At 33.0% G+C, this 70,643-nt stretch overlaps 4 protein-coding genes and 1 long non-coding RNA gene across 7 annotated transcripts; all 5 read left to right on the top strand.

The window, feature by feature from the left end:
* The first annotated feature begins 19,049 nt into the window (after positions 1–19,049).
* Positions 19,050–23,374, top strand: LOC131957253 (uncharacterized). 2 transcript variants are annotated; one of them, XM_059321991.1, is made up of 3 exons: positions 19,050–19,127; positions 21,850–21,886; positions 22,428–23,374. In XM_059321991.1, the coding sequence occupies exons 2-3, from the start codon at positions 21,860–21,862 to the stop codon at positions 23,148–23,150; spliced, it is 750 nt and encodes a 249-aa protein (XP_059177974.1). In that variant the 5' UTR covers positions 19,050–19,127; positions 21,850–21,859; the 3' UTR covers positions 23,151–23,374. The 2 variants fall into 2 exon arrangements, with proteins under 2 accessions (XP_059177974.1, XP_059177973.1); XM_059321990.1 differs by lacking the exon at positions 19,050–19,127 and having other exon boundaries at positions 21,841–21,886; positions 22,428–23,373.
* A 2,649-nt stretch (positions 23,375–26,023) lies between these two features.
* On the top strand, positions 26,024–35,140 carry LOC131957248 (uncharacterized). The gene is made up of 7 exons (XM_059321985.1): positions 26,024–26,125; positions 27,431–27,495; positions 27,600–27,799; positions 29,112–29,307; positions 29,456–29,731; positions 34,845–34,928; positions 35,121–35,140. Exons 2-7 carry the CDS (start codon positions 27,453–27,455, stop codon positions 35,138–35,140), a joined length of 819 nt encoding a protein of 272 aa, XP_059177968.1. The 5' UTR covers positions 26,024–26,125; positions 27,431–27,452.
* Positions 35,141–35,194: 54 nt separating this feature from the next.
* On the top strand, positions 35,195–37,831 carry LOC131957244 (uncharacterized). Its single transcript, XR_009389065.1, has 3 exons — positions 35,195–35,240; positions 36,115–36,152; positions 36,465–37,831. It is a non-coding gene; the product is annotated as an uncharacterized LOC131957244 (long non-coding RNA).
* Positions 37,832–47,726: 9,895 nt separating this feature from the next.
* On the top strand, positions 47,727–54,387 carry LOC131957246 (uncharacterized). 2 transcript variants are annotated; one of them, XM_059321982.1, is made up of 4 exons: positions 47,727–48,010; positions 51,340–51,378; positions 51,786–51,860; positions 52,100–54,387. In XM_059321982.1, exons 1-4 carry the CDS (start codon positions 47,851–47,853, stop codon positions 52,207–52,209), a joined length of 384 nt encoding a protein of 127 aa, XP_059177965.1. In that variant the 5' UTR covers positions 47,727–47,850; the 3' UTR covers positions 52,210–54,387. The 2 variants fall into 2 exon arrangements, with proteins under 2 accessions (XP_059177965.1, XP_059177966.1); XM_059321983.1 differs by having other exon boundaries at positions 52,037–54,387.
* A 7,934-nt stretch (positions 54,388–62,321) lies between these two features.
* LOC131957247 (uncharacterized) lies at positions 62,322–70,252 on the top strand. Its single transcript, XM_059321984.1, has 8 exons — positions 62,322–62,370; positions 62,757–63,092; positions 63,591–63,695; positions 63,864–63,974; positions 67,711–68,055; positions 69,098–69,216; positions 69,775–69,988; positions 70,239–70,252. Exons 1-8 carry the CDS (start codon positions 62,322–62,324, stop codon positions 70,250–70,252), a joined length of 1,293 nt encoding a protein of 430 aa, XP_059177967.1.
* The last annotated feature ends 391 nt before the right edge of the window (positions 70,253–70,643 follow it).

Genomic DNA, 70,643 nt, shown 5'->3' with positions numbered 1-70,643 from the left:
ATATATATATATATACGTATGTTTGTATTACACAATTGTAATTTTGCAAAATAAAAAGCGAAGTTAGTATTTTTAATAATTTTTCTATTATTGAAGTTTGTTCTTTTAGTTTTAATTTTTTGTGGTTTGTCTTAGTAAAATATTTTTTCGTGCTTTTTCACAATTGTAATGTTTATTTTCTTGTAGTATAGACATTTTTTATTCACTTCCAATGTATGATGGTCATTTTTCAGGCTCAACTTTTGGTATGCTCAATTTATAATTACAGATGGTCATTATATGGTTTTATTTATACTTTTTGTTAATAATTGGTCAAAGTTAATTGTTTTACTCACAGCTACGATACTGATCTACGAAAGTTAAGTCTTGAAATGAAAACCAAGTAGGCCTAATGGAAACACTTAAATAAAAATTATGTTTTAATTAAAATTAAATCTCTGTCTCCTAAATGCATTACTGTGTATATGTAATATCATTAATACTATATAAGCATGTATATATATTAAACGAAATATATTTCGTTGATTTAATCATATTTTACCTATTTATATTGTCTAATGATCTAAATAAGTTTACTTTTTTTCAGGTTTTAAAAATATCAGATGCAACATAAAGAATCTAAGTTTGAAATTATTACTAACATTAACGACAGAAGCAGTATTATTAATCTTTTCTTGATAACCTACAGGGGATTTGCTATGTCGTACAGAATTATAATGCTTAAATATGTTCTAGCAACCCAATTAGTACTGCTTTTAATAGCTAACGCATGTGGGATGCTCTGCGACACGGTTGTCATGGTGATTCTCTACCGCCAAGGTATAAACACGTCAACCAACCTGTTCATGTTTACTCTTTCTGTATCTGATTTTGTTTTATCAACCACGGCCCTATTTCGACACATTTATTTTTATGTTCTGAATATGCCAGTCAAGTCTGTCTTTGAAGATTTTCTAATCGTCATAGGGAAAATAAATTCTACAGCTGAAACTTATTATTATTACGTAGTAGCCTTAATTTCTATTGAACGTTTATTAGCTGTGTATTTGCCCTTCAATGTTCATAATCTCTGCAAACTTAAACGTATCAAGTGTATCGTTGTCCTACTTGCCATCTATGTGCTGTTCTTAAATGCATATCAGAATCATAGAGTTGGCATTTGTGTGTGACATGTTTGTGTCATTGACACACCTGGTGCAATGGACACCGACGACACTTTAGAGCAATCTAAAAACAGACTATGTCAACAAATGGCCGACGCTGTAAAAAATGTACCAGAAAAAAGTAAAACAATAATTGTTCTGGTTTTAAAATATCCAGACCGATTTACTGCTGAAAAACGTGAGATAATTTATATATTTAAACATTTATTTGGAAATGACGTGATAGCACAAAGCTGCGTTATAATATTTACAGGAGGAGATGACTTTAAACAAAAAGGCACACCATTTTTAACCTGGTGTCAGGAGCAAGAAGGGGAGCTACAAACGGTTTTGAGAGAAAACAACTACAAATGTCTGCTTTTCGAAAATGAAAACCCTGACTGCAGACAAAAGCAATTTCAGGAGCTCATCACGGTGTCGAAAAGTATAATGGATACAGATTGCCTTTCACGATTTTTAAGAGCAGAAAAAGGAAGAAGAAGACTAATTTTAGAATCTAATCTACCAACTCTAAACTCGTTTTATCAGAGTAAATATATTTCCTTTGAGAATCAACTGCAAGTGATAACGCGACAGTTCGCGGCACATATAGACAATAACACTGATATACAAAGTTTTCAAGAGGAAATTGAAGAAACGTTACAGCGTATAGAAAATGAAGATGACAAAAAATACATTTTCTACGAAATAAATGAACAACAGCTTTTGCATCCGTTTAGGATACGATTTCAAAACTTAAAAGAAAAATTAAAGGATTTCTTAAAACAGGCAGCAAGACAAAAAGAAAAGATAAACATGGAAAAAAATCTTTTTAATTTAAAAAGCGACATTTGCAATACAAATTACACCAATAACGAAATTAACATACAGATATCAAATTTTAGAGAAACCTTTACAGACATAAAAAACCAAATGAAAGAACATGAAAACAGTAATCCTTATCTTAGCTGTCTTAAATCTGAAATAAATAGTATTGAGAACGCTTTATCGGTACTAGAATCGAAATCGAAATTACATAGATATAAGAATGAAATAGAACAAGAATTTCGTGCCTTGGGGGATGAACTAAATTCTTGTAAAGAAATTCCCAGTGAAGAAAAAATTGTAGAATTACAAGAGAAATGTCGACACCTGTTAGAGAAAGTCACAAAGGAAAATCGGAAAGAGGAAATGAAAGATCTGATTACAAGTTTAAAAGTATTAACCATTCGTCTGTTATATTTAGAAAGAGAAAGAAAAATCGACAGCAGATGGTCTAAAGCTACTAACACAACCACAGCTGTATCTATAGGTTTAATCTTTGTGCCTATTGCAGGGGCGCCCCTGTCTCTACTAGTAGCTGGTGGCTCAAGAATAATTAGACTGATTCATAAAAGACATTTTAGGAAAGAATTAAGAAAAGCAACAAAAGATGTATAAAAAAAATGAAGAAACAAGCCCAAAGGATACTAATGACATTGACAAAGATAGATAAATCGAACCTTCATTATTGTTATTAAAGACCTTCTTTTATATTATTCTTCCCAGATTATCAATTAAAGTGGAGAAAAAAATATTATTTTATTTAGTAAGTTTTACTGTTGATTGTCATTTAACATTTAGCGTTGATGTTGAAGGTTTGAAGAACTAGAAGGCAGTAAAATGACAATAAAAGATCAAAGCATACATTTTCAAGTGTATTTATTACATTTTTTTTGTTGATTTTTATTTAGTGCATACTTAATTCATCATTATGACTGAAATATGTATGTGTATGTAACAGACTGAATTATTATGTATATTGTAATTGACATGGAGTTGCGTGAATGTAGAGTACCTGGCCAACGGAAGTAAGTGTGAGAGACTTGTCATGTATTTACATGCTTTTTTGTGAGATCGTTCACTGACGTAAGGAGAGAGAAAGTTGTGAATAAAAGGAGTAGCGAGGGTGCTTGCCTGTGAATGTGTAGTAGGATGTCACCACGTTACTTTGTTTCTTGATTGTTCTTGTACCAGTTGTTTTTCTTATACTATGGATTTATCATTTCATTGTGGATAGTGTAAATAAAGTTTAAAGTTACTACTATTGCTCGTGTTCTTGTATCAAACTAACCCACAACAACAATAGATATTATTGTTGTTAGAGTGTATATGCCAAATATAAACTCAGCATAGTGTGTTTCTTGTTGAAACTTTACTCAGTGGCATTGCTAGGTTCAGTGTCCACAAATGCGGTAATCTAAACTCTCAAGTCACTACAAATAAATATCACAGTCGGCCAGAGAACATTATCTACGAACTGTGTCCATGAAACAAGAGAGAAGTGTTTATAAGACGACGCTACCAGCAACGTCTTATTCACCACACCACCAATTATATCCAATCCTACGTCACTCTCCTGCCCACTCACAAAAGAAGATGCCACCCTCGACCCCGCTCAATAATACATCATAGATTCTAACTTTTCCTTCTTCAATCTTATGTGTAAGGTTGGAGTGGATTTATTCCAATATAATTAAGTATTACGTGTGAACCTGTTATGCGCCATATGGCCTTTTGACTCATATTTCAGCCGTTTTTTTTCTTTTTGGATTTGCTCTCATAGCCTTTACCAACCAAGAACAAACTACAAAATAATATTTTTTTACGATTTTTGAAAATTATATTTTAGGCTTATTGTTCAAACAGTATTTCTTCGCTCTTTGTTGTATTTTCGGATGGGATTTGCTGCAACAGAAACATGTTTGCCTATTATACGTGAACATGTTATGCGCCGTTTATGTTAACATCCGTCTTTTCTTTCTTTTTCTATAGCCTTTGTCTATCCAAGAAGAAAATACGAAGTACAAGTTGTTTGATTTAGGAGATTTCTCTCCATGATTAGTTGCTGTCCCCAGCTAACGAGCCTCATCTGCCCGACCGTTCGAACTCAGGACCACTTGGTTTAGAATCCATGAGCTTTAACGACCCAACGACGCGAACCTCTTAGATTGTAACAAATCGTGTGCCAATTACATAAGTATTTTTTCTTACTTGATCAGAAAAGCACATAAGGTTAAACGAAATAAACAAAATCACAACACTACACAACACTGCACTTTAAAAGCAGTACGAAAAAAACACACAATATAGCAAAACTAATATGCATTACGACACAGTATGACTAAAATGCAATTCAAAACGGAAGAAAAAATATCTCAACGCAGCAAAATTTTTTTTTTAAAATAAGGGAAAACCACGGCAAACACAACATAACATGACAAAAACACAAAACAACCAAAAAAAAGTCACAACACAGCAAAATCTAAACACGATTCGACACATCCCCACACTAAACAATTCTATACAATCCAAATGAACACGACACAAACACTGTGGGAATACAATGTAATACCATACTTCTAACACTGATATAAACCATAATACAATTTTTACTTTTTATACCGAGTTTAGAGGAAGTATTGTTTTAGATGTCCCTGAGTCGGAAAAACATAATTGTGCAATCTTGTCTGTGTGTGTGTGTCTTTGTGTCTTTGACACGATAACTTGAGTAGCGTTACAGCGAGATTTATAAAATTTCATAAATAACTATTAGATACAAGTTGTAGTTCTGTATTAACTTGTCAGTGATTTCCAGTAACCGGAATTGGAATTTATACTACTTTCAATTTTTCAAAAGCCTAAAATTTGAGTACTGTCTCTTATAGATGAAATTTCACTTATAAGTTAAAACTCTAGATATCTGTTTTCTGTCGAATTTTGAGTAATTTCCGATGACCGGAAGTAGTACTTAACGCTACTTTCGCAAAATAAGCATTCGAATTTATATAGTAGGCCCTACAAAAATGTTGCAATATAATACACGAATGGTTTGCATTTCAGTTTGTGCGCAAATCTTTTTTACTTTCTCGTATATACGCAGCATAGAGAAAGTCTTGTTATCGTGCAAAAAAAATTGAGATTTTTGCAAATCTCGACGTTTTATGAGTTGGAAAAACAGAGTTTTGCAATCTTGTCCGTATGACTGTATATATATATATATATATATATATATATATATATATATATATATATATATATATATATGTGTGTGTGTGTGTCTATAAACACGATAACTTGAGTACCGTTATAGCTAAGGTGGTGAAATTTTATATATAAAAATAATATCGAAATCGTAGATCCGTATTAGATTTTGAGCGATTTCCGATAACCGAAAGTGGAACGTTTCCTACTTTCAATTTTTCAATTGCCTATAACTTGAGTACTAATTGAGATAGATAAATACAATTTCTCATATATATGTAAACGATCTAATTCTCTGCCTTCTATAAAATTTTGAGTAGCTTCCGTTGACCGGAAGTGGTAATTTACGCTATTCCCGATTTCTAAAAAAAAAACGCATGTGAATTTATAAAGTACTAATAATATTCCGCACTATTATACACATTTTATTTGGCTTTCACTTGGTGTGCAATTTTTTGTCTGCGAGATTCTATTCTATTTTAAAAAGTTTATGTAATTAAAAATGGATTTAAAATATTATCTGTATCACGAGTTGCCATCCCCCGTAGTATTATTTTAAAATATTCGAGAAAGTTTATGGGAGATCACTTCCGGTTTATTTAAAAAGTTTAAGTAATTAGAAATTGGTTAAAAAACATGTCTATATACCGAGTTACCTTCCCCCGTAGTGTTTTTATTGGATGACTAATTATTTTTTAATGAACTAATTAATGTTTTCTTAAATTAGTACATGATTCCGCACTGAATTAGAGCATAAATCAGAGTGTAATTAAATTGATACGATTGAGGCGGGTAGGGAGGGGGCAATTAAAACAGATGAATAACAATCTTCCTATCCGTTATTACCAGTAGCCGCCGCATTGACGCTACAGTAATAATAAAGGCTGCTTTTATTCCCCTATTACAGGGGCCGGCAACCTGCGGCTCGCGAGCCGCATGCGGCTCTTTTGATGTCAAGATGCGGCTCTTCGGCACTATTAACAAATATTAATAATTATTTTATTATATTTTCAAAACTCATAAAAATATTGTTCTACAACACTCGGTAATGAATTATATAATCATAAACAGTAAACACTCGCTATTCTATTAGAATATTTAGGTACTTCCTATTTTCAATGTACTTCCTATTAAACTGTTCATCCCGAATTGAGACATTCAACTTCATGGTGGATATCACAAAGAAAATAATCGAGCTAATTGTAAAACTGCAAGGAAAGGAAAACTCAACCTATGCCTTGCTTGAGAAGTGGATGTTTAAAAAAAAATGACTTTTTTTTAATTAAAGACACGGAGAGCGGTAAATTACTTGATTTGGAAAAATCTGAAAAATTATCTAGAAAGCAATGCAACTATTAACATGAATAGCTTCAGCATTACAACAAAGAAAACGAAGGATATATATACACCAAATCCTAAATGTTGAAAAAAAAATGTTAGTGGCTCTTTAAAAACTGGTAAATTTTGAAAATTGCATCTTTTGGCTCTTCCGTCTCAAAAGGTTGCCGACCCCTGCCCTAGTATTTATGTTGAGTTTCCCGATTATTTTTAATGTAATCGCTGGAATTCCCGTTTTTTTATTTTTAACATTGAGTTAAATTATCTTAAACCGTTTCAATTTCATATTCCAACGAATATCAACTAAACAATTTCTTATAAACACAATTCAAGTGGAAATATGAATTCATTAAGAAGAATTTGGAATATTGAATTCTCCTTACATTAGACATTGAACAGCAATACATTGATACTCAATGTTTAAGTTTTTGACAACACAAATGCTTGTTTAGCAAAGCCTTTCCCCAACCTTCAAATAACGTTTACTATAACCTTTATACTACTACTACATATTATCGATATTGTACCGCACTCAATAAAAATCTTTAAAATGTCCGGGGAGCCAAATAGAGGGAGGACGCGCCAGGTTTGATATAGTGTATACCCTTTTTAGGCGCCATGGGGATCATAGGGAAGCCCGGGGCGCCTTGGGTCACGCAATCGACAGGGCGCCGGAGACTGCTGCAGCTTTACAGCTAAAGATAGTAGCATCCCTTACACGATATGCAATGACGCCCAATTAACTGATACCAATTGCTAAAATAGCCGCTCTTGAACTCTGGGCGCAAAGCAGTGTATTGGCATAAAGATCGCACCCTCCCGGGCACCGACCATAAGAAACTTTTTTACTTTTTATTACGCAGAAACTTTCTCGGGAGTATTTTCATCAACTCCCCAAAGATTATTGCAGAAAGGTGTTAACCCGCATCACACAATGACGTCGCTAGGTCGGGTGTCACTCCTCCCAACCCGAAAAAAAATCTATAGATGGGCATATATATGTAGGCCTACATAGATAAATATATACATATTTATTTACAATATTTAAAATGTATATAAATAAATAAATAAATATATATATATATATATATATATATATATATATATATATATATATATATATATATATATATATATGTGTATATGTATATATATATATATATACATACAGAGAGAGAGAGAGAGATCGAGGGAGGGACGGATCGATCGATCGACCAACCGATAGATATTTTTAAAATATTCCATATTAATTACATGGTTTAAAGATTATTTGGTGTGGTTTTATGTTAATCAAAACATTGAAATTGTTAGCAATGTCTTTAAGACCAGTAACACACCGCCACACCCTCTTCCCGCACCACTTTGCCTACGCCACTGCGCAGGGAACGCTATATAATTAAATTCATCTGACCTACGCTTTACAGCGTCGTTAGTCCCCACCATTTGAGAAATTTTCTCCTTGCGAATCAGACGTATCCCAATTGTCTGCAGCATTCAACTATGTAAGTTTGTTTTTTATTTCTTATTTTCATACCACAATTCAACATTTTAAATAGACCACACAATTAGTCGACATTATTCTATAAACTTGATGTTTGTAATAAAATAAAATACCATTATTTGTTTTATCTAGTATCTTTTTTTACCTTATGTCTATTTTTAGTATGACGCGTACTTTGGTACCGATTAAATAACCAAAACTTTTAGTAGTTCTAATATATAAAAGCCCATGTGTGCAGTTCTCTCTCTCTCTCTCTCCCTTACTCTCTCTGTCCGGAACATTTTTGAGGCTATGTGATCAGTATGTTCAGCGATGTATTTATTATGGAGAGCTTAAAGATATGGACATTTGTTTAAATTAATAATGGTGGATGTTTTAAAAGTATAAACTAAATTTTATTTAAAGAAGTTAAATAAAAATAAAGGAATATTCGAATGTAGTAAAACATTTTTCACTAAGCAGCCGGAAAAGTATTTATTGTTGTCACAAGAACGTTAAAAACAATGACGTCACATATCTCATGTTTGAATTACGGAAAGAACACAAAACTAATGGTGTCATCTTCCAATTTTAGATTATAAGAAACGAACTATTTCATTCATATTTGATTTAGATCTATCTCTCTCTCTCTCTCTCTCTCTCTCTCTCTATATATATATATATATATATATATATATATATATATATACAGAGAGAGAGATCGAGGGAGGGACGGATCGATCGATCGACCAACCGATAGATATTTTAAAAATATTCCATATTAATTACATGGTTTAGAGACTATTTGGTGTGGTTTTATGTTAATCAAAACATTGAAATTGTTAGCAATGTCTTTAAGACCAGTAACACACCGCCACACCCTCTTCCCGCACCACTTTGCCTACGCCACTGCGCAGGGAACGCTATATAATTAAATTCATCTGACCTACGCATCACAGCGTCGTTAGTCCCCACCATTTGAGAAATTTTCTCGTTGCGAATCAGACGTATCCCAATTGTCTGCAGCATTCAACTATGTAAGTTTGTTTTTTATTTCTTATTTTCATACCACAATTCAACATTTTAAATAGACCACACAATTAGTCGACATTATTCTATAAACTTGATGTTTGTAATAAAATAAAATACCATTATTTGTTTTATCTAGTATCTTTTTTTACCTTATGTCTATTTTTAGTATGACGCGTACTTTGGTACCGATTAAATAACCAAAACTTTTAGTAGTTCTAATATATAAAAGTCCATGTGCGCAGTTCTCTCTCTCTCTCTCTCTCTCTCTCTCTCTATCTCTCTTACTCTCTCTGTCCGGAACATTTTTGAGGCTATGTGATCAGTATGTTCAGCGATATATTTATTATGGAGAGCTTAAAGATATGGACATTTGTTTAAATTAATAATGGTGGATGTTTTAAATGTATAAACTAAATTTTATTTAAAGAAGTTAAATAAAAATAAAGGAATATTCGAATGTAGTAAAACATTTTTCACTAAGCAGCCGAAAAAGTATTTATTGTTGTCACAAGAACGTTAAAAACAATGACGTCACATATCTCATGTTTGAATTACGGAAAGAACACAAAACTAATGGTGTCATCTTCCAATTTTAGATTATAAGAAACGAACTATTTCATTCATATTTGATTTAGAGCTCTCTCTCTCTCTCTCTCTCTCTCTTTCTATCTCTCTCTCTCTCTCTTTATATATATATATATATATATATATATATACATATATATATATAAATATATATATATATATATATATATATATATATATATATATATATATATATATATATATATATATATATATACAGAGAGAGAGATCGAGGGAGGGACGGATCGATCGATCGACCAACCGATAGATATTTTAAAAATATTCCATATTAATTACATGGTTTATAGACTATTTGGTGTGCTTTTATGTTAATTAAAACATTGAAATTGTTAGCAATGTCCTTAAGACCAGTAACACACCGCCACACCCTCTTCCCGCACCACTTTGCCTACGCCACTGCGCAGGGAACGCTATATAATTAAATTCATCTGACCTACGCATCACAGCGTCGTTAGTCCCCACCATTTGAGAAATTTTCTCCTTGCGAATCAATATATTTATAAACGGTTCCCAGAAAGAACCGCAACGGAAAAAAGCGCAAAACAAAAAGCGCAACGGAAAAAAGCGCACACGGAAAAAGCGCAAAGAGAAAAAAGCGCACACAGAAAAAAGCGCAAAGAGAAAAAAGCGCAAACAGAAAAAAGCGCAAACAGAAAAAAGCGCAAAGAGAAAAAAGCGCAAACGGGAAAAAAGCGCAAAGAGAAAAAAGCGCACACGGAAAAAAGCGCAAAGAGAAAAAAGCGCACACAGAAAAAAGCGCAAAGAGAAAAAAGCGCAAACAGAAAAAAGCGCAAAGAGAAAAAAGCGCAAACGAAATAAAGCGCAAACAGAAAAAAGCGCAAACGGAAAAAAGCGCAAATAGAAAAAAGCGCACACAGAAAAAAAGCGCAAACAGAAAAAAGCGCAAACGGAAAAAAGCGCAAACAGAAACAGAAAAATGCGCAACCAGAAAAAACACAACGAAAAATGTGCAAAAGAGAAATTTAGCACTAAGACCTTATGAACTAGATGACACATTTATACATGACTGTTAGGGCTGCTGTGAGAGTGTCGTGTTTGATCACGTGATCTACTACCATTTAAAGCGTACCACTACAATCTGCATTCCCATCACCACGATACAGGCGATAATCACTTTACACAATGCCTATTATTTTCTTGGTCAATAATTATTCAACTTCTATTCTCGTATAAACATAAAACTATCGACATTACACGAAGTATCTTTCACATTCTCCCTAGTCCGAACTACCTAGCTTGCATACCATAACAACCAGTTCCTATGGCAAAACTTCACTCTCTTTCATATATATATATATAGCGCCTCCATATAGACGGTAATAATTCTTACACTGTTTCCTTAGGGATATAAATACAATGCAAAATTGGATTCAGCTCCATAAGGTAAGTAACATTCATAACTAAATTTTATATATATATATATATATATATATATATATATATATATATATATATATATATATATATATATATATATATATATATGAAAATTATCTCAGGACAAATTATCTCAGACAAAAGATATCAGTGCAAATAATACCATGAACAAATGATCTCAAACGAAATAGTTAAGGGTATTAAAATGAACATTAATTCGATGTGGGTGTTAAGTTAGGTGGGAGAGGAGAGTGATACGTGATAAAATTTATAAATTAACGTGCGAGAGTTATCTTAGAAATTACACAGAATGTCGAACCTCTCATGATTGTTAGAAATTTCAGACTCATAAAAATGTTATTGTGTCGTTTGTGTTCTTTCGCGACAGAAAGAGAAGGTATGCACTTCGAGATATTTAGATCAAACGGTGATTATTTGAAGATTGAATCTGGGATGTCGATAATGAAATTTGAACTATGGTGAAAAATATTCGGATCTGCAACATTAGCGGTGGAAGTTTTTTAAAATTTAAAAATGTGTCAAATAATCAAAAGAAAGCAGAAAACTATTATTCTTGGTATAAAAACAAACAGAACAAAGCGGGTCTAAATACTACTCTCAATAGGTAACGACTATGAACAACAACTGCACAAACACAACAAAAAATTAATCATAAACAAACGTGGTGATAACTTGGATAACTGAGTTTTGCAGGTCATCCATAAATGACGTCATGTATGTTTGACGATTTTTATCTCCCCCCCCCCCCCCCCCCCCACGGTCACATATCGTCACAAAAAGCCAGAACCCCACATTTAATATACGTTACGCCTCAGACAATATGTTTTTTTGTCTTTTAAAAACACCGATTTCGGGTGAGCATAGGTCTGACCACACTATTCCTTCGTATGCTGAGGTCACAGAAACAGATGAACTCTACTACACCTGCCACGTGTCCCACCAAGTTCCGAAAGGCAACTTTATCATACACCTCTAAAAATAAGGCGCAACTAAGCTTAGATGTTTTTGTCTTTAAAAAAATCAATTGCTTTTAAGAAATGAAGAAATTATTAAAGCTAACGTCAAACTGCTAATAATAGATTAGAAACACGCGTGTGTTGTGATTTTCCACTGTGTATTTTCTATGAGGGAATATCAAAACAAGAACATTTAACACTGAAATCATGTTTTTTTAACCCATCCACCTACATTACAAATCAAAAAAGTATTTGGAAAGGAGTTTTGCATGAAGACCACTTTTAAGATTAGACACATAAATTAGTCGGTATGTTTATGTGTTTATTACCAAGTATCGTAGACGTCATTATTATCGTGTATTGTTTTCGGCATTATATTTTAAATTCTATTTTTGCTCTAGAATCAATGACGTCATTTTATTGTGTATACTTTTCCTCGTTAAACTTCAAAAGTTCATTTCGTTTTGAAAAATTCCTATTCGGTTAAAGTAACATCACTATAGTTTTTAATTGCGTATGTAAATAAAATATTTGTTCTGGACTTAAATAATCAAATGGGTGTTTGTACAAAAGAATATATAAATACATTAATTATCGGCTTTCAATAAATTTGTGTATAACATTTGGGGAAAAAATAACATTTTTTTCTACACAAGTACCTATTTTACAATTCTACATATAGTGCTGATTCTCTGATGTAGTGGAACAGAATGTCTTGTGAGTTTCTTGATAATTTTGTTTGGTTTGTTAACCAACCTTGCTTTTAAAATATTGCCATTTATTTTATGGTCGGTACTTTATTAAAATAACACATTACTATCAGCATGAACAAGATAAAAATGCCAGGAACATTATAATTTCGGTAATTGTTTATTTATTAATTTAATTAGTTACTTTATATAACCACTGTAAACTATACTCAACAGGACGAGTTTAAAGTTAATGTTAAGCGATGCAGTGAGGAAAACTGTGAAACGTGCCGTCAGGTGCCTCACCTGTCTGAAGACCCGGATGCTGCCGTTGCATGCCAGCTTGAGGGTGTCGTCTTCATCTTGTATTGTGAAAAATGCAACAAAATGTACATTGGGCAAACTATTGAACAATATAGAAAATATTTCTCCAACATAAAATCAAAAATAAGAGCTAAAGATAACAGAAAACGTAAACTTATTTCACATTTTAGTGGACCATATAACAAGCAGAGAAAAGTAACGGAGTTTTTCCCAACTCTTTCGGGGAATCCCCTGAAAGAAACCTACTGCACCGAGGAAGATTTAAAATGTTTATTTTTAAATCAAGAAGATAACACAGACGTTAGAAACAATGAAAAACACCGGCTGATCACAAAATTTAACACAGTTAAACAAGGGTTGAATAAAGTAAAAAATGTTGATCGTTCAGAGAAGCAAGTTGTAGCAAGTCTTCAAGACAGCTCGACTCAATGTAAACTGAGCGACTTTATGCCAAGTTTGATAACTCCGGCCTATTCTATTGCTGGTGAAACTGTCCATGAGACAATAGAAGAGAACGGGTTGGGATCTACGTGTGAGATGTCTCCCCCCTCGTCCCCGGAACCGTGCTGCTCACTGACTGGTGAAAATAATGTGGACGATTCAGGCGTTGTGATCGATGCTGGATCGATGATTGATTAAAAATTTGAATGGAAGATATTAAATAGCCACTGCCCCTGATGTTTATAAAGCAAATTAAATTACTGGATGAATCGTTGATTAAAAACTTGAACTTTTATTAAATAAATTGCACCCCCACCCCCACCTCCAGTCATACTAATAATCAATGACGATTTCAAATATCGTCAAATGTAGACCTATATCTTAGTTGAACTTACTGATTTTAAATGGTGTCGGGTTACTAGTTTTAGTTGCCAATTCTAATAGAGACAACACGATTTATTGTGATGTATTTTTATCACATTTAAATTACTAAAACTTACATTATTTTATCATTTTTATATAATCATTTTATATTTCTGATATTTTACTAACACATTATGATATTTCTTCTCATTATACATGTTAACAAAATATATATTGGCCTATTCAATTAATCGTAGTTATTAATAAACATTTTAAAACTCTTAATATTTGTTGTGTATGTCATTATATGTATTTATTTATCCATTTTTATGACTGTGAAGTAACCTCCACCCGTCAGTTACCCCCAGACATTCCCCCCCCCCCCCCCAACCTGGAAATTACCCGCAGAGAAATTAACCACTGTAAATTTCCCACCCCCTACAACAAGAACAAGAATCCTGAACATTAATCTAACTTCAAAGTTCATCCGTATAATTAACCCTAAACCAAACCCAAACCCAAACCTAACCCTAACCCTAACCCTAACTCTAACCCTCTGTCTGTCTGTCTGTCTGTCTGTCTGTCTGTCTGTCTGTCTGTCTGTCTGTCTGTCTGTCTGTCTGTCTGTCTGTCTGTCTGTCTGTCTGTCTGTCTGTCTGTCTGTCTGTCTGTCTGTCTGTCTGTCTGTCTATCTGTCTGTCTGTCTGTCTGTCTGTCTGTCTGTCTGTCTGTCTGTCTGTCTGTCTGCCTGTCTGTCTGTCTGTCTGTCTGTCTGTCTGTCTGTCTGTCTGTCTGTCTGTCTGTCTGTCTGTCTGTCTGTCTGTCTGTGTGTGTGTCTGTCTGTCTGTCTGTCTGTCTGTCTGTCTGTGTGTCTGTCTGTCTGTCTGTCTGTCTGTCTGTCTGTCTGTCTGTCTGTCTGTCTGTCTGTCTGTCTGTCTGTCTGTCTGTCTGTCTGTCTGTCTGTCTGTCTGTCTGTCTGTCTGTCTGTCTGTCTGTCTGTCTGTCTGTCTGTCTGTCTGTCTGTCTGTCTGTCTGTCTGTCTGTCTGTCTGTCTGTCTGTCTGTCTGTCTGTCTGTCTGTCTGTCTGTCTGTCTGTCTGTCTGTCTGTCTGTCTGTCTGTCTGTCTGTCTGTCTGTCTGTCTGTCCACCCACCAACTTTACAACTCGATGCAATACGATGTTCCTAAAACTGAAAACAAACGTAATACTCATATTTCTTTCCACGTTATTGTTCTGCATAAGATTAAGAACCCTCCAAGAACTTGGGGCAATCCGATTCATTATATTTTGGGGGTGGACGTGGGGTTTTGGAACTGCAGATGATGGTCCGTGATTACCAGTAGTCGCCGCTATGGCGCTACAATTATAAATAAACCGGGAGTGATCTCCCCTAAATTTTCTCGAATATTCTAATATAACACTACGGGGGATGGCAACTCGGGATATAGACTTCTAGACATGATTTTTAATCCATTTTAAATACTCAATTTTTTAAAACAAATTCATAAAAAAATGTTTTAATAACAAGCTTTTATGTACTAATGCACTAAAAAGTAGAAAATAAATTATACACTACTATTTAAATCACTATAAAGAAAAGCGTGGGTCACTTTAGTACTTTAGTACCTATTTTATACCTTTACTAATATTCGAGAAGAGACCCATAATCGAGATTTATCTGCCAGTGCGTTTGAACTCGAGACTATGTTCAAATTTATCAACCATGACCTTTTTGCCGACTCGACCACGCCTCCAACACAATTAATCCTGCTTTTCTTTTTGGATTTGCTTCCATAGCCTTTGTCCAACCAAGAACAAACTACAAGGCAGCAACCATGAGCTTTACCGATTCGACCACGCCGACCCCCTGGTTGAAAATAATATGGTAGATGTTTTAAATGTATACCCAACATTTTATTTAAAGAAGAAAAACAAAAAATAAAGGCATATTCGAATGTAGAAAAACAGTTTTAATTATGCAACAGGAAAAGCGTTTATAGTTGTGAAAAAGAACCCATGATACAATGTCGTCATTAATGTTTATACAATAACTAATGACGTCATCTGCCGAGTTTAGAATAAAAAGAAATGCACTATTTCATTCAAATTCGATTTAGATCTAGATCAACGTACGCTATGAAATGTATACAATACAATTTTTCCGGCCTAAACTTATAAAATTTATTTTATCTATTTGGATTCTAGATCTAGACTAGATCTAAATCTACGCAAAAACTAGACGTAGAAGTAAGTCGTTAAGATCTAGATTTAGACTCGGATGATTTATAGATACCGGTGTCCGATAATGGAATCTTCTTCAAAAAAGGGGTGTTGGGTTGTTAGTAGTATTGTAATCTCGACTAATTTTATGGTTAGAAATTAGGGTCAGGCGTATGGTAGGACCGGAGCTAGGGTTAGGGACAGGGTTAGCATTGACATTAGTCAGCCAAGTATGTATTTACTAAGTATTTAGTTAACTACCAGTAACCTTTAAAGAATATTCCATTATCGAACACCGGTGTAAATATATTTTATAGAAATCTTTGTTTGTTTAACTATGGAACTTGCTAATTTGGGATAAAAAATTAATTTGAAAGAATAGGCATTTTCGCGTAAGTTTACCTTTTTACTTTCTCGTATATACGAAGTATAGAGAAAGTCTTGTAATCGTGCAAAAAAAAAATCGAGATTTTTTGCAAATCTCGACGTTTTACATCTCACTGATACGGAAAAACATAATTTTGCAATCTTGTCCGTATGTCTGTGTGTGTGTGTGTGTGTGTCCGTGTGTAAACACGATAACTTGAGTACCGTTACAGCTAGGTTGATGAAATTTCATATATAAGTATTTTATCAAAATCGTAGATCCGTATCCACTTTTGGGCGATTTCCGATAACCGGAAGTGGTACTTTTTCTACTTTAAATTTTTCAAAAGCGTATAGCTTGAGTACTGTTTCAGATAGATAAATGAAATTTGATATGTAAGTAAACGATCTAATTTTCTACCTTCTTTCAAATTTTTAGTAATTTCCGTTGACCGGAAGTACTTATTGACGCTATTTCCGATTTCTCAAAAAGCGTATGTAAATTTATAAAGTAATAATAATATTGCGCACTATTATACACATTTTTATTTAGCGTTCACTTGGTGTGCATTTCTTTTTTCTACGAGATTATATTCTATTTTTAAAAATTTGAGTACTTAAAATGGATTAAAAATCATGTCTAGAAGTCTATATCCCGAGTTGCCCTCCCCCGTAGTGTTATATTAGAATATTCGAGAAAGTTTAGGGGAGATCGCTCCCGGTTTATTTAATATGTCTTTCATTCTCCACTATTATGGTGCCTAAATAGCTGAGATGATAGTGTACTTAATATTACGCAGGTGGTGCGGGATCGAGACACCCCAAGTCTAACTTATTTTTCTATTTTTTTTTTTATATTTGAATCTTCTGATTTTAGACTATAAAGAACGGAAGTAGGCCTACTTCATTCAAATTTGATTTAGATCTAGATCTATAGATCTACTCATCAAGACGTACGCTATGAAATATATACAATTTTATCAGTCAAACTAATACAAACGAGCCGACCCGCTGCGTATCATACGCCGCTATTTAGTTGTTTTTTTTTCTACTTTTCAGTAATTTATAATTTGTGAATTCGACAGTACCAATGCTGCCACTGAAAATATTTGCTTAAAAACACTAAAATCCCCTCCCCCCCCCCCCCCCCCCCCACGTGAAAGCAGCCTCCTCTTAGTTACCTCCTCTAAGTTTAAAATCGTTTCAAACTAAATTATCTGCCCCTAATAGCCGTCACCAAACCCGTCTCTATGATTGTAAAATGTAAACAGCGTGACCACAGCTCACCAGACAATGTGGGGGTGGGGTGGGGTGGGGGTGGTAGTGATAGTGATAGAGAGAAAGAGAGGGGACTGCAAGGAGGCGCTTTCAGCTTGTTTTCTAACGGCTCCCAGAAGAGAATTATATATATAAAAGATTACTTAAAAACAACATAATGACCATTGAATAGCCAGATTTTTAACGGAATCATTTAAGTCACTTAATAAGTGTGTTCCTGTGTTATGACTATGTTAAATGTATCGGAGTTTTAGCTAATTAGTTATTTCTTTGCTTTGTGCTTATATCGTTCACCGTGTAGTAAAGCACATTGCGTTTTGTCCAATAACTATTTCATAAATTATTTTTCTCAAAAAGTACATTTTAAATATATAGGCCTATAGTTCACGTGAAACGGGTACCGATGGCTACTGGGTAAATAGTGCAACCGGTAAGTTTTACTCGCCGCCGCAAGACACCTTAGATTACAACCCGTTTTTTAATGGTTAGAGAAAGGCAAAACAAAATACATTTAAAGTTGACACATAATGATTTGACCAGCGCTGTGATCATACAAACATTATAATCGTATTATCTGTAGCTCGGCTCGGCAAGGAAGACACGCAAACATTTCATCCAACACTGACATTATACTAAAAGTAGCTTACCATTTTATTTTACGATAGGTTACACTATTTTTTACAAGCACATAAATAAAATAATTTAAAAGGGTTTAAGAGACCGCCGACGGGGATAGATTGGACAAGCACTGAGACGGCGTCCCCATCGCGAGACAAGCAGTGGACTGAAACCCCAAGGGTAAAAGAAGAGTAGGACGGCCTAATCAATCCTGGAGGATTGTGAAGGGGAAGCAATGGTCTCAAACCCTGACCTAACCTTAATCTAAACCCAAACCCAAACCATAACTCTAACAAAGATAGCGGAATTTTCAGGCGAGAAATCATATTCTACACTCACTTGTCTGTTATTGGGCATTCTATAGAAGAACTAGGAGATGTATGAAGTATGATGAAAAAATGATGTGTTTCATACATTTTGGGCATTACGCACATTTCCTAGGTATTCTATAGAATGCTCAATTTCAAACTCTGCCGTTAACATAATTTTTTAGGGCCAATACATATTCAATATTGCTTATAAAAATTTAAAACACCTTAATTGTCAGTAAGTTCTCCAAGATCTGTAACAACACGAGTCAACATGTTTTTTTTTTGTGTGGGGAGGGGGGGGGGGGGGGAGAAGTTGGGTGTGGTCACCCTCCGCAAACTGCCCTCCTACGCCCCTGGGAAAGAAACAAAAAAGACTGCTACATAAGTTATTTTTGTTTATATGTTGAAACCCAATGACGATGCTGCCCGCGGTGTATATGAAGTTTGCTGTCGGCAACAGATAGGCCTACATTTCTTGTGTCTGTAACAAATATATTTTTTTGTCTGCAACAGTTCACTGAGTGAGTATTGTCTGTTATTTCATACGTTCTAACAACAAAACATTTCCATTTTAATAAGACAACACCAGTAACCTAAATAGTTGTTAGTTTTGTAGAAGTGTGTAGTAAAATTACAATTTTTGTTTTTATCTTGTAGCTGTTAGGCCTCATGTCTATTATTAGCAAGAGCGAACCTTAGTACTGATTAGATAACATACAGATGCCGTGGTAATTTATTGTATGTGAACATACGTGTAGGAGTGCAGAGAACAACATAGGACAGTTGTATACAAAACTAAATTGTATGCACTTATTATTTGTTGGTAGCGTAAATATAATTAACATAACTTTTGATTTTTAGTTCAAATTTTAATTTTTAGTTATAATCTTTAAGACAGACTAAAGCCGTAAGTAGTTTTTTTTCGTTAATGAGATATACGTGAAGTAAACTTTAAGTTAACATTTGTATTTTTTTTATAAAACAAATTTTAATACGTCAACAAAAGTAGTTTGGGGTGTAAGTAATGGGAACTTCACACAACATTTAATTTTTTGTTTCTATTTGTCTACATTTCAAAGGTTATTTCACACCATTTTGTATTTTTTTTTTAAACATGTAATGAAAATTGATTAATGTACTTTATGTTAAGCTAGATCAATAAATGAAGGCATATTAAGTAAATATAGTTGCTTTGAAGCACACAAAAATCAAGGTAAATAACGAAAAAATGAAACAAAAACCAACGTAACACTGCCTTAGTGGGGAACTGTTGTGGAGTTCACCCATAGAGGTTTAGTGCTTTTATTGGCGGACCATATGAGACAACACAAACACAGATGTTGCGTGTAAACTTTGATCTTAACACAGTAAACATGCGGCAGTGTTACACAGGTTTATGTACAGGTATACGATGACTGATGTAGACCACCAACAACCAACAGGACATGTAGGTAGCATTGTCCTAAATAAGTAAACAATACGTTAGGCACTTGCCAGTATTAAAAAAAATTATAACATATTACAACTAGGGCCTACCCGAATAGACTTTGTAGCTTATACGCATCAGGCCCACAATCACAATGTGACAAGGATGTGTCAAAGTGGATTTACACGGCCAGATCATTTTGTACACATCGAGTCATAAAATTTATAGCCCGCAATATGCGGCACTAGGAAGCATGTAAAAGTTAACCATGTCAGTTTAAATTTTTATGTAATTAAGACTGTCACAATACATTAATTAAATAACAACACAGCATTACTTACAGCACTAATAAATATTCAATTATACTGTAGTATTCCGCTGTTATCTCACAGTATTTTTAAAAAAAATTACGTATAAAGATAAGCATTTCTCAGCAATATTTTTTTTTCAACAGACTACTCAAATACTCACAAATTACGCTATAAAAATTTCCCTTACCTTGATTGGGCCCTGCCTATCTCTCTTATTTACTGATGTTTCACTAGAAACATTGGGTATTGATCCCATGACGCCTTAAGTTCTACTGCCGTTGTACAAGTAAAAAAAAAAAAAAAAACAACTACGCAACCCATACCTCCGAGAGGTCACTTGACATGAGAAAAACGAGTCAAAATTGCCCACAACATAACATTAACAAATTGCGGATCCAAAGGGCCCGCAACCAAATCATATACGGGTTATTTCCCTTCGGATGGTAACACTACGGTATATGTTACACAAAACTTCACGTTTATCAAGGCAAACCCAAATAGCGAGGCAATTGATGACTAAAGAAATACTCATTTAAATTCAAGGCTGTATGCAATGGTTTCTTTTTAAACACATCCCCCGCTCAGTTTTTAAATTAACATAATCTGTAAGCACGAAGCAAGCCTATCAAGTTTACTACCTTTTGATACCGTATGTGCAGTGTTTCTTCCAGACTTTTTTCTCCGGGGGGGGGGGGGGGGGAGCACTTGATATTTCATGGGGGGGGGGGGGCGGACACTAGTAAAAGTGTATATTTACTGTATAAATTCCATCTCGTTCGGGGGGTGGGGGCGGTAGACTTTCTTCGCCCCCCCCCCCCCCCTCCTCGAAGAGATGCCTGGAAGAAACTCTGCGTATTTGTCTTATTCCATTTTAAGTGAGTTATCCACGTGTACCACGTGACAACAGGGGTCGGGGTGTGTCTAATCCCTGGGTACGTCCATGACGATGTCATGTAGCACATTTTAGGCCAAGGGGAGTCAAAAGTCAAGTGGATTTTCTTTTAATTTGTTCACAGCACGTCCTCAAAACTTGCAAGTGTAAAACTAAAAGTATTAAAATATAAAGCAAGTCTTTATACCAAAACAACCAAAATTTGTCTCTAATAAAACACAGATAGATTTCAAACAAAACAAACAATCGAAAATATTTTGGAAATAAACAAAAGTACAATTCAAACATCATTAAATATACTTTGTCAAGATTATAAGTTCTATGAAAAATATAAAAGTAAAAAGTTTAAAAATGGAATGGAAGATGAACACAACATTGTAATGTGTCTAATATTGTTTTGTGTATAAATATGTATATGTATATATATATATATATATATATATATATATATATATATATATATATATATATATATATATATATATATTATATATTATATATATATATATATATATATATATATATATATATATATATATATATATATATTATATATATATATATATATATATATATATATATATATATTCATTTCTTCAATAATTTGCTTACAGCTATACAACCATGCAAGATTGGATTAGGCTAAATAAGGTTATTAACATTTTCGTTTTGTATTTCTTAGTTGTATTTACAATACAACCATCAACAATTTTTTGAAATATCACATTTCTTCCGACAAATCCGAATTTTAAACAGCTTACTGATTCAGAAATATGTATAATTAACTTTTCTGAATTAACTAAATTAATTTCTTCCTACCAGTATTTTAACAAAACAGTAATCACTTCTTTTGTTCTCAATTAGACACTAAGCATAATATGTAATTTGTTTAGACTAATTAGCATAATGGACATAAATGCTGCTATATCTCACAGTGTTTACACTTGCGACATATATACCATACACGAGCTTGGTTAAAAACATTGCCATTTAAATTTTAATTCATTTATGTTCTGTAAGATCTCACTCGAAGTTACTGTATTACAAAAAAAATGAATAATAATACAATTTTATTTTTTCAATCAGTATGAACAAGAAAAAAAGTACTGGGAATACTAAAATTTTGATTATTGTTTATTCAATAATGTAATTAGTAAATGTTTAAAAATATAACATTAATGTTGGTTAACAGGACGAGTTTCAAATCAAAGTAAAACGGTGCCGTGAGGACACCTGTCAAACCTGTCGTCAGGTGCCTCACCTGTCTGAAGACCCGGATGCTGCCACTGCATGCCAACTGGAGAGTGTCGTCTTCATCTTGTATTGTGAAAAATGCAACAAAATGTACATTGGGCAAACTATTGAACAATTTAGAAAATATTTCTCCAACATAAAATCAGAATTAAGAGCTAAAGACGACAGAAAACGTAAACTTATTTCACATTTTAATGGACCAGATAAAAAGCAGAGAAAAGTAAGTGATTTTTTCCTAACTCTTTCGGGGAATCACCTGAAAAAAACCTACTGCACCTGGGAAGATTTAAAATGTTTATTTTTAAATCAAGAAGATAACACAGACGTTAGAAACAATGAAAAACACCGGCTGATCACAAAATTTAACACAGTTAATCAAGGGTTGAATACGGTAAAAAATGTTGATCGTTCAGAGAAGCAAGTCGCGTCAAGTCTTCAAGACAGCTCGACTCAATGTAAACTGGGCGACGTTATGCCAAGTTCGATAACTCCGGCCTATTCTGTTGCTGGTGAAACTGTCCATGAGACAGAAAACAACGGCTTGGGATCTACGTGTGAGATGTCTCCCCCCTCGTCCCCTAGACCGTGCTGTTCACTCACTGGTGAAACTAATGTGGACGATTCAGGTGTTGTGATCGATGCTGGATCGATGATTGATTAAAAATTTGATTGGAAAAAAATCATAAAAGATCCCCCCCCCCCACGACCAAAATAAAAGAAGATTTCAAATAACTTGAAATATTTTCTAATTGAACTTATTGTTTTTAAATTGAGTCGAGTTTCTAGTTTTTTTTGTTGCCCTTTTCACACAAGAACAACTCGATTTGTCAATAAAATTTTCAAATACGAAAACTTTCATTATTTTATGTCTTGCCCACACAAATATAATATTTTAAGAAAATATATAAAGGCCTATGTATACAACACAAATATTAATGAACTTTTAACAATTTTCAATATTTATTGTTGTTGTCATTGTATAATAATCGTGATTGATAATGGATACAAGAGAAATGTCCTAAGGTAATATACACAGATGAAAATTGAGAACTAAAGGAGTGCAACGTAATTTTGTATTAAATCGATAATTTAAAGACGTTAGCAAACAATGTCCACATGTACACTTCCGCCCAATAAAATATTTTTCCGCATGAAATGCGACAAAATGAAAGTGTGTCAATATAAGTTTGTTTTTGCGCACTTTCCCGTTGTGTATTTTTCTTAGAACGAAATATTGAATATTAGTCTATATTAACTATAAATAATTGCTGTAAAGATCCGAACAGAGAAAAATTGTTAAAGTTATTGGCCTATAAAATTGCTGTTCAACACCCAATTTACCCAACATAGGCCTTATACAATACGGGTATATCTTTTTTGGTTATACAGTACAATATAACATAAAGGAAAATGTACACCCTAACCAAGATTTGTTAAACGTGTACACATTCCAGGTGGACTCACTGATATTTTCAAATGTAGCAGTGCACTAAGAAGCTATTTACTCAAATATTTTGGGATTCTTTTCGTTGTTCTGCTTTGTAAAAAATATTGTGGTATTTTATTACTGAAAAAAAAAAACAGTTTAAGGATGTGGTGGTTAGTGGCACAGCAGACACCTCCAGTGTTACTTCCAGACTTTTTTCTCCAGGGGGGCACTTGGAATTTTCGGGGAGGGGGGGGGGGGGCGGACTAAAATTTCCGGGGGGCGGACACTGTTTAAAGTATACAATATATTTTTATACATTCTATTTCGTTCGTGGGGGGAGGGGGGATGCCTGGAAGAAAATCTGGACACCTCTGACACATTTCCATAATAAAGAAACCTCACAAGAACACTCAACCAGAGGCGTCGCGAGGCGGGGGCCGCACCGGGTGACACCGTATTGGGGGTGGGGGGGGGGGGGACACCGAGACAACAATTTGTAAAATATATGGAAGAGACATGCTTTTTGCAAGTTCAATGAACGATTAATCAGAGTTAAAAAGTATGTGGCAACACATCTAGTAATGTGCTATAAAAACATTGCTTTTTACCACTTGAAAAATAGTTGGATTAAAATACTGTGTACACAAACTCACTCCATTTGGCATAATTCTAGGCACACATTCATTCCTTTGTTAAAGTGGTAAAAGGTGACGTGAAACCAATTACATATATATATATATATATATATATATATATATATATATATATATATATATATATATATATATATATATATATATATATAATATCCTATGGTTTTTTCCTTTGATTTAAGGGGGTGGGGGGTGACACCCGACCTAGCGAAGGCACTGCACTCAATCTTATGTTTATTTGAATTTTTAAGTTATTTCATTGTGCAATCTTAAAAGAGTGTAGGCTATAAATGATATGTAACGATATTCTATAAAATTCCGATAGTTGTTTGAAAAGGGAATACATAGTTTCTGTTATCAGATAATGCCACGTAACGGGAAATATCTGGAGATTACGTGGCTAATAAAAACCCAATTTTACAATAAATATATTAATTATTACATTACCTAACTGCAGATTGGTAAGTTCAAAGGTAGCTTTTGAATTGATTGAAATCAACCTTAAAATATAAAATATATCTATTAAGTTGCTATAACGACAGTGTCTTTGCTAAGATGTTTTTGCTAAAAATATATTTATAGTCCATTGCTTTTGGACGGGTAATAATGTGAACATTTTAGCTAATCAGGATATATATATATATATATATATATATATATATATATATATATATATATATATATATATATATATATATATATTTATATATATATTTATATATATATATATATATATATATATATATATATATATATATATATATATACACCTCACACCTCTCCCACCTCCATTTTAATCATTCATTGAATGTCAATGTCAGGTCGTTCATGAAGGATCTCCCCCCCCCCCCCCCCTGTAGTAAAAATAATTTCGCGCAGTTAGAAATTTATAACACTGTTATGGAAACAAAATTGTTTGAAAAATATTTGTATTGGTAACCTTGAATGTTTACAAGTTGCCTAAAATCTTCAATTACAAATTATCTCTAAAAGGTTTAAAATTTCATTCATTTTCTTATGCAAAAAAATATACTTTAAGATAGTTAATCAGTAAGTTATTGACATTTTAAAAATATTTTCATTCGTTTTTTTTTGTGAAATACACTTAAATGTTCGGGAATTCCCTTTTTGCTTTTTTTTATCTTCTGTTTAGATCTAGATCAAACCTACATCTATTAATAGTAGTTGTTGGCCTATAGGTTTCTCGATAGCCTACATTTGGTTTAGTTGAACTTGACATCTAAATCCAAACCACAATTCAGTCTAAATACAAATTAACTAGATCTATAAGCAAACGTTGCTATTATTTTAACAGTATCGTAGGCCTTTAGAGTAATTTTTTATATTCATTGCAATCTAGAAAATGAACTGAAACTATTATTCTATAAATATAAATAATTCCTATCTAGAAAAAATTCAAGCTTTTCTAAGAAGATGTATTTTTAGAGCATTTCTTTGATTAGGTACACGTAACGTGTAACACGTTTTGCCGACCTGTAATAATTAGTTCGAGCTGAAGACAACACCTCACGCAATGATGCTTGATTTATAAAGGCAAGTAGTTATCAATTTACTCATCAGTGTTGAAAAGCAAAATATTCTTTTTAGAAAAACATCGTTGGTCGCAATTTGATGTGTAACACAACAGCTTATAGATGGGATTTGGGGGGGGGGGGGAGAGGCTATGACCCTATGTATGTAGGCCTATATCCATATAATATGATATAGGCCTTAGCCTATATCGGCTAAATATAGGCTTATTTATATAGGCATGCATAAATATGTATATATAATATATAGAGATATATATGGTCAGTGGCGTAGCCAGGATCGTCTCAAGGGGGGGGGGGGGGTTCCAATTTTTACCCGGGGACAAACTTTCGATTTGCACCCCCCCCCCTCAAATTTTCGATTTGCACCCCCCTCAAACTTTCGATTTGCACCCCCCTCATACTTTTTATATATACCGAGGGGTCTATGGGGGGGGGGGGTTTGACCCCCCCTAACCCCCCCCCCTGCCTACGCCACTGTATTTGGTCAGCCTGGTGGGACCTCAAGAGCTTATGCCCGGCTTATTGTTTTTAAACTGAAGTGTCCAGAGTTCCAATCTCTTTGCAGATAATACTAGATACCTGGGATCACCAAAACATCTAGAAGAGAACATTCCAAAATCATATAGTCTTGTCATTTGATCTGGGCTATGGAATGAAATCTAGAAATAAAAGGAAGTTGAAATCAGAAGACGCATACTATTTTAACATATAAAAGGCCTACTGATTGTGTTGGGGAAAATCATGTTCGAAATACAATAAATAAAGCGGGATGGATCTCCAAAAAACTGATATACTTTATTGAGAAATCGGAAATAGTACTACTTCCGGTCACTGGGAATAATTCCAAATTTGACTTAACAACAGCAAATTAGAGGATATGCCTATATATGAAATTTCTTCTTGCTATTCAAAACAGAACTCAAAATAATTGGTATTTTATCATTTTTAGAAACCAGAAATAGAGTGAAGTACCATTACAACTTTTGGTTACTGGTAATCGGGATGGGTATACTAGTTTATATACACCTATAGGGGCCTATACATGACACCAACTTTTCATCTGATTTATTACATTTATTTGTCTAAATCTAACAAAATATACATCATTATCCAAATGGTCAATATTTTCTATATTCTATTTACTTTCAATAAAATTATTATTGGATTATGGTCTAAAAAATAATCTACATCCTAAAATGTGTGGTTAAGTTAAGTATTGTAAAATACCACAAAAGAAACCTTTATCTTTAATTTTAGTCACACACATGACTAAAAGTAGTGTATTCTGAAATATTTTTTTTTTTAGGATTAGGACTTACTGAGCTGAAATGGATAGAGCATTCTTTCTGCTCTATTTCATGCAGATTTTCTGTGAGTAAATTTGACTTTTCTCCTTAAAAGCTGTGGCTAACCACTTATCAGGAATCACCATGCATTTGTTTATCTGAAAATTTGTTTTTATATATTTTTTATAGGGATTTTGTTATTAGTAACAAAACTGGAGGCAAGAATTCATCTAAACAACACTAAATTGACATCATCATGTGATAAAGACTTCATTAGTAGAATAGACAGGATGCACCTCACTGTGTGGTTAGATGTGGACCAGGACAAAACATTGAAAGACCAAATTGATCTGAAAATAACGACAAAGGCTCATGAAAACTTACAACATGTAATAACATAATACTTTATCAAAATTTTTTGCAACCAAATAACACTTTTATTGTTTGCTCTTTTTCAGAGGCCTAAAATATGATAGTACTTGATCACAAATGTCTGAGCTACTCTTCTCCCCAAATAAATTAAGACATAAATCACATAATTAAAGGATAATGGTATATATTTATATTTGAGTGTCATGCATTGTAAGATACAAATGCTAGTAATGTAACCTGTTTATAGGCACATTTGATTCTTTGCTCTCATGTTTAATCACCGTTTTCCAACTTTAAATTGTTGTTGATTGCTGCAGTTGTTATTGTGTGTTGGCCACATAAATGATTTATATACTGGTTTTGACATCAAGGAATAAAATAGTAGCCTAGTAATTATTTTGCTCAAAGGTTTAATTGGAACAACAACAAAAAAAAAAAAAAAAAAATACTGATGAAGAAATGCTATTAAAACTTGCTAGTAACAATTAGTCTGCAAACACAACAAATCTTACATACAAATGACTTTTGCTAAACAATATATCCATTACATTCATCTAGCCAATTTTACAGTATTCAAGTAACTTATCCCAACCCAGTTCATGCTGACTAAAATAATAGATGTATTACTGTAAGACTAGCTATAACAATGACAGATCAATATACTGTTATTATCTGTATTCTTGTTGATATGTGTTGGTGGTTTTTACATAGTGGACTAACAGGTTTTTTATTGGCTTGCCATAATGAAAGGAGTAGCATTATTTGTGTATGTATGTGTAATAAGGGGAGGGGTGATGGTGGGGTGGATGATAGGGGTGATAGGAAAAATAATGCATTTGAGATGGATTTCTGGGGGGGGGGGGGGTGGATCATGGTAAAGATAGCTACTGACTATTACACTGTGTTTTTGTTTTACATTTGGACACTAGGTAAGTTTTATTTTTCTGTTATATGTGTAAGTGTTATGATCACTGCACAGGTTACATTTTTGTCTGGTTGTTCATCAAGGTATCAGTTTGGGGGAGGGGTCCACTGCCCCCACCACTCGCCCCCCCCCCCCCCCCCCCCTGTACAAAATGGAATTTATATAGAAAGTATCTACTTTTACCAGTGTCTGGAAAATTAAGTCTGCCCCTCCACCCCACCCCCACGGAGAAAAAAATTTGAAAGAAACACTGGTTGTTTCTTTTACGTTCTAATCATGTTTACTATCTATTTGAGAATTTGAATTACAACAGTTTTAAATATTTGTTTAGACATACTTATTTAATACGTTTAAATATTATTGTTTTTTTTTGTTTACTAAACACATTTCATTCAATGTTTCAGATTTGTACTGTCACTACAACTGATTGTAAAACACCCAGGTGTTCCTGTGTATATTCAGCAGAAGAACAAAGAGTATTTGTCACTGTTAATATCTTATTGCAAAGTGAATACAGTAAAGGTTTTATAATAGCCAAAGTTTGTTCATCAGCAACAGATTGTCAAAATGAAACAATTACTCAACTTCCTATTGTGTATGGTAAGCTGCTTACAATTTTATACAGCCAGAAATTGTTAAGTATAATTGAAATCTAAATAAATTATTAAATTAAGATTAATACATTAATTAATTTGTAAAAAAAAAACCTTTTTTTCTAAATTATAAGTATTTATTTTTTTACTTACAGATCCAAATTCAGTATTACTGCAAATAAATTCAAGAAATGTTTCTGACAATGAAACATATATACAGCTCTCAGCTGATGAAGAACTGTTAAGATTCTGCTGCCTGAACTCACCCAGCCCATGTAACACAAAGATAATTCAAGATAACAAAACAATTGCACGGGGTACTCCATGCTCAACTAAAGAGATAACAACAGCAGCTATTAACACAACATATGAGTTTCAATATGGATTGTGTAATGATGATTTCAAAAACCGGATGCTACAGGTTTTGAAAAGTGAGTGTTCCTGCTTCATGTGGAAAAATTTGAATACAGCTGATTTTTCTTTCTATGTGTTTTCTTCTGTTTCTGTATGTCAAATTAATGTAGTATACACAGAATAAGAAGAAACACACCAATGTACAGAAATACCGCTTAACTATAATAAATTGAAGTGAAGAATATAATAATATACATAGCCTATATATGTGTAGGGTCTAATTTCTTATCCATATATTTATATAGAGCCTATAAATATAGATAGTAATAAAGTTCTCTTTTTGAACCTTGTGGTTCATGGGGCAAGTGAAGTAGAGTTCAGCTGTTTCTGTGACCTTGGCACTACACCTACATACATGTATATTATGTATATATATATGTATTTATTGGTCTTTCTGTCTGTCTGCATATATATATATATATATATATATATATATATATATATATATGTATTGTTACGAACCCAAGCGATCTTTACCTGGGTTTGGTCCCATCGAGGAGGGCCAGGTAATTAAAATGAAATGCTTAGGCATGTTAATGCACTGGCCAGCATAGGCCGTGAGAGTCTGGGGGTCTTGACGGCCACACCACGGATTAGATTACGCTGTGGGCGGTGCATACCTGGTGTCTTGGGGGACTCGGCTATTAACGTGGCCAACAGCCCATAAATTACCTGGTGACACCACGGGCTGACCGTTGATGCTTGATCTAGGCTAGTGACGGTCCGTGTTTTACGGCTGGGAAAACCTTCCAGGTCGGAGGGGGCCAAGGGGACCGTCATGGACGGATATGACCTAGGGTCAGGCCTTAATTAAAATCGTTCCCACGGTGTAGAACGGGGGACGAGTACTTTAGGAGGGTAGACCGGAGACTGGGGACACACACACTCTGGACAGACACTCGGGACGGACACACGGAGACGGACGGACGTCTCGGATAGCTAGGCTTAGAGGAGACAGACCTGGGTCGTCTCTGTGAGCTAGTGGAAAGCCACGACATGCATTAGACCTAGGCTAGATAGACAGTTAGGGACAAGTAGGGTAGTCGTACTAAGAACTTTAGTTGTTGTAGTTACTTGTGTATTTTTCCTATTGTGTTCCATGTGGTGGCGGGTTAATGTTAGATGTTGTATTTTGTGGCGAATAAATAGAGATTACTGAAGTTGGCATTTATTTATTTTTCTTCTTCTTGTTTACGATCCCCTGACTAGTTCGAAAGGATTAGAGAAGGGGGTACGTAACAATTGGCGGCTAGAGTCCGGGATAGGACAGACAACGAGTTGAATAGTTTCTTTTGATGCCATTTTCAGTTGGGGGCTCACGAGCTTGTGTTTTAGTTTTAAGTTTTAGGAGTAGTGAGAGTAAAGTTGTTCACGGAATCAGGAGAGTTTTCCAAACATTGAGTAAGTAGCGAGCTTATCACCTTTGTATTGACACTGAGTTTATTTTTCTTGATTTTTATGTTGGTCCAGTAGAGCTGGAATTTTTTTTTGTTGATTCAGTATAGCTGGAGGGATTAATGCCCAGTATACTCGAATATTTTTGTTTGGTCCAGTGGAACTGGAGTGTTCGGGTTTATTCAGTACAGCTGGAGGGTCATTCCCAGGTACGTGAATAAATTCGTAATTTTTGTTTGGTTTGCTCAGTATAGCTGGAGGGTCAATTCCCAGTATACGTGAGTAAATCGTTTGTGATCCAGTGTAGCTGGATATTTTAGTTTGGTTGGCCCAGTATAGCTGGTGTCTACCTGTTTAAAGTGTCAAAGGTGATAGCCCTACTTTTAATGTTTAAGTTAAAGTTGTTTGTTGTGAGCCATATTTTTAGTAGTTAACCGCCACCATTTAGCTTGATAAGTTCCGTAAGTGTGAATCATGGACGTAATGAGTTTTATTGAGTGTCCAACTCTAGAAGTTTTAGACAGGTTTTGTCGCGTAGAGTTGTTGCGTCTAGTTGAGGAGCTAGGACTAGAGGTTGATGTGTCGGATAGAGATAGAGTTCTACGAGATCATATTTGTGTTGAGTTAGTGAATACAGGTAGATTAGAGGAGGAGTGTCTAGACTCGATAGAATATTATGAGATAGGACGAATTAGGGTTGAAGAAATTGAGAGAGAGTTTCAAGTTAAGATGTTAGAGATCGCGAGAGAAAAGGAGGATAAGTTGTTAGAGATCAGGAGGGATATATTCATGTCAGAATCTTGGAAGGAAATTAACATTAAAAGTTTAGAGAAACTGTTCGGACATGAAATTAAACTATTAGAGATCAGGAGGGAACGGGATTTACTTAGGCTATGGGAGGAGGCGCAGATTAGTGGGTTGTTTGACTTTCCAGAATCTGTCTCTGTTTTCTCTCAGGCTAGTGTAGTAGTTTCCGAGGATCGGTATAGAGATGAAGATAGTTTGTTGTCTGATAGAGTTGGTAGTGAGTTTTGTCAGTCTCAGACTAAGGCTGCCACTAGCTTTGGCTCAGTCCCTGAAGTCGACTCTAACCTAGCAGAACCAGCACAAACGTCAAAACGTGCTGATAGCTTACGAGTTGAGAGTTGTGTGCCGACAAGTACTGAAGGCAGTCAGCAAGTTATTGGTTTAGATAAAATCACGGCGACCACTCTAATGTTGACCAGTCATGAAAAGGGGCTGTCAATATCTGACCCAGTGGATACAACCACCGATGATATCACGGCGACCACTCTGTTATTGGCCAGTCATGAAAAGGGGCTGTCAATATCTGACCCAGTGGATACAACCACCGATGATATAACGGCAACCACTCTGATGTTGACCAGTCATGAAAAGGGGCAGTCAATATCAGAACCAGTGGTTACAACCACCGCTGAAATCACGGTAACCACCGAGAGAGTGAATACTCATGAGAACAGGCTGTCCTCGTCTGAACCTGAACCAGTAACTGTATCTGATCAAGACCTTACTACTTGTGGTCTTGAAGGCGTCATGACCTTAACTGGAGGTCATGTGAATGGTGACCTACACCTTCAGTTAGACGAGTCAACGAATCTTCTGCCAGCCTCGGTAACAGACGAAATTGTTACCCATTGTCTTGGAGGTGAGCCTAACACGGGCTGTCCTCCCATGATCCCAGCAGTATTTGATTTCTCCCCGACCAAGTCCAGCAACCTGGAGGCCATGACCTCACCTGGAGGTCACGTGGATGGTGTTCTACATCCAGAGATCGTGGAGACGGTGAATCTTTTGTCAGCGGTGACGCGCAAAGTCGTTACCTTTTGTTTAGGAGTTGAGCCTAACTCAGGCTTCCCTCCCCTTATCACGGAGGTGATTTATTGTTCTCTGACCGACCCGGTCAACACCAACAACCCGGAGACGGTGACCTCAGCGGGTCACGCTACTTCTCTCAACCGAGGGTGCGTACAAGCGAGCGCACACCCCATTGCTTTCACGGAGACGGGGCGTGTAATCGTTCCCTCTTTGTGTGACCCGATGTTCAGGATTAACATCGTGTCAAAACATGGCTACACTGCAAAAAGTCCTGTGAAACCACGCCTTATGTGCGAGTTGTTGTTGTTGTGGACGGACAATAACTCTGTCACTAAAATTGTGCTGCGCCGGTATAAAGTTCGGCTAAAGATTTATATTTACGGACTCATGATGACCCGCAAGACGGAAACATAATGACAATGTGTACCTTTGTGTTTCAAACCTATTAGAACTGTTCCCAAGATAGACTGTTTCATGTTTTCCCAGGATGCAAGTGTTCTAATCAAAATGAACTGTTTTTAGGCTTAAGGAATGTACCTTTTACATGTCTTGTTTGAAAAAAAAAATTGTTATTGATGTTTTACATGCTGTTGAATTCGTGACAGTTTTTAATTGTATTGCCAAGTTTTGTTGACTGATGACGTAACTATCAGTAAAACGAAGACTGTTGGTTTTCAATCTTAGCATTATTTGCGACAGTGACACATGTGTTGCAGATTTGCTGTTTTATTTACTTTGATGTCTATGTTTGATGACATCGTGTTTGGGGTATTTAGTCAAACTTGTTATTGTGACTAAATCATCCACGTTTCTTATCTTTTTAGTAATGATTATGTTAAATGGATTTAGTCCCATTTAGGTTTATTCTGGGACTTTTGAGGAATTGTGAGATTGGGATGGTTGTCTAGTAAGAAATGTTCAATTAATTCACCAAGTGGCGAATTAATTTCTTGAAGGGTGGGGGTGTTACGAACCCAAGCGATCTTTACCTGGGTTTGGTCCCATCGAGGAGGGCCAGGTAATTAAAATGAAATGCTTAGGCATGTTAATGCACTGGCCAGCATAGGCCGTGAGAGTCTGGGGGTCTTGACGGCCACACCACGGATTAGATTACGCTGTGGGCGGTGCATACCTGGTGTCTTGGGGGACTCGGCTATTAACGTGGCCAACAGCCCATAAATTACCTGGTGACACCACGGGCTGACCGTTGATGCTTGATCTAGGCTAGTGACGGTCCGTGTTTTACGGCTGGGAAAACCTTCCAGGTCGGAGGGGGCCAAGGGGACCGTCATGGACGGATATGACCTAGGGTCAGGCCTTAATTAAAATCGTTCCCACGGTGTAGAACGGGGGACGAGTACTTTAGGAGGGTAGACCGGAGACTGGGGACACACACACTCTGGACAGACACTCGGGACGGACACACGGAGACGGACGGACGTCTCGGATAGCTAGGCTTAGAGGAGACAGACCTGGGTCGTCTCTGTGAGCTAGTGGAAAGCCACGACATGCATTAGACCTAGGCTAGATAGACAGTTAGGGACAAGTAGGGTAGTCGTACTAAGAACTTTAGTTGTTGTAGTTACTTGTGTATTTTTCCTATTGTGTTCCATGTGGTGGCGGGTTAATGTTAGATGTTGTATTTTGTGGCGAATAAATAGAGATTACTGAAGTTGGCATTTATTTATTTTTCTTCTTCTTGTTTACGATCCCCTGACTAGTTCGAAAGGATTAGAGAAGGGGGTACGTAACAGTATATATATATATATGTATATATATATATATATATATATATATATATATATATATATATATATATATATATATGTGTGTATATATATATTTATTTATTTTTATTTATATATTAAGACTGTGTTTTTGTAATTTTTTTAAAAATAGGTGCTAAAATAGATGATGAGTCCTCCATTCAGTTTGTATATTTGGTTCTAGTTTGCTCTCTTTTGCCTGCCATTTTGCTAATTTGTAAGTATTTTAAAAAATAGTAAATACCACATATTTATTATTTCATAAGTCAACCATCAATGATTAAGTAATATTTTTTAAGCTTAATGAATCAATGTAGTACTTAAATGTTTAACAAAAGCATGATTAAATGTTTATTCATATAGAGCAATTTTGAATAATAATATGAGTATTTACCAATACTGTTTTAAGTTGTATCTAAACTTCATTAGGATAGCCTCCATTAGTGCAGAAAATTCACAATAAGAAAATAATTTTGTTTACAGTTTTGTGCTACGGGAAAAGAAAAATTTCTAAAAAAATTCTAACAAAGTAAGTAAAAAAAAAATTATATTAGCACTACATTTTAATAATTGATGTTATTTTGCATGCCGTGAACAAAAAGACCAAATGTTTTAAAACTAGTTACATAAGATAAAGAAAGAAATTAATTCTAAAGAAGAAAACATTATTACAATTCAATTTCAGTAAAATTTGACCCAGCCTATAAATAAAAAAAAATCTATTTAACAATATAGATATGTAAAAGATTTTTATCTTATTAAAATATCCCCTTTACAAATTTTGTAACAATATCATTGAATTTAAATTTCACTTCTCCTTTTTAAAAAAGTGTGTCTTTCGAATAAAAAATGCTTATTATTCAGTCTTATAAATTAGATCTGAGCTGTCCAACTTTTTAGACGAATGTATCTACTTATGCATAAACAAATGCAAAAAACATACAATGAATTCAACGTTTACAACATTTTGTTCATACAATGAATTCTGATAAAATAATATTACACATGTTTATCTATCCTTATATTTTATGTAGGCCTAATTGTATCTTGTTATTGAACATGGTTGTTTAAAAAATTGTCACTTATAGAAAATACCAAAAATACTAAAGCCATTGTTTTTAATATTGCAAACTTTTCTCTGACATGTTGAGGCAGGTAAGGATTAAAATCTATAGAGCCTTGCATGCTATTAGAGGTACAAATAAATAATACATCTAGGCTAAATGACTATTATGGTACAAGATGATAAAACAGAGCTCCACAATTAACCTACAATTTATAATGCAGTTTATTTATAATGCATTAATCTTGTACCATGAATTTCTCTCGACATTTTTAGAAAATAAAATAATTGTGAATTTATTACTTTTTCTAATTAAAAATATTGGGTTTTTTTTGTACAGAAAAAGCACAGAAGAGACTCCAGCACCTGCTATTCAAGGTAATTTCCCCTTCCTCTATTGGTGAAAAGATAAAGCACAGGAAAGAAAATGCACACATTACACACTATAAGTTTCATTTGGTTATATTTAATTGAAAGATGTTTAATTATGCTATATTTTGCATGTCGTCATTCTTTTCCAATCTTATTTTAAATTATCAATTTAAAATAAGTTTCCCCAGCTTAATTATCCATTGTGCATATTTCCATTGCTCTTTTTCCTTTGAACCATCTCTAGCCTAAAACTTTAGTTACATTTTTATTTTCATGAATCAAATTTTATGTTTTTTAAACTTTTAAAAAAATTAACAGTTCCAGGTAATGCCATCAACTTGCACAAAAAAGCTGAAAAGATTTTACCAAAATCTTCAGAACCATTGCTCCCTAGAAGAAATGAAGAAATAGATTCCAGTCTGAAGGTTATATATGTTGTCAATGATAAACAACAAGAACAATCTGCTGAGATCAATGTACATGAAGATGGTCAGAAAGTGCCATCAGTGAAATAAATCCAATAGAGATTTTATTTAGCTGAGTGCTTAGACCAAAAGCAGATTGCAATGACTGGGAAATGTTTTTCTTCAAACTGTGGATAATCACTGCAGTGGCAATAACAAAATACCATGCTTCCTGCTTAGCTGGTTTTTACCAATCATTGAAATGTCTGGAATTATCTGTGGAGATTTCAGCCTGCTTTTCTTTTTGGATTTGCTTCCATAGCCTTCGTCCAACCAAGAACAAACTACAAGACAGCTGCTGACTTATGGAGCTGTCTCTCCTAGAAGAGTTGTTGTTGCCAGCTGTCGAGCCTCATCTGCTCGAGGGTTTGAATTTAAGCCTATTCATGGTTTAGCAACCATGTGCTTTTACCAACTCGGCCACTCAACTGTTGAGGGTTAAAAACAGAGAACTAGCAACTGCTATGTAATTTCCTGCAGTAGACTTGATACTCCAATGTTAAACACAGCTGTAAACCAGCTAAACTCATCTAAGAAATCAAACAAGATCCAAAATCACTTGCTGATTTTGGGTCTGCCAAATCATGTTTTGGAAAAAAATAAACAGAAAAGACCAACTTCAACAATATTTTCAAGAAGTCTATTGAAAAAGATAGAACCTTTAAATCCTCAATAGCCTTAGTAAGCCTTAGTTGATCTTCACCGAAAAAATAAAAGAGAAATGCAGTAAATGTGTGTGTAAAATGTTTTAACAACTCTCCTTCACTTCTTCTTGCATCTCTTCACTTATTCAACTGACACCCTAACCTGTTCATAGTTTTTTTTTTTTAAATTTTCCAGTGATTTGAGCATCATATGCAATGTTTTAGGCTAAGATAAACAAACTTTTTTTAGTTATATATATATTTTTAGTTATGCTGTATATTATGTATGTATGTTGATTTTATAAGTTGTTATATCACATATAATATTATTGGTCTATGGGGTAAGAAATGGAAACCAAAGACATTTAAGAATAAAGATTGGACAATCTTACTTTACTTTTAGAACAATACAAGCATAATCACATATTTTCAGGAACATATGGTTTATTTTTTATGAATTTTTGAGGGGATGGAGTCTTTGACCAACTTTTAAATATGTCAAAGGTCAATGCTAAGCAATTCTATTTAGATCTAAATTCTTTAAAAACAACCAATAATAAAATATTTTTTAAAAATTCAACAATATTTTAAACTTATTTTATTTTAATGCTTTCTGGTCTTTTTTCTTACCTTTTAACTCACTTTACTAAACTAATTAGTAATTACTGTCACAATCTGCCTCTAAGCACAAATGTATGCACATTAGTGAATGCTATTGTAGAAAGAGTATGGCAGTGGTTGTGGATTGATGCTCGGAGAACTACTTATTAAATACATTAGGCATGATTAGGGAAATTCATAACTGAATATCCATTTTATAGGCTAATTATGTATGATTCCGTAACACAGGTTTAAAAATTCAAAGAATATGATTGATACTTGTGTGCCTAAATACACTATAATCTTACATAAAAATACAACACATTGCTGGGTAATTATATAGGCCTATTGTATATGTCCATATTACTAGGTGTGTCTATTTTTTCAATACTTTTAAGAGGAGTTAATATATTACCACTCAATCAAATTGAAAATCAGAAAATATAAGCCAACCTACCAAACTACACGCATTTAAAAGCATTGTGTTTGTGTCTTAAGTATGGCTCGGAATGTTGAAAAACAAAAAATTGTGATTAAGATTAAACAAGAAATTTCTCTGAATAAGTGCTTAAAATACATGTTGAGAATTTTAGGGCCAAATACCATTTTAAATCAGGAATTTAAAAGAACATGCATTCACCCATCAACAGTAGATCTAGTTATCAGACACAGAAGATAGTGGTGGTGGTGGGCCTTTTGCTGTAAATGAGAGCAGATGCATTGACTAGGACTTTACACAGGTGGACACCACAGGGCAAAAAAAAAATGAGGGTGGACAAAAGAAACATAAAAAAGGTAAGTATAGAAAGTTAAACAAAAGATACATAACAATAACATTCCAACAAATAATGGTCAGAGTTTGAGACAGGATGAAATTGTTGATGCCTTGTGAGCCAAAGGGTGTTGAAAGATGACAATGAAATGACTCAAGGTAATAATCTGAATATTAAAATGGAGAAGTAGTAGGCTATTATTTTATTTCTACACACCCCAGCATTTGGCTATCATCTAATTTTATAAGCCAAATGATCTTATTATAAGGTAATTCTATAATTTATAATATGAGAAAAAAAAGGCATGAAAAATGTAGCCATACCTGATGAAAGACAGGGTTTAGAGGTCAAAATATCATTCTTGGTTGTACTTTAATTGATCTACTTTTATTTCACAATACTTTTTTGCTATGGTGTGTATAAATTTTGCAATTATTTCAACATAGATAATGTAACATATCAGAGGCGTAGCGAGGGGGGGCAGGGGGTGCAGACTGTACCGGGTGACACCATTTAGGGGGGGTGACACCAAGGCAAAAAATAGCAAAATATATAGAGAAAAACTTGAGGGGAGGGGTGCAAATCGAAAGTTTGAAGGGGGGGGGGGGGTGCAAATTGAAAACTTGAGGGGGGGGGGGGTGTAAATTGAAAGTTTGTTGGTAAGCCTCTGGGGGGATGACACCATTAAGTGCCGCACCGGGGTGACACCCAACCTCGCTACGCCACTGCAACAGGTACAAGTTCAACATTCTTGATAACATTTTATTATTTAGATGTTAAACAAATGATGTATTAATGGGGTTAATACCAGTGCCTGCACCAGGTTACTTAATGCCCTAGGCAAAGGGTATTAAAACGTCCCCCAACCGGCAATTTTTTTTCAAGCTCCCATATTTCACATATATATATATACACACACACACACATATATATATATACGTATATATATATATATATATATATATATATATATATATATATATACATATATATATATATATACATATATATATATATATATATATATATATATATATATATATATATATATATATATATATATATATATATATACATATATATATATATACACATATATATATATATATATATATATATATATATATATATATATATATATATATATATATATATATATATATAAATATATATATATATATATATATATATATATATATATATATATATATATGTATATACTATATATATATATATAGTATATATATGTATATACTATATATATGTATATATATATATATATATATATATATATATATATATATATATATATATATATATATATATATATATATATATATATATATATATATATATATATATATATATAGATATATATATATAGATATATATATATATATATATATATATATATATATATATATATATATATATATATATATATATATATATATATATATATATATATATATACATATATATATACATATATATACATATATATACATATACATATATATATATATATGTATATATATATATATATATATATACATATATTAAATCATTTAATTGCAAAGTATGCCTATCATGAGACAACAAACCACACAGAGATAGACTCAAACTCATTTCTGGCCTGGAGTAATCAAGTTTTATGATTTCTTATTTACGCCCAACAAAAATTATGAATAATAGTGTTTCTTCTTTTTTGGCAAGTTGATCAAAGACCACGAATCTAGGAAACTTGTTATGTGTAATAGTTCCCCCCCCCCCACCCCGTTGTTTTTTTTTTCTGTTTTTTTTATGCATTCATACTATTAATTTGGAAATAACTCCTTTCTATAGCTTAGTCAATTGTCAGGCTGCTTATTTTTAATAATTCTTAGAGAAGATTTTTTTATTTAAATTCGCTTAGTAAAAAACTATTTTAATTAGTTTTATCGGCATCCCGATTCGACTATTTAAAGGAGAGAATAATCCATGGAAGTGGTTTAAATTTTTGCCTATTTTTCATAAAAAAAACCTATGCAGTTTTTTTCTCTACGCAACAGTGTGTTTTAGCTACTGTAGAACAATGACTGCTGCAATCGATTAGTTTTTTGATTTTACAAAACCACTATTCTATCAAGGTGCAAAAAATATTATTTTTTGTCACATTTGTACCCCCCCTAAACGGCCTGTGTTATGCGCTGACACAAAAAGGGCGCAAACGAAATAATATAAACAGCTCATTACATTTATTATATACAGTCGAAATAAAGAATGTGAACTGCTACTTGGCATTACAGACTTATTTAATTGTTTTCTACATCAATTGTATGACACAAAAATAAAAAGGCAAAGTGACTGTTAAAAACAGAGTTACTTCCAGGCATCTCTACCGCCCCCTGGAAGAAACACTTGTCAAAAGCGCCCCGACCTTTTCAAATGAGGGAGGTGGGGGCACATTTTCACCAACGTCCAAGATGGGGCACAAAAATTGATAGTTCGTCCTGGGCACCTGCATAGATTGTTACGCCTTTGTATATAGTTAATGTGTATAGTTAATGTAATATAATCAGTTATCAATTATTACTTACTTTTTAATAATGGCAATTTCAAATTTTTTGCGCCCCCTATGGACAGCGCCCTAGGCAACCGTCTATTTCGCTTTATAGGTAGCATCGGCCCTGGTTAATACTTTAAATCTTTAATAGCTTTAAACTTTAAAAGTCAGCATAGTGTTTTATATTATTAGGGATCATCTTAACATTGTATACTATAAATTTATAGATTCTAAGATAATGTGTGTAAAAAACAGCCGCTAATAACTTTTATAACTTATTTGCAATTTTTGATATTTTAAAATGTTTTTTTTAGTATTTTTAGTTTCACTCGGTCGTTGAGGCTGAGCCGTAATTTAAAAAAAAAAATATGCTTAGGCCTATATTTTCAAATGGTTACGATTAAGAATTAGATAAATAAGCTAAAACACAATGGTTAAACATTTTAAATTTATTTTTGCCACGACTCCCATAATGATCATATTGGTTGGATTAATTTATATTACTCATACTCATATAGACTCAGTGTTTTTAATTGTTTCACTTGTCGCTATGGAATTAGACTAACCAAAAAAAGTAGGCCTACCAGCTTGGGTTTTTACCTTTTCTTCGGGAAATCCCCTTTAGGTACTAGATCTAGAATCTAATAATATTCTAATAATAGAATGGTCTACACGCAAGGCTTTAGTACTGAGCAAATTTTAGTAAATTGTTACATTGGCATTGTAGGCCTAAATGTATCTACATACTAGATCTATCTAGATCTAGTACTAAATGACAATGGTGTTGAATATACGAAAACTGAAAGGGATGTTCGCAATACTCTCATTGATCTGCATGATGAACTTGACTGTTCTTGGAACTCGTCTTGGTAGGGTAGCCCTCTGCACATTCTAATTTTAAATATAAATAATAAATAAGTTAAAATAAGTAATCAATCGTGCTGTAGGCCATAGCCATATAGTGAATATAGTGGTATAGTATAGCGTACTATAGCCTATAGGACTATAGTCAGTCATAACGGTCGTCCAAAAATGATGTCACACTCGTATGGGGGAGGGGGAGGGTCTGTAATTTTGTGACAGTGTGTGTTGAGGGGGAGGGGTGTCAGATGGTGTGACCCAGTGGCGTAGCGAGGGTGTCACCCAGTGCGGCACTTAATGGTGTCGCCCCCCAGAGGCGTAGCCACCCTTCCTGGCGCCCGGGGACAAACTTTCAATTTTTTATTTTTTTTATTTGCACCCCCATCCCTCAAACTTTTGATTTGCACTCCCTACTCCACCCTTGTGGGGATTTGTCAAATTTGCTCTTAAAAGACTTTCTGACACTCAAATTAATCACTTAATTAAGTGGAATTATCACTTTTCTCTATATATTTTGCTATTTTTTGCCTTGGTGTCACCCCCATAAATGGTGCAGTCTGCACCCCTCACCCCCCCCCCCCCCCCCCCCCCCATCCCTCGCCATTGGTGTGGCCTCAAACTTTTGCAGCATTAAAAAGTTATATTAGAAAATTTAATTTAGCCTTTATTTCGCGTTTTAGAAAACTGTTTTAATAAACTGTAATAGGAATTGATTGAAATACACTATGTTGACAGAGTTCAGACAAGATTTAAAAAAAAAATGTAGGCAGGCTGAGGTGTGTCATCATTTTGGTAGGGGGGGGGGAGAGGTCTGGCTTTTTGTGACAATGTGTGATGGAGGGGAGGGAGGTAAAAAATTGTCAAAATAGCGTTACACCATTTATGGATGACCCCCATATACTCATAAAGTAGGCCTAACTTAGTAAACTTAGTAACCATAATAACACTTAATATTACTTAATAATTAATAAGTTAATAATGTTAGGGTTCACTGTGAGAGGCTTCACTTTTTCATACCATTATGATAATGATTATCACCCAATACCAACATTCACTCCATAGAAAGTTAACACTTGTTCCCAGACATCACAATATATTTGACAAGATTCATAGTCCTTCATATTCTAGTCTTTATTCAAAACATTACAAACATCATTCTAGTCTTCTTCGAGTGGACTAGTCATTGACAGGACACATCAACAGTATAATCCCTAACTCACTAGCTTACATTCTATAGCAACAATGTTCTTTTACCTTTTATGCCACTATCTTTCTATGCGCATCACATCAGCATACTCTGCATCAATATTCACTCGCACCAGTCTGTACTCACAGTACATGCATGATAACATATAGGCCTAAGGACGATTTTATATTACACGGAAACTGATGAGTTCCTTAAAGTTATTGATGGCCAAACATCATTAGCCTTATTTAAGTATTTTATCTGAGGCTGAGTGGCTTTTTTAAAATTAAACAACTAGTTAGGCCTACCAGTAGACCAGTTTTAAATAAATCTACAATCTCGACTGCTCAAAATAAACCAGGCTTAGTCCTACCCTTAGGGGGGGGGGTCGGTGGGGGGGTGGGTGCAAATCGAAAGTTTGAGGGGAGGGGGTGCAAATCGAAAGTTTGTCTCCGTTTGGCACTGGGAAGGGTCGCTACACCTCTGGCAGCCAGTCAGGGCATATGCAGGTTTCCTGGTCAGGCGAAGTGCCAAGAAAATGCATTATGTATTTTAGCATGTTCTTTTACCTTTTATGCCACTATCTTTCTATGCGCATCACATCAGCATACTCTGCATCAATATTCACTCGCACCAGTCTGTACTCACAGTACATGCATGATAACATATAGGCCTAAGGACGATTTTATATTACACTGAAACTGATGAGTTCCTTAAAGTTATTGATGGCCAAACATCATTAGCCTTACTTAAGTTTTTTTATTTGAGGCTGGGTGGCTTTTTTTTAATTAAACAACTAGTTAGGCCTACCAGTAGACCAGTTTTAAATAAATCTACAATCTCGACTGCTCAAAATAAACCAGGCTTAGTCCTACCCTTAGGGGGGGGGGTCGGTGGGGGGTGGGTGCAAATCAAAAGTTTGAGGGGAGGGGGTGCAAATCGAAAGTTTGTCTCCGTTTGGCACTGGGAAGGGTCGCTACACCTCTGGCAGCCAGTCAGGGCATATGCAGGTTTCCTGGTCAGGCGAAGTGCCAAGAAAATGCATTATGTATTTTAGCATATATATATATGTATATATATGTATATATATATATATGTATATATATATATATATATATATATATATATATATATATATATATATATATATATATATATATATATATATGTATATGTATATATATATATATATATATATATATATATATATATATATATATATATATATATATATATATATATGTATATGTATATGTATATATATATATATATATATATATATATATATATATATATATATGTATATGTATATGTATATATATATATATATATATATATATATATATATATATATATATATATATATATATATATATATATATATATGTAGGCTCATATATTTATCCCTATATATCAGAGGCATTGCAACTCATCACTTTGAATTTGCCGCCCCCTCTACCCATAGCTATCTATCTATAAGGACAGGGTGTAAAAAGCCTAATTGAACTTAGCTCATGGGTCAGGGCAAAGGTCAGCAGTGATAGCACTGCACAAGCCTGCTTTGCTTTAAAATATGTTAATTTTTGTCACTTGCTATGTTTAATTTAATTCATTACACTGCAATAATGCATTATTAGATTTTAGCTATAGTTGTAATGTTATAACTGTTTGTTGTTTCTTTTAGGCTTCAACACTATTATCAATTATTTAATTCGAGAATACAAGCGATAAATAGACTTAAGCCATTTGTTTCGTCTGTCGAAGATATTCAATTAGAGATTAAAACACAAAAAATAATTTTAAACTGAACTTTTTCAGGTCTTTAATATTTCATATCAATCTTTGTTTCTTAACATTGAAATAGGTTAAGTGAAGATATAATTATATTAAAACAAGATTTTTACTTTAGGATTATGGAAAGTATGTTAATAATAAAAAATATTTTTACCATTTCTTATGTGAGGGTTCTTAGCCAAGATGATAGCTTTTTATCTAATCACTCAAGTGGGGCATGGGTATGGAATCTAAGCAGTCATTGTCAATTTTTTTGGTTTAATATTCCTGCACAGAAAGTGAACAGAGGGAAATCTCAATGCACGTGAATGGCTCCAAATCAATGCTATTTTTAAAAAAATATATTTGGTTTTAATAATTTATTATGCATATGAGCTTTTCTCTAGAAAGAAACTGCCTCATAATTTTTATGACTCTGATTCAGATTAAGTGAATCATGGGGTTTGTTTTAAAAGTTTGTTTTTCTTTTAAAAAAAAAATTCAAGTGGGGTGCGCTGAATGAATCATTTCATGACTGTTCATGGCAGCTGGAATTCCTACACTATCATGGAGATGATAGTTTGCCTGCTCCATGCCTCCTCCAAAGCTCTCATCTACTGCATAAAAGATGAGTTAGTTTTGCATTGGCTGTGAGTCCCAAAATTAAAATTCAATAAATTATCTCAAATGAACTAGAACCCCTAGATAATGTATCTGATGGATTTGAAATGGATCTCTAGTATCCAGTAATCTTTTTCAAAACCAAAAATGAGTAAATTTTACAAGTAGTGAGAATCTCTAATATCTATCAACAGATAGATTAATTAGACGTCAATCACCAGATAGACTAAGAAGATAAATATGAAGATAACTTATTAAATAAGCGCTAGAACAATATCACTGCTAACAGAATTTTTGAAACTCTGGCATATCACTTAATAAAATAAATGTTAATATCCACAAACAAAATCTTCACGGTTCATGAAGTCATTCTCACACACTGACATCATCTAACGTTTTGTCATCAAACCACATTGAGGCTGCTCTCTTTGCAATTTTATCAATAATTTCTAATGTGATATTTTATTGTAATTTACTAGGTGCTATTGCTCTTCATATTTATAGCCTACCTGTTTATCTTTAAAGATGTCTAGAATATGTATATTTCTAATCATTTGTAATCTTTTATGAACAGCTAAGGATTTGTTTGATGGTTCATCTATACGCATTGCTGACAGTGAACTTATTACAAACAATGGCAATATCAATTGCATTTTAAAGGCCTATGCCATTGTGAACTCTACCATGGTGTCAAAAATAGTCAAATTTGTCATTCGACAACAGAACCAATCAAACTTTTCTCATGTAAGTATAAACGTTTTTGAATGCATTGCTTTTATTTACAGGCAAATATTAAGTAACTGTTCATCTTTTTCTTAAATTAAAAAAGAAAAAATATGATAATATGTAGATAAATATATATAATTTTTTAAAATTTTGCTAATATATTAAATATTTTTTATTTTTAATCAGTGGATCAAAAATTATGTTTATTAAGCTATTTTAGATAGTTTTAATAATCAAATCAGTAATGATGTTGGTGAAAGGTTAAAACTGTGTTATATATATATGTATTTTGGAGATTAAGCTTAATTGCCCTTACATTTTGATTTGATCCACAGTAAAACAATAAGTACATTATATATAAATTTAAAAATCATTTTAACAGTTCTTTATATTTGTATTGTCATAATATTGTCAACCTTATACAACATTACATTTATCCTTGTATCTTTGTTTTTCACCCTTTCGTACTAGGACAGCATGTTTTAGCAGCTTGCTATAATCTCAATTAATATATCTGCACAACACATATAGAATGTATGAATTTGCAATTTGTTATATATATATATAATATAGTTTATTTAGGTGTAAGTAAAGAAATAACAGCAAAAGTGTGAAACTAGTTTTTTTCAATGTGAAAAACAACAATAATAAAAAACAAATAAATACTTTTTGCAAATAGAAACAATGGTAATTAAAAAAAAATACACTTATGTTGAAATTGCATGTTTTTAAAATAAATAATCAAATAGGTAGAAAACAAATATCTTTGAAAATAAAGTTCTAAAATTAAAGCAGTTGGCTAGAAATAACTATTTTAACTAAGGACCCTGGTCCATAAACATTGGAAGAACATATTTTGTTATTTTTCTCATATTCATAATCAAACAATAATACTATGTTGTAACTTTCAATCAACTATTTTATTTTTACAGTTCAGCTTTGGTGCTTATCATAAAAGGTAGTTATAACTCATCTAGGCCAAAATAGCTTCATATTTTATAGTAGATTTAATTACAAATTACTTTTAACAAGCTGGCATCCATCTTTTGTTGTTGTAATCTAATTAAGAGATATTTTGCACTTACTATAGAACACTATAATTCCCTGCCCTATATAATGTTATGTCTTTTATAGACCAAAACTTCAATCATGTAGGCCTACCTGATTTTAGAAACCATCTTCTATCAATGACTATAAAAAATGATTTTTCAAGTAACATACGGAAACCTATTTATTTTTAAAAATCATATAAAAATGAATAAAGAAAATTAAAGTATGATATTAATAAAAATATTGCTCTATACCAAATCTACCTCTTATAACAATATAACAAAATTTTATGCCACTTCTTTCCTCTTAGCTTGTGTTATATAATATGTGCAGAATACCTCAAAATACCAAATTGTTTAAAAACTCTTTGTAATTAATTATGAACATAACAACTGTATAAATTATATAAATTACAGTTATGCTTAATAGACACCAGTAAGTGCAACACCACTGGTATTGAAATGTGCTACTGCAAATATAAGGAGAAAGACAACACCTGCCATCTAGTTGTAAATATAACACTGGGCAAACTGGACAATGAAGCAGAGATTAAAGGAGTGTTAACATTCAATAATCTGCTAAACATTTTCAGCACTCCTTATATACTTCCCAACTTTTTGAGTAAGTGTTTCTTTCAATAATTAAAAATATTGACAATTATACTCATTATAATTAGCTGGACTACTAACCCATAAGTCTCGAGTTTGAATCTGGGTTCAAGTCAGTAGACCGTCCCTGACTCCACCTAACATAGAAACAAGTGAACTCTACTTCACTTGCCCTATAGGCCGTCAGGTTTTAAAGGGAACACGAAGTTATTCTAATATTGATGAATACAATTTAATGTATAGATTCCAGTGTAGCTGCCGCATTTGCAAATGCTAATTATAAAGTTTAAAAGCCTGGTCACTTACAGTGGCGGAACAAAAAAAAAAAGGGCCTCCCCGCAAAAAAAATATTTAGGGCCCCCCCTCCATATATATATATATAGGCCTATATAGGCCTATACATATATATATATATATATATATATATATATATATATATATATATATATATATATATATATATATATATATATATATATATATATATATATATAGTTTTATTCAATATGTTACAATGTCTTACCTTGGCCGGGAAGAAAAGTTTATGGTTATTTGAATTCGACCCCTTCCCCTGTTGATGAGGCTCAAAATAACTCTCAAATTAAACATCCCATCTAAGAGAGGTAACTCTTAATAAAACAACCCATCTAGGAGAGATAACTCTCTAATTAAACAACCCATATAGGAGAGATAACTCTCACACGAAACAACCCATATAGGAGAGACAACTCTCACACGAAACAACCCATATAGGAGAGACAACTCTCACACGAAACAACCCATATAGGAGAGATAACTCTCATATGAAACAACCCATATAGGAGAGACAACTCTCACACGAAACAACCCATATAGGAGAGACAACTCTCACACGAAACAACCCATATAGGAGAGATAACTCTCATATGAAACAACCCATATAGGAGAGACAACTCTCACACGAAACAACCCATATACGAGAGATAACTCTCACACGAAACAACCCATATACGAGAGATCACTCTCAAATTAAACAACCCATCTAGGAGAAATAACTCTCAAATTGAACATCCCATCTAAGATGTTTAGGCCCCCCCCTCCATATATATATATATATATATATATATATATATATATATATATATATATATATATATATATATATATATAGGCCTATATATAGGCCTATATATATATATATATATATATATATATATATATATATATATATATATATATATATATATATATATATATATATATATATGTGTGTGTGTGTGTGTGTGTGTGTGTAAACACAAAATACTTACATAGAATACTCATTTCTGGCCTGTTCAGGTGTTTTTAAAAAAAAAATGTTTTTTTTCAATTAAAACAAATTACAACATCATGTCATGTGTGTAAGGGGTCGACCATAAATGAAGTCACGCTCGGATGGGGGGAAGGGGGGTCCGTAATTTTGTGATGGTGTGTGATGAGGGGGAGGGGTTCAGATGGTGCGATGTCACACTTTTGCATTATAAAAAAGCCATGTTAGAAAACGAATTTTAGATGTTGTTTCGCGTTTCAGACAACTGTTTTAATAAATTGTAATAGAAATTGATTAAAATACTCTATATAGACTGAGTTTAGACAAGATTTTAGGAAAATATCGATGTTTTAAGAAAAATTCAACTGCAGTTTTGAAGGGTATTGTAGGCTGAGGTGTGACGGAGGGGAGGGGTGAGGTAAAGATCTTCAAAAATAGCGTGACTTCTTTTATGGATGACCCCTAAGTGCATTAGTGTGTTTTGTGAAAATCAGTTTTATTTTATCTCTGTATAAGGCCTCTTAACCTCTAGACGGTCAAAAGAATATAAAACATGAAAGCTTTGTATAAGTAATGGTGTCTCGTGTTATGTTTATTTTTGTGTTTCTTTTTTTTTGTATTTATATTATTAATTTTAAATACATTTCCTTTTTATACAAGGTCATTCTGTAGTAAATACTTTATAAAAAAAATAGTAATTAAGAGAAGTAATTGCTTTTTAATTTGTTAAGTATAAATCAATTAAAAGGAGCTTATGAGCACCCCTATTTGACTTTTTAAAAAAGGGAAATAAGTCACGGAAGTGGTTTGAACGTTTGCTTATCCTTGATAAGTTTGATTGTTAGGAGAAAGAGGACTCGGCTTTCCTAGTGGTTTAAAAACAAAGGGAAAAAGAATATACAAGAGCGTGGGGTGGTGTCTATAGAATAAAGATAATCCAACTGCAGCTACGGTAATCTTTTAGTCAAATAAAAAGCAAGAAAATTAAATTTTTTTAACTAGAAAAATATTATGTTCGGCTGTGAGCCCCTAAATAACGTGGGCCCCCCCCCCCCCCCATTGCGGGGTCTGGCGGCACTGTAGTTCCGCCCCTGGTCACTTATAAGAATTAAATAGTGATCACTAAAAAATTAATTACATGTCTGAAAGTGCAATAGATTTTCACGATTATGAAATCATTATCTACTACTGGTCGGCGTGGTCGGGTTGGTTAAGCTCATGGTTGCTGAACTGAAAAGTCCTGAGTTCAAACCCCTGGGCAGATGAGGCTTGAAAGAATTTGGAGAAAATCATGCTTGTTTTTTTAGTATAATTCTTAAAATATGTTTTAACACAAATAATATAAAGTTATCAAATTTTTTTAGAAAAATCAGAAATAGATTCAATATCTCCTTCTGTCTACCAGTTATGTTAGAAGATATTTAGGCCTACTTAGAGAAGCTCATAATTATTTAATTATATATGAAACTTTTTCTACCTAACTAAAAAAGTATTTAAGTTCTCAAGTTAACAAGGAATTAACATAAACTACAACTTATGTTTTCAGAAATCACTCCAAAAAAAAAACAACAGCATATAAGATCTATTATTTCTATAAGAAATTTCATCCACCTTATTATTAAGTTATTAGAAACTAGAAATAAAGTAGGCCTACCATGGCAGGATGGCGGAGGTCACTTAAAAATATGAAGTAATCAAAACATAAGATCTTATACTTATTAAAGTCTTTTCTATCTAACTGAAACAGCATTTAAGTTATCAATTGCATGTCTTCAATCTTAATAAAATGCTACTCAAGTTATTTTGTTTACACTCATGCACGCATGCACATGAGAGAGAGAGAGATAGACCAGATTGTAGAACTAAATTTTTCTGAATCAGGAGATTTTGTGAAAATCCCCACTTCAATATACAAATATACAGATATACATATACACACACTTGTGTATATATATATATATATATATATATATATATATATATATATATATAGACATAAATATAAATATACACTTCATATAGACCTCTGTTTTTATAACTATATTTTCTTTCAGAAAATGACTTTAAGCAGAAAAAAGGCAAAAGTCGGAGTGGTATGCTAATTAAACTATTTTAATAAATTATTCAATTCCAAAGAAGACACATTTACCTAAAACTGGATGGATTCTCAATTTGTAAAAGTGTACCTAAATAAGAACTTTCAAAACAAATAGTGATAAGCTTTGAATTTACTTGCTAATAAGTAATTTCTCAGTTTCCCTAAGCTAGCAATTGTTGCAAATTGTACATGATTCACTTAAAAATGTATAAATATTCTTAAATTGTAGATATACCACCCCAACATGGACCCTTTCTTTAATTTTGTCTAATTTAAAGTGCCAAATCAATAATTTTTTATCAATAGAATACTATGCCCTTTATATTCAAATAATTTCATAATTATTGTGATTATTCAACTCCATTATTTAGGAATCTTATTGTTTATTTATGTATTTTTCAGATAAAAACCTGAAAAATATTGTATTTGCAGCTGTTTACTGGGGATTATTTACATTAATTGCTATAATTTATTATGGTAATATTTTTCAAAAACTTAAAAATTTATTTGATCTTTCAAATTTTTATAAAATGTAACCACTGAAATTCTTTTGCTTCATTATAAAACTTTAGGCTAATAGTTGGTTTTTATTTTTACTAAAATGCTAAACAGGACAATTGAATAATTTTTTTTTTTTTTTCAAATTGAAACAGTGAAACAGTATATATTAGGAGGAGATGACTAAAATAAAAAAAATTCAATTTGACTTCATTGAGAAATAGGAGATGAAGAGCAACTTGATCAACACACAGCTTATCTTTTGTCAAGTTTGTTGCCATTTATTGGTTCATCCTTTTTCAGTGTATTAACTCAATCCGTCCCATGAGCAGCGAGATGCGGCTTGGGCCAGCTTCACCGTAGGCCCGTGAGTCGCAAGGTACGGCTCGACACCGCTAGTGTTTGTTTCTTTAACAAGTCATTTAACATGTAAAAAACTACATTCTTTAAAATAACTCACAATTATCTTCATTTACTACTATAGAAATTTCATTTCTGTTCATTTTGATGTATAATACATACATCTGGTTAGAAAAACATAGGAGCTATACTTGTTTAAGTAGGTGAGGGCTGTGTAAAAAAATTGGGTCACCGAAATAATGAGGTCAGGAGGTGGAAACGCCTCTGGTATAGAAAGAGTTAATAGATTGACGTGGTCGAGTCGGTAAAGCTCATGGTTGCTAAACCGAAAAGTCTCGAGTTCGAACCCTCGGGCAGATGAGGCTCGTTAGCTGGGGACAGCCACTATTCTAGGAGAGACAACTCCAAAATTAAACAACTGCTGCCTTGTAGTTTGTTCTTGGTTGGACAAAGGCTATGGAAGCAAATCCAAAAAAGAAAAGCAGGCTGAAATCGGAGTCAATGGCCTTAATGGCGCATAACCAGTTGACACGTTACGCTTAATTGTGTTGCAGGCATGGTCGAGTCGGCAAAAAGCTCATGGTTGATAAATTCGAACAAAGTATCGAGTACAAACCCACTGGCAGATAAATCTCGATCCCCTTCAAGACTAATAATTAAGAACGAAGAAGAAGAAGAAGAATAGATTGATAAATTGTTTAATATTTCTGTTTAAGTAAGCCCAGATTAATACATTTGACGTAAATTAATACATAATTTTTTTAAAAGCTATGAATATTTCATTCAACATCTAATATATGCATCACAGAAATAGTACATGTTATTCTGTAGGATAATTTTAAATATATAAAAATATACTCTCTTTTTACAAATGCTAAAATTATTGTGATAATTTTTAAATTTGTTTTTTCTTTTATTTATTTGTGTATTTTATTCTTGCTAAAATTAATTAGCAAACTGTTGTAAAATTCTTGAATTTTAAATTGGTTTAGTAATTCAATTCACACTATTAATTGTTTAAAAGCAATTTGCATAACATTTTTTTTTATACCCTTAGAGTAATTTTGTCTTTTTAAAATGTATAATTTTAGCTGTCATTATTTTACACTAATCTACTATCTTTGTGAAATATTATTCTTTAGGATTTACTTCTTTTTTCCCAAAATGTAAATTTTTGTACTGGGTTCATCGATTGGATTGACTGTCTGCCCCGAAAATGTATTTTTTGAGGAGGTTGACAAACTGTTATGGGTTAGTGGGCGTTTGGAATCAGTGTGAATATTTGCATGTTGATTTTAGTAGTAAATCAATTAATCACTACATCAATTTAAACTTTATTTGATTTCCATACAAAATGTATACACTTAAATGGCAATATCCTTATTTAAAATTAAAATAGCTCAGCATAGAATTAAATTATGGACTGTATATCAAAATGTTTTAGCAAGAGCCTAAAGTAGATTTACAACTAGTTATAATATAGTGTATGACTACAGAAAATAAATTCTATTTTATAACTTTTTTATACAAAATGTTAATGTTGTTTTTCTGCTTAAATTTTGAGTTGATTTGGGGAAAAAATATTATTGAAATAAAACAATATGCTATTATATTTGAATTTTTTTTTTTTTTCAACACACTCTAAATTCTATTTTTAATATTTAATAATAGGCAATACTGAAAAAAATAGATCACTATAGTTTTAATAATATTGCAAGGTACACAAATATCACCCATGCTATTGAATTATTAAATGGAGTGGGGGAGGTCATCCAAAGTGTACAGGGGGAGGGGGGTCTAAATTCTAAATGTGTGTACATTATAAATGGATGGCTAATAATGATGCAAGCAGAAAATATTTTTAAATTTATGTTTATAACATAATTATGCCTTTTGATGTATGTCTTTTTGATACATTTATTTATAGTGCATACATTCCAATGATACAATAGAAAGTGTTTTTGGTTGTTAAAATAATTTAACTCTTATCATGATTAACAGTTTAACCACACTTTAAGTTTTTTGTTACTTTGTACTTTTGTAAAGTATTTACTATTCTCACTGATTTCCTGAGTCAACGCCCTAAGTGTTCTTATAATCTTGAGTCATGGTTTTGTGTTTTAAAATGCTTCAAATTTTTTTTTTTTTTTTTAAACCAAATATTTAGGAATACTATTTAAAAAACCCACTAGCTTTAACATGCGTTATATTTTGACGACCATTTATGTTTGAATTGCACTTATATTAACCAGGAGCTCTACTTAAATTACTATGTAGCATTTCAGGCAGCAAATTAAGGCAGCAGAACTAGTGTCTTGAGCCTTGATTACCCTATAGCAGTCCAGATTCAGAGCATTATATTATAGGGTCTGTTATAACTTATCACTGATCATGTAGCAGATGAAAATTTATTTAAGCTTTGTGTAGCCTTCTTTAAAAAAAATTACAATAATTTATAGAAAGCACATTTTAATTCCTTGATTAATACTTACATTGTGTATTACATTCTATGAATTAAAATATTTTACCGCTTTTATAGTGTAGGCTTCTTAACATTTATTTTTTGTTTGTATTAAAGCATAGATAAAACTAAATTTGACTGTTTATGATGTTCTAGAAGCCTTAATTTCTGTATTTTGTAAAAGGTAAGTTTAAACCTACTAACCTAATTATTTTTAATTGGACATCTGCTATATTTAGTATTGATCCTAAAAGTATTACAATAATATTCATACTTAAAGTAAGTTGTTTCAGTTTTTATCACTTATAATAGTAATCAAAATACTCTCAATTTTAAATGTATAGGCCTAACTTAACTTTATTAAACAGCAAAATTATCTCATAGAAATGAGCCAGTGGCGGAACTAGAAAAAAAGGGCCACCCCGCAAAAATTTTTTTAGGCCCCTCTCCCCCATACATATAGGCCATATGCCTATATATGTATATAGGCCTACATGTATGTATATATATATATATATATATATATATATATATATATATATATATATATATATATATATATATATATATATATATATATATATATACAAACACAAAATACTAATATAGGATACTCATTGCTGGCCTGGCCTTAAAAAAATTTCAATTAAAACAAATTACAACAACATGTCATGTGTGTAAGTGCATTAGTGTGTTTTGGGAAATCAGTTTTATTTTATTTCTGCTATATGACCTCTTAACCTCTAGGTGGTCAAAATCATATAAAACATAAAAGCTTTCTATAAGCAATGGTGTCTGGTGTTGTTTATTTTTATGTTTCTTTGTATTTATATTATTAATTTGCAAGAAAATTATTTTTTTTAACTATAAAAAAATTATTATGTTCGGCTGTGGGCCCCTAAATGGCGTGGGCCCCCCCCCCCCGCATTGCGGGGTCTGGCGGCACTGTAGTTCCGCCCCTGAAATGAGCTCTGACTTTGCTGACTCATTGCTGAAGTTATTAACATTACTATTGATAATATTGTTTTAAAAGAAAAGTGAGCTACCATGTACATGTGGTTGATAATGTCCATGACTTGGAATACTTTAATTTCTGGTTAGTAACACCTTGTTTAAATTTTTAGAATAATGATATCAATCTATACTTGCTGAAGCACATTCTCATTTTTTGTTATATCCAAAGCACATTCTCAATTTTTGATATATGAAGCACATTCTCAATTTTTTATGTATCTAAAGCAAATTCTAATTTTTTAGCGCAATTTCCATTCTGGAGAATTGCGTTTATTAACCCGTCATTAGCGCAATTTCCATTCTGGAGAATTGCGTTTATTAACCCGTCATTTCTGGATGTATGAATGTATGAATGAATGGATGGATGTGTGTCCGCAGCTTTAAGTCGTATCTCCTCCTCAACGAAGCAATATCGATGACTAGTTCCAAAAGCAATTATGTTAAGCAAGTTACAAGGATGAACATAGGTCATAAAAATTCCGGGTTTCTTTCATGGATTTCCCGGAAAAGCCAAAAAACCTCGAAAAAAAGCAGTTTTTGGCCCATATCTCGGCAACCAGACCACTTAGCGACTTGAAACATGTACCAATCGATTCTTGCCATAATTTAGAACAATATTGCTGAAGAAAGTTTTCAAAAATATCCTTTCGTTCGGTCACAAAAAATTTTTGAATTAATTAAAATTTGGACCGAATTAGTAGGCATTTTTTCCAACCACACCACACGCGTCATCACGTTCAGTAGCTAGGCGCGCAATGGTTTTTAGTCATGTAACTCTATTGTTAATAAAACATGTATTTTAACCAATGGTTTTACTAACCCTGCTCTTGATTTACGCTACGACAGAGCTATTTTTAGATAACATAAGGAAATTGCGCTAAAATTGTCACTAGACTTTTTAATTACCTTGTTTCTGGATGTATGAATGGATGGATGGATGTGTGTCCGCAGCTTTAAGTCGTGTCTCCTCCTCAACGAAGCAATATCGAGGACTAGTTCCAAAAGCAATTATGTTAAGCTAGTTACGACGATTAACATAGGCCAAAAAAATTCCGGGTTTCTTTCTTGGATTTCCCGGAAAAGCCAAAAAACCTCGAACAAATGCAGTTTTTGCTCTATATTTCGGCAACCAGACCACTTAGCGACTTGAAACATTTATCAATCGATTCCTGCCATAATTTAAACCAATATTGCCGAAGAAAGTTTTCAAAAATATCCTTTCGTTCGGTCACAAAATTTTTTAAATATATTTTAAACTGAGCGTCTTGTAGGCCTAGTTTTAATTTAAACTGAGCGTCTTGTAGGTTTTTAGCGCAAAGCGCTGAGGTTGGAAAGGATTTTTTTAAATTACTTATTTACTTATTAATTCAAACGTTATTTTTGTACCCTATTAATTTATTTATAATTTATATGAGAGTGATAGGGAGTTACAATTACAAGGTTTTGTTTCGCAAGGCCTAATCATTTTTTTACATTTTTTAAAAACAATAGAGTTATATGACTAAAAACCATTGCGCGCCTACTGAACGTGATGGCGCAGCCATGGAACGTGATGACGCATCTATTGAACGTGATGACGCGTACATAAGGAAATTGCGCTAAAATTGTCACTAGACTTTTTAATTAACTTGTTTATATATCTGAAGCACATTCTCAATTTTTCAAATATCTGAAGTACATTCCCAATTTTTCAAATACCTGAAGCAGATTCTCAGTTTTTCATACCTGTTTGCCTAGAACTTTAAACATCTCTGTACTTTAAGCCAAAAGATAAAACATTGTTTATACTCTCTCCATTAAAAAGATTATTTATCATTTCAGTTTTGTGTCAAGAAATTATTTTATACTACTTTATTATTGAGTATCATTTTTATAATAAAGAAATAGTATTTTTTAAGGTCTGTTCAAAATTATGCTCAATATTTTTAGTTATCTTTTTTTTTGTTGTATGTATGCTCTTTAGTCTATTGTGTGTTGGTTCATGGCATGAAAGAATCAATACATCATACTCTTTCGTCTTTAAGCTCAATCGTGTCTGATAGGATATGTAAAAAACAACAAGTTTTAACAATAACACCAAACCTTGAATTAAACAGTTTTTAATTTTTTTAAAAATGTTTTTTAAAATTTATAATTAAAATATGTTAAGATAAAACTTTATTTTATACGTCTTTTGTGTCTTATTTCATAGCTTATAGATTTATTAGCATGTTTTCTGTTTGCGCTTGCTTTCAAGGCTTTTTTCCTCTTTAGTTTAATCATCATCACTCCTTTATGGCACCTGGGGAGCAAAGGGCTGCAACCACACATCTCCAGCGGGCTCGGTTTTGGGCTGCTCCTCTGATCTGTGCCCATGAGACTTAGTCCTCTTTTCTCCTTATGGAGCATAGGGCCTCCACCATTTCCTTCCATTTCTTCCTATCCTCGGCTATTAATTTTGACATCTCCCAAGACATCCCTATTGGCTTCAGTTCTCTTCTATGTTTTCCTTGGCCCTTTTGTTTAATATAGTCACTGAAAAGTATCCAAATAAAAAAAAAACTAGAACAAAAAACGTTCTAATTTACCATTGTAAATAATTTTTTGCAATTAAAATCAGCGGCTTCAGTTTGTCAACCAGCAGAAGAAGGCGCCATCTACAACCTTTCAATCACATTAAGCAGCTCTCAAATACGCGACTCTGTAATCCAGTGGTCAAAGTATGAAGAGCCCGTTTCTGAATGCTACCCTCCCGGTAACTGTGTCAACCATCCCTTCATTTTCTGGCTGAGTACCACAAGAGTTTTGGACGGGGTAAACACTCACCTGACTCTAACCATTTCTAACGTCTCACGAGATTTGAAGGAAAATGCTGAAGGCTTGTGGACCGTTGGTCCTTATTACAGAGGGCACTACCAGATCATTCAGTCATGTGATTTGAAGGTTTACAGTAAGATTTATTTCTTTTTGCAAGCTTTCATTTATTTCGCAATGTTTGTGAATGTGTGGCTAATCTGGTACCTAACTCAATTTTGACCCACTTCAAATGCATCGATTGTGTTCAAAGTTTCTAGAGACGTTCCACTTCGATGACAATACAGGTCTATCTGTTTGTTTTAATGTAATTAGATCTTTAATCATACTCACGTCAAAGATTTTTTTCGACTCCAGTGTAACTACAATAACAGCAAATCGCTTTTTCACATTCAATCTATATGACCATGGCCCTCTTGTGGGGACACGTAATCGGATAGTAGAACTTTCGAATGCTATACCGAAAGTCTCGAGTTCGGATCGCTGGCTCTGATGGTACCCGACTCAGGTTGGGGAAGCAAAGACGGCTGGGCCTAGCGCTGACTACACTATACCCATGTAAGCCGTGGTCTTTGAAACAGATGAACTCTACTTCACCTGCCCCATGTCTCATGTGCAAGAAAGCTGATGATAGCCCCCTTGAAACTTTTTCTATTCACAAAGGCAAAGCCAAATCGTTACACTGTCAACAACCAGTCCTGACTGAAGTGCTGACCGTTCAATGCAGTACAGCTAGTGTGTATCCTCCAGCAAAGTGCTCGCTGTCGGTGTCGTACAACGGGGTAAGGCGTTTGCTCGCTCTAACAGTCATGTCATGTTAGATTCACAGTCATGTCATGTTAGATTCACAGTCATGTCATGTTCGATTCACAGTCATGTCATGTTAGATTCACAGTCATGTCATGTTAGATTCACAGTCATGTCATGTTAGATTCACAGTCATGTCATGTTAGATTCACAGTCATGTCATGTTAGATTCATAGTCATGTCATGTTAGATTCGGTTAGCTAACGTCTGACAGAGGCAGGTCTTGTTATGAAATATAGGATAAGGCCAGAGGCGTAGCGAGGGGGGTGCGGGGGTGCAGACCGCACCGGGTGACACCATTTAAGGGGTTGACACCAAGGCAAAAAATAGCAACATATATAGAGAAAAATGATAATTCCACTTAATTAAGTGATTAATTCGAGTGTTAAATAGTCTTTTAAGAGGTGCAAATCGAAAGTTTGAGGGGGGGGGGTGCAAATCGAAAATTGAAAGTTTGTACCCGGGAAAGGGGGGTGACACCACGACCATATATATATATATATATATATATATATATATATATATATATATATATATATATATATATATATATATATATATATATATATATATATATATATATATATATATATATATATAAGAAAATGCTTTTAGCTAGTTCAAATGAAAATTAAATAGAGTTAAAAAGTATTTTAAGTACAAATTGACGATCCTGACAAGTTTGGAGGGGGGGGGGGTACATAATGACGTAAACATGATAACTATAGAGAAAACACAATGCTACATCAAAATATATTAACTACCAACTCTGGATAAACATGGTTATTATTAACTTTGCACACATTAAAACTATCACCTGAAAGGGGGGGGGGAGGTGGCGGGGTGATACCAACTGCTAAATTTACAAAGGAAATAAAAGTTTATTTTCATATTTTCAACAAATAATACGCCAGTCAACGACCGGGGTGGGGTAATACCTAAAGGTGCCGCACCGGGTGACACCCGACCTAGCGACGCCATTGGGTAAGGCTATTACTGGCTTGCTTGAAATAACACTAGATCCGGTTAACTAACAACTGAAAGCCGATTTGAATAGCAACTGTTGTAATGACATTGAACTCGGAAAAACAATAGCACAGTTTTCTTATAAAGAAGTTTCGACCCTTAGCAGCAAATATATGCAAATGAATGATAATGATTCACAAGCATGTTCATCATATCAAATGATATTTGAAATATAAAATACTTGTTGCATCTCCTCTTAGGCTTAGGTATTGCATAATATTTTTTTTAAAAAGTGAAGTTAAGTGTTTGACAAATTAAATAACGTGCTTTTATTTTAACAGACCGACATGCCTGTAGGAAATACGACGTACACCTACCAGCACACTCAATTGCCGGGTGAAAATATTTACTTTAAATCAATCTGTACGGTTTCCGTACAGCAACAGAGCCTATTCGGAACAGGGAACTATTTTTTCATGCTAACTATGTATCCTAATGTGACTAATTCACGGAGAGACACAGAATACGGAGTGACTCAAAGAGTTGAATTTAAAATAGGTTTGTTAAAATGTAAAATAATTAAAGCATCATATTTAATTGTTTTTCATAAGATTTTTTGTGGATTTATTATTATGAAAAAAAGACAACACATTTCTGAACACTTTTTCTTTAATTTGAGAGTAGTTGGTTATTTGATGTGAAAGAAAAAATTTTACTTTACAACGTTATATTGCAAAAAACTTCTTCACCAGTGTTTCTTCCAGACTTTTTTTCTCCGGAGGGGCACTCGATATTTTCGGGGGAGGGGGGGGGGGGCGGTCAACATTTTTCGGGGGGGGGGGGGCGGACACTAGTAAAAGTTTATGCTTACTATATCAATTCCATCTGGTTCGGGGGGGGGTGGGGGCGGTAGACTTTTTTTCGGGGAGGCTCCGCCCCCCCCCCCTCCTCCCCCCGAAGAGATGCCTGGAAGAAAGTCTGTTCTTCACAGCTAGTCGGAATCAAATGATCCTTCAAATAGTTACAATGATTAACAAAAATACTGGAATAAAATGCATGTAACTTTGGAGGTAACTATAAACGTTAAGGCGCTTTCTGTTCACCTACCCCTCAATTAGCATGTGCTATCATTTTGAGACGATTATTCTCTACAACTTCATTATATTTCAGGTACACATTTAAACAGCGTAGTGTATTAATAAGAAAACATTACATTTAAATAATATAATATTAATATATAGATAGTTAAATCATAAGCACACCATTGCAACTTTTACAATAAACCTTAATATAATTTCAGAAGCCCCTGAAGAGATTATCTTAGAGTTCATACGCTTGAACGACCAATCCCTTTCAATATACGCAGAGAAAAATATCTTAAAAATATCTGAGGGCTATTACAGATTACATTGTCAGACGAGAGGCGGTAACCCGGCTGTATCTCGTGTTGACATCTGGTGTGAGGGCGTCAATGCCACTCGCTGGGGCGAGACTACAGATGTGATTGTCAGTCTGCACCGGTCCATGACAAACTCCTCCTGCTTTTGTTCGGCCTCAGACAAATACAGCTGGTACCAAAAGTCAACATCGTACATGATAGATGTTCTATGTACGATACTTTCATATTTACATGCATTAAAACGGTGCTGTTAATTACAAATAAAGTAACTCATCTTTGCAAACACGCCTTATACAATTATTCAAACGAATAGTAAACTTACGTGTGATATTCTGTTACGCTTTTTAATATATTAAATTGTCAGTTTATTTTATGCTATTAATTTACAATTACCTATATTTATTTAGATCCCGTACGTTTCATACGTTTCACCAGCAATGGGTTAAACCAAAGTACACTAGCATTGCAAAATTCATCAACTGTAACTATTGTGTGTGAAGCAGAAGGAAACCCAACGCCCCAGCTACGGATTATCAAGAAAACCAACACACTAGACGTGATTTTTGCCAGGGGCGTTCAGGGTTTAGTCTGGCGACAGAGTTTTAGATGCGAGGATGGTGGTTTGTATGTATGTGAAGCGATGCAGCACCATGTTATATCACAGAGGATGGTTAAAATTTATATCAATTGTAAGTCACATTTTGGTGGACAATGGTCACCTATTTCAAAAAGAAAATGCTATTTTAATAGTGTAGAGCATTAAGCCTAAATAGAAAAAAAATATTTTAACAATGATATCTCAAACGTAAAATTACTTTTGAAGCATTATCCAGAATATAAAATACAAATACTGGACCCATTTTAACCACAGATATAAAATTATATTTAAAATACGACATACAATCTTTCCTCACTTCATCACATTCAACTAAATAGCTCTATCATTTTTAAGTGTTTTTCCCCATTTGATTTCCACTTTTAGAAATTACGGTTAGCATATACAGTTTTTAAAATAAAAGTATAAAATGTAATAATTGTAAAGCAGTGACTAGATTTTGATCAACTAATTTCTCAGGTCCTCTCCAGTTGAAAGTTTCAGACAAACACAAAATTGTCAGCGGAAAATTACATGAAAACCTAACAGTAAACGTACCTGTGTATGGCTATCCTCTACCCATCAAGTTCCGAGTTTCTAAAAACGGTATAACCTCAATATTTGGCAGAGACGCTGATTTCAACGACAGTGTAGGATTACAGCCATTCTTCATCAGTTATCGTGAACAGCTACCACCAAATATTGATATATTTATCGCATTTCACAATTTACGCGAAGAAGATTTTACTCATTACAGCTTTGACATTTATAATGGATTTGAAACTAGTCTTGCGTTCAAACTTATTATTAATGAAGGTAATAATTTATAAGTAATTTAACAGTTTTTATTTACTTTGCTGAAAGCCAGAATTCCAGTTATTGAACTTAAGTTACTGTTTACGTAGAAGATTCATCTTATTATCTAGCTGTTTTATATTACTTTGTTTTAAAACTACAATGTAACTGTATGATGTTTTTGTAGAATGTAGGCCCTATTGGTCGGAATGAGAGACATCTGAAAAAAAAAATACAAAGAGAATATTAAAATGCTCTTAATGTTTAAAAAAAAGGAAATGCATTAATTAAAAGCTGTTTTTTTAATTTGTCCAGTTAGTAGTTATGATACCTATTGTAATTTGTTTTGGGTCGACATTAAAACAGCAGAGAAAAAATTACTTAAACAACTCTTAATAAAAGATTGTAATTTTGGTATTTGTTTCACCATCAGTTTCATTTTGGTTTCTCTTATTCCTTTTTTTTTCAAATTTTCAAAAAAGTAGTAATTGTTTGAAACGTATTTACATTTTCATCCAGTTGAACTTACTACCTATGCTGATGTCATCATGTTTTCTTGTATAGCAGCTGGTGTGGGTCTTATTGTAGCGGCTATTTTACTTTCTCGCGCGCTGCATAACAAAAGTAAGCTATACAGTTTTAATGTATTTCGTTTTACAAAACGAATTTTTTTCTTCGGCCGATTACATAAAACGGCATGGTAACATTAGATTTCAGTTCATATAAAATATATTGTGTTCGTTTTAATTAAACTAAAATATATCTAACAAAAAATGATTTATTTGTCCTCAGATAAGAAAAGGAAAAAACTTAAAGTAATGCTTACCAAGGATAACAGAAATAAAAATAGGTCAAAAGAGGATGATGATAATGCATATATAGATGTTATCGAAGAAGTTGATAGTGTGTATATTGATGTAGTGGATTCCGATTATGCAGTTATTTCAAATGAATATGAAGAGATTGATGACTGAACGTTAACTGTAATTGTTACTTAACTATTTTATGTTTAAAATAAATCATTTTGCTTGTACGCGTTGTGTTCCAAAGTATTTTTTTTACTGTATCACACACACACACACACACACACACATATATATATATATATATATATATATATATATATATATATATATATATATATATATATATATATATATATATATACATACATATATATATATTATATATATATATATATATATATATATATATATATATATATATATATATATATATATATATATATATATATATATATATATATATACATATATATATATATATATATATATATATATATATATATATATATATATATATATATATATATATATACACATATATACATACACTAATTCTTGGGGAACGGGGAGGGTGGGGGGGGGGGGTGAAACACCATGAGTTGCGATGGCACTGGATGCGGATTAGAACCTAAGGCCTCCTAAAGTCCTGTTGACTTAAGTAGTGGGATTCATTGCTTAATTCCCTTGGTTTGTCTGTTAAAAATATTGAGTTTACTTGAAAGGAAAATCTGACAGAAGGTCTAACTCATTTTGCATGCGTTGTGTTCCTAAGTAATTTTTTTTCTGTAGCATATATATATACTAGGCATGCTGCCCAGCTTCGCTTAGGCTTTCGAAAACATTGAGAATTTGAATGCTTTATTAATTCGCCCGAGGGTCGGTCTACGACCTCAAGAGTTATGAAGTGGTTCCTCCGTGGACATTTTTTTTTCGATTTATAGCTCATATAAGGCGCCGGTCAGTCGAGGTCAGTTTTGACCCCCTCATCGTAGACTTTTCGGCCAACCGGCCCTCGTGTTCTGTCGCCCCAAGGCAAGATCCTGCCAAATTTGAAGCGCCTGCGGCGCCGGGAAGTGCCCTATCGGACACCCGACAATCTAGATCTAGATCTAGATTCCTAAAAGAATTTTTTTTTTTAAGTTTAGCCCGAGCATAATAAAAAAGAATACATTAACCAAGTTGACTTGCTGTGTCTCGAACCCGCACCACCTGCGTGGTTAAATGTACACTAACATCTCCGCTATTTAGGCACCTTATAAAATACGGAGAATGAAACACGTATTTTAAAATCTTAACTTACGCGAATATGCCTATTCTTTCAAATTAATTTTTTATCCCAATTTAGCCAGTTCCAAACAAAGATTTTGTATAAAATAAATAAGTCTTGAAATAGTTTAGTCCTAATATAGAAATTTATTTTTGGAATTGATTTTAGAGAAGTTAGAGTCTAAATCTAGATCTTAGCGTCTACGTCTAGATCTAGTTATTGCGTAGATTTAGATTTAGATTTAGTCTAGATCTAGAATCTCTAGATCTAGAATCCAAATACATAAAATAAATTTTATGAGTTTAGGCCGGAAAAATTGTATTGTATACATTTCATAGTGTACGTAGATCTAAATCAAATTTGAATGAAATAGTTCATTTCTTTTCATTCTAAACACGGCAGATGACGTCATTAGTTAATGTATAAGCAATAGTGACGTCACAGTTTTATGCGTTCTTTTTCACATATATTAATGCTTTTCCGGTTGCATAAATAATACTGTTTCTCTACATTCGAATACGCCTTTAATTTTTATTTTTCTTCTTTAACTAAAATTGTGGTTATACATTTAAAACATCTAACATATTATTTTCAACAAAAGTCCGTAAAAAGTTCTCGATATATCGCTGCCGATTCTGACGTGATGTCCGGCGAAAATTTTTTGCGGACAGAGAAAGAGAGAGAGAGAGAGAGAGATGTGCGAACGTGGGGATTTATATATTAGGATATATATATATATATATAAATATAAATAAATAAATATATATATATATATATATATATATATATATATATATATATATATATATATATATATATATATATATATATATACATATATATATATATATATATATATATATATATATATATATATACATACACTAATTCTTGGGGAACGGGGAGGGTGGGGGGGGGGGGGTGAAACACCATGAGTTGCGATGGCATTGGATGCGGATTAGAACCTAAGGCCTCCTAAAGTCCTGTTGACTTAAGTAGTGGGATTCATTGCTTAATTCCCTTGGTTTGTCTGTTAAAAATATTGAGTTTACTTGAAAGGAAAATCTGACAGAAGGTCTAACTCATTTTGCATGCGTTGTGTTCCTAAGTAATTTTTTTTCTGTAGCATATATATATATATATATATATATATATATATATATATATATATATATATATATATATATATATATATATATATATAAATAAATAAATATATATATATATATATATATATATATAATTCTTGGGGACAGGGAGGGTGGGGGTTGAAACACCATGAGTTGCGATGCCACTGGATGTGGTTAGGACCTAAGGCCTCTTTAAGTCCAGTCATGAAAGAAATTGAAAGTTGACAAGTCTGAATGGAATAAGGTGGCAAAGCAAGCACAAATCCCCGATGTAAATATAACATCTCTTACAGTATTTACACAATTTGTGATGTAATTAAAAGATTACGAGCTTTAAGCTTTATACACTTAAACATTGCTGTGTCTATCAAGCGCAGGTTGTGAGCAGTAATTCTATAATTGGATCACAATGCTCTTATTATTTAATTTTTTAACAGTGAAGAAATTAAACTATTGTTAACTAACAAAGCCAAAATCAACACAGAGGGGAAGTAAATCTTTGCTATGCAGATTATGTTTTCTTTTACATTGACTAGTTTATCTAGATCTATAGCAAAAGCTTTAATAGGATGTAAATTGACAATAGTAAAAATTTCACACGAACATGATCAGAATTATTGATTTGGTGTTGATGTGTCTTTATTTATTTTTTAAAGGTAATTATGTATTTATTTACAACTTTCCATTGGCCCACAAATAAACAAAAACAACAACTTGTACTTTCTATGATTTTTACTAAACTTTTAATTTCTTTTTACTAGCCACCATAATTACAAATACATTTGGTTTATTATTTAGTGAGACTTGTTTCATCGTTTATCTTTTAGTGAGACTTGTTTCATCGTTTATTATTTAGTGAGACTTGTTTCATAGTTTATTATTTAGTGAGACTTGTTTCAACATTTATCTTTTAGTGAGACTTGTTTCATCATTTATCTTTTAGTGAGACTTGTTTCATAGTTTATTATTTAGTGAGACTTGTATCATCGTTTATTATTTAGTGAGACTTGTTTCATAGTTTATTATTTAGTGAGACTTGTTTCATAGTTTATTATTTATTGAGACTTGTTTCAACATTTATCTTTTAGTGAGTCTTGTTTCATCATTTATCTTTTAGTGAGACTTGTTTCATAGTTTATTATTTAGTGAGACTTGTATCATCGTTTATTATTTAGTGAGACTTGTATCATCGTTTATTATTTAGTGAGACTTGTTTCATCGTTTATTATTTAGTGAGACTTGTTTCAACATTTATCTTTTAGTGAGACTTGTTTCATCATTTATCTTTTAGTGAGACTTGTTTCATCATTTATCTTTTAGTGAGACTTGTTTCATCGTTTATTATTTAGTGAGACTTGTTTCATCGTTTATTATTTAGTGAGACTTGTTTCAACATTTATCTTTTAGTGAGACTTGTTTCATCATTTATCTTTTAGTGAGACTTGTATCATCATGTGAACCATCAGAAGAGGGGACACCATGGACACACACCAGCCACCTTGATCTCACTACTCAACCAGACAGTGTATTTAGCTGGAGCCTTAATCAGGAGCATGTCTCAGAATGTTCAGCCAACTCCAACTGTTTGAACAGTGCCTTCAAAGACTGGTTCCAGAGTTCTGTACAGAGTGATGGGAGGTCAGTGACGGTCAACTTGACCATTTTTAACACCACACGGTGGCCGGATGTAAAGAATGCTGACGGTGTTTGGTCATTGGGGATGTCACAGGTTGACATTTACACAGCTGATGTCATTTTCACCTGTCATCTGAAGGTTTACTGTAAGTACCTTACATTTTCTGTGTAGAATATATTGCTGTAGAGATATCAAATACATGGCTGATATCATTTTCACCTGTTTTCTGAAAGTTTATTGTATGTTTCCTGTGTGGAATGTATTGCCTTAGATTGATCAAAACAACTTTTTGTATTTATGTTAGCATGTATTTTTGGCTGACATGGCTAGTATTATCTAGGCTGAAATGTATTTTTTATTTTTAGTGTGACTTAATTGTAGTGTATTTTTTCAACACATACACACAAGCACAAAAACATATATATAAATTGCCCTTTCAAACATTATGGTCCATGGGTCAGATGAAGTAGAGTTCACCTGTTTCAGTTACCTCAGCATATGAAGGATTAGTGTGGCCCCAACCGCAATCACTTTCCTAATGTTATTCAGATTTCTATCAAAGCAGCGTAAACTCAATGATGCTCTATGGAAATGAATGCAGGATTCAAATTCAAGACTTTAGGGTTAGCAGCTATATGACCATATATATATATATATATATATATATATATATATATATATATATATATATATATATATATATATATATATATATATATATATATATATATATATATATATATATATATATAAATATATGTATATGTATATATATATATATATATATATATATATATATATATATATATATATATATATATATATATATATATATATATATATATATATATATAAATATATGTATATGTATATATATATATATATATGTATATATATATATATATATATATATATATATATATATATATATATATATATATATATATATATATATATATATATATATATATATATATATATATAAAGTATACTATAACCACTATATTTGTATAAGTAGCAAATTAACATCAGCCTATGCCATGTAATTAATCATTGAAGCTGGTGACTGAATCACATCCTTTTCAGACAGACTCCACCACTCTCTCCTCATCAGCTCTACATACATTGTTAACTCTTATACATTCTTATTTTTCTATGATTGAATACTACATGTGGATCATGAATAGACAAACCAAGGGATGTGACCTGTACTGTTGAAGCAAAGAAGAATGAGTTACATATACAGTGTACAACAGTCAAAGTCTACCCAGCTGCTAAGTGTTTTTTCTCAATGATCATTGATGGGGTAAAATATCCCACTTTAAGTGGTTTTATTTTAAATTCATGAATAGTTGGTAAAGAAAAATTCAAGGAAGTAAAAAGTTTTAATTACTCTAGTTAGCTTGTTTGAATTTTTTTTAAGTAGGCTTATTAAAAAAAAATTACATTATAGAAACTATATATTTTACAAGTTGAAACAAAGACGTTAAGATATAACAATGAGTTAAATAATACCAAAATGTTACTTTACATGTAAAACAGGTTTTTACTTAACTTTGACCAGATTGTCTGCCATAGATTAGCAGTCACAATTTTTTTGGTGTGCATTTAATGGCATGTATTGAAAAGAAATGTTATTAAACATTGTAGAATCATATTTACTATTTAAAGCTAATTAGAATATTTGATGTACCAACCATTATAATTAAACCCTCTTTGAATCTATGGTAAATGGGCAAATGAAGGAGATTTCACATTTTTCTGTGACTTTGGCATAGGATTTCCTTATTTTTAATAGTTAGGTTAAGAAAACAATGTCTCCTTGTAACGAAATAATAAAATTTTTTCTTGGTATGTTTTATAGAACCCAGTTCACCAGCTGTACACTGTAACATACAGACACACCCAGCTACCTGGGTCACCTGGGACCCCTGAGTACTTCAGCACTCAGTGCTCCATCACTGTACCAGTTGTAGCAGAAGGTCATTATGAATTGAGGGTCACTGTATATCCCAATGTTACAGACAGGGACAAAGATGGTACATATGGCGAGAATACAACAGTGATACTTAATTTAGGTGAATTACATTATGTGTTTAAAACTAGATGTTTAATTTAAAACTTGAAATGATAGTAAGTAATGTTTGATAATCATAGGCCCTATAAAACAATGCCAAGACAACTGAAATGTTTAGTAAAATAAATTTTGGTAATTTGGTGTTAAATACAATTACACAATGTGAAACAAATGTGTACAGTAGCTGGAACTATTATTATTATTTATCTTATTTAATCAAATATAAACAAATATGTATATTATTTTTATAGTTTGCATTATATGATAATATTTAAATTATTCTTCAAAACATTTAATATCCAAAGATGTGATTAATTTAGTATTAATTTAAAATAACATTTTATTTTGTGAGAGTGAGACAGAATTCCCCAGAGTTTATTTTAAAGACTGTCCTACTGGCTACATAAAAGAAGGGGCTCTCATAAACTGTAGTTGCCAACAGTCTAATACAAGCAGCATTTTTTCTGAAATATATTTCTATCAAGGCAATGAAAGTCCAGTCAACTACTCAAAGAATGCTCCTGTTATTTTAACTACTGCTTCAAGAGCATCACAAAGTATGAAATTTAGCTACTAAATTATGTTTTGCTTCTGAAATGATTCATTAGCGACAAAATTAAACTTTAACAATATAATCATCATGCTACTCACTAGAT

This window comes from Physella acuta, unplaced genomic scaffold (assembly GCF_028476545.2).
Source record: "Physella acuta isolate Inbredline_101_S28 unplaced genomic scaffold, ASM2847654v3 ptg001225l, whole genome shotgun sequence".
Lineage (NCBI taxonomy): Eukaryota > Metazoa > Mollusca > Gastropoda > Physidae > Physella > Physella acuta.
This window is presented reverse-complemented; position numbering and strand designations above follow the sequence as displayed.

Coding starts and splice junctions, on each gene's coding strand:
- LOC131957246 (XM_059321982.1), top strand. CDS start 47,851: ATGTGCTACTGCAAATATAAGGAGAAAGACAACACCTGCCATCTAGTT. Junction 48,011..51,339: donor TATACTTCCCAACTTTTTGA/GTAAGTGTTTCT, acceptor ATTTTCTTTCAG/AAAATGACTTTAAGCAGAAA. Junction 51,379..51,785: donor AAAAGGCAAAAGTCGGAGTG/GTATGCTAATTA, acceptor TGTATTTTTCAG/ATAAAAACCTGAAAAATATT.
- LOC131957253 (XM_059321991.1), top strand. CDS start 21,860: ATGCAAGATTGGATTAGGCTAAATAAG. Junction 21,887..22,427: donor ATTGGATTAGGCTAAATAAG/GTTATTAACATT, acceptor GTTGGTTAACAG/GACGAGTTTCAAATCAAAGT.
- LOC131957248 (XM_059321985.1), top strand. CDS start 27,453: ATGGATAGAGCATTCTTTCTGCTCTATTTCATGCAGATTTTCT. Junction 27,496..27,599: donor CTATTTCATGCAGATTTTCT/GTGAGTAAATTT, acceptor TATTTTTTATAG/GGATTTTGTTATTAGTAACA. Junction 34,929..35,120: donor GCCTGCCATTTTGCTAATTT/GTAAGTATTTTA, acceptor TACTGTTTTAAG/TTGTATCTAAACTTCATTAG.
- LOC131957247 (XM_059321984.1), top strand. CDS start 62,322: ATGCAGCACCATGTTATATCACAGAGGATGGTTAAAATTTATATCAAT. Junction 63,696..63,863: donor TCGCGCGCTGCATAACAAAA/GTAAGCTATACA, acceptor ATTTGTCCTCAG/ATAAGAAAAGGAAAAAACTT. Junction 63,975..67,710: donor TGTTATCGAAGAAGTTGATA/GTGTGTATATTG, acceptor TTTATCTTTTAG/TGAGACTTGTATCATCATGT.